Source organism: Triturus cristatus, chromosome 6 (genome assembly GCF_964204655.1).
Source record: "Triturus cristatus chromosome 6, aTriCri1.1, whole genome shotgun sequence".
Classification (NCBI taxonomy): Eukaryota; Metazoa; Chordata; class Amphibia; order Caudata; family Salamandridae; genus Triturus; species Triturus cristatus.
This window is the reverse complement of record NC_140589.1, coordinates 797,963,316-798,035,404: the sequence shown is the minus strand read 5'-3', so window position 1 is coordinate 798,035,404 and position 72,089 is coordinate 797,963,316.

Below are 72,089 nucleotides of genomic sequence, written 5' to 3'. Positions count from 1 at the left end.
TAAATGGATGATTTGTTTTTGAAAAATTGATTGTGTAACTGACTGATTAAGTGTATCATAGTGAATACATGGCTTAGTGAGTAATGTTTAAATATGTAAATATCTGTATCAGTCTCTCACTTTGTGTATAAGTGGCTGCATGGGTTGGTGAGTAGCTACATGGGTGTCTATATAGGTTATTAGCTGGTTTTTTAAATATCAGTCTGAGTGTCTGCATGGTTCGGTGGGGGGTATTACGTAGTGCATAGGTGCATGAATGAGTGACTCACTGTTTGTATGTGTTGAACACAGCATGTGTGCAGGACTTTATGGGTGGATGAGTGTGTGTATGGGTGTGTTAGTGAGTGAATGACTGTCTCAATAGTGTCTTTATGAGTAACTACATATGTTTTAAACTAGTATATGTGGCTATTGGTGTATATATGTGAGAGTGAGAGATTGAAAGAGTTCCTGTATGAATAAGTATGTGTTTCTATAAGTGATTGTTTAAAAGACTAAGGTGCCGATCACGATCCGGTAAAAAATGTCCCCGTGCGACTCGTATCGGGTCTTTTTACCGTACGAATCGTACAAGTGCCGTACGAACTGGCAATCACGATTCGCATGGTAAAAAGTCCATACGAACCGCACTGGGAATCATTCCCCACACGTCCTCGGGTCGGAAAATGTGTCCGACACGTCCTCGGACGATTTACCTTACAAACGTGAAAAGCCAAGTCCGACCGAGGAATCACGATCCATCCCGTGCGTCCGAGCGTACAACCGTATGGAAAAAACACCGTCCGCACCGAACACCTATAGCAACCATGGAGACATGTGCCCGCATACGCGCCCAACACTCCCCCCAGCCCCCGTACGTCCGACACGTACCCCCCGTATATGTATACCCCCACCCGTCTAGGTACACCCCAGTACGTTCCAGTCGTACCCCCACCCCAGTACGTGTCGTACCACCGTCAATGTACACCCCCCCCACCCCTGTACGTGTCGTACCACCGTCTATGTACACCCCAGTACGTTCCAGTCGTACCCCCACCCCAGTACGTGTCATACCACCGTCAATGTACACCCCAGTACGTTCCAGTCCTACCCCCACCCCAGTACGTGTCATACCCCCCGTGTACCTACACCCCAGTACGTTCGAGCCACACCCCCACCCCAGTACGTGTCATAGCCCCGTCTACCCACACCCCAGTACGTTCCAGTCGTACCCCCACCCCAGTACGTGTCGTACCACCGTCAATGTACACCCCCCCACCCCTGTACGTGTCGTACCACCGTCAATGTACACCCCCCCACCCCTGTACGTGTCGTACCACCGTCTATGTACACCCCAGTACGTTCCAGTCGTACCCCCACCCCAGTACGTGTCGTACCACCGTGAACCTACACCCCAGTACGTTCGAGCCCCACCCCCACCCCAGTACGTGTCATACCCCCCGTGTACCTACACCCCAGTACGTTCCAGTCGTACCCCCACCCCAGTACGTGTCGTACCACCGTCAATGTACACCCCCCCACCCCTGTACGTGTCGTACCACCGTCTATGTACACCCCAGTACGTTCCAGTCGTACCCCCACCCCAGTACGTGTCGTACCACCGTCAATGTACACCCCCCCACCCCTGTACGTGTCGTACCACCGTCCATGTACACCCCAGTAGTTCCTGGCGCACCCCCAACACAACCTCCTAAGTACGGAGCGCACCCCATGCCCCAACATCACAACCGCATGTACGAGTCGTACAAAGCCACACACAAGGACATAATCGTACAACCAAATGGCCCATGTACACACCGTACACACGCTCAAAACGCACGTACACAACAAGGACAAAACAAAACAACACAAGAATACACAATTCGAAAGGCACACAGCCACTAAACATGGCCAACAACCACTAAAATAACACAATCACTGACCTGCAACTGTCAAAAACAAACAGAGGCCCAATACACCACCACTCCTTATAACACACCCACCCAAAATTCAAACACTGCCACACCCACCCATGGACCAATAAAAAGGGCCCACACACACAAACCATGAGCCTTTGCAACAGACTCACTGCTGCCAGACACCACAGAACCAGACTACAAGCTACACCACACCTTACACTTGCACACCTTCACACGACCACCCTCACAAACACCCTCTCATCACATTCACACACACACACAACCATCCACCCCCCCCCCCCAACATCCACACACCCCCCACACCCACACCATCCCCACCCACACCCCTCACCATGCCCACTACCAAGAATCCAAAGTTCAGTCACCGAGAGTTGGAGGTCCTTGTTGATCAAATCCTCAGAGTCGAGCCACAGATCTTTGGAACATTGGTCAGAAGCACCAGCCAGGCAGCCAAAACAGCCATGTGGCAGACCATCGTCGATGCTGTGAATGCCGTTGCGGACACCAGGAGGACCAAGCAGGATTGCCAGAACAGGTGGTACGATCTGCGGAGGAGGGTCAGAGCCAAGAGGCAGGAGGAACACGACCAGGCCAACGCCACCGGAGGAGGGCCCTCCCGCAGAGCCGTACAGTACCATCCCTGGGAGGAGAGGGTGATGGCCATACTGCCGGTGGAGGCAGTTGAAGGAGTAGAAGGACTCCGAGACCCGGGTGAGTACACAAACAACGCACCTCACATGGGGGGAACTGCAACCACAACCAAAATTACTAACAGGCACGCAACCACCACAAGCCATCGCATGACTCAACCACACTCCATGAGCAGGCACATGCCACTGCTGCCACCATGCCCCATGCACCCAGCTGGACAATGTCAAGTCACAGGCCACAGAAGACAACAACACATGACACGGTAACCCGGATGGCGGGAGGCTGGGCACCAAAAATCACATAGTGCGACTCCAAAGCAGACAACAATGCCCTCTGCCCATATGGCCTAGGTCACAGCCAGACAAACACTGTGTCCCAACACAGGAATGACTTGCCAGCAAATGGAGGACGCCTTGCATCAACACATGGGGGTGAAGGCACTGTTTTGCACATGACAGCAGCTAATGAACAGCCAACATTGTGAAAGAGTGGCAGCACACACCACCACAGCAGCAGCGCACAGACACACAGCAGACAAAATGGGTGCCTGGAGATCAGAAACAAACTCACATCAACAGGCCAAGGGCCACTCAAAGATCTGCCAACAGTGTGTGCCCAGGAAGCTGGGCCAAGGTGACAGAGGGTGACACACGGAGGGAGGGAGAGGGGGACACAGAGGGAGGGAGAGGGGGACAGAGAGGGAGGGAGAGGGGGACAGAGAGGGAGGGAGAGGGGGACAGAGAGGGAGGGAGAGGGGGACAGAGAAGGAGGGAGAGGGGGACAGAGAAGGAGGGAGACACAGGGAGAGCAAATCAGTCCTTTGGTGTGTGGGAATGTCTGCTCGTCAGCAGGTGGACTGCGTGCATGTAGACAAGGGTGGCCAGTGCCAGAACCCCCCCTCTTCATCATGGCAAAACGCAGGGCCATGTCACAACCTGTACACGAGCACAAGGACAGCCACCTGCATCATATAAGTGTGTGGATCCACTCCATGTGCACATGTACAGTGCTACAAGGAAGGCGCAAATGCATGGCTCGCCACACCTGCACACTCCACTGCTGACTGCAGTCACACTTGACGCAGCAAGTAAGACTGTGCCACACATAGTTAAAGGGGCCAAATTGGTGCCCAAGGGACACACCCATGCACAAGTGCACTGTGAGTGGAATGCAAGACAGATCCTAATTCCAAGAGGAAATGTGCCAACTTTGAAACGGATGAAACATGGATGTTGCATGGACCAAAATTAACATTTACTCTCTCACACACAGGTCAACGTCGTGCTGCACCCCCCAACACTGGGGGGGAACACTCACAGGACCCGGATCTGCAGGAGACCGATCCCACCGGCAGCGACCACTCTCACCACTCTGCGGACGACCCCGACCGACCTGGCCCCTCTGGTGTCCAACCACCTGCAGCACCTGCGTCAGGTACAACCGTGCCAACCACCACCCCCTCTCCTGCCACATCCCAGGAGACACCCAGGATCCCTGCCCCAACACCACAATGCAGCCAGGCTCGCCAGGAGGGACACGGTGTCCCGGGCACCCAGGAGGAGGCAGGCGACAACGCCAATGCCACCCCTCAGGGGTCCCGGAGACCCGATGTGCCCACAAGTGCAGGCCAGACGCAAGTGGGCAGGGGTGGTGGGAGTGGAGGACGGCGGAGGCGCGAGCCTGACCAGTTGGCTGGGGATCCGGTATTTTCCCATGTCCGTAACATCCTGGACTCATACCGGCAGGACACCACGGGCATGGCCCAGGTTGTGTCCGTCCTCGAGGGGATCAAGGTCCAGCAGGCCCAGCAACATGCGGAGCTAATAGCCTGTCTACAGGTACACCAACGGAGGATGGAGGACAGACAGGCTGAGCAAGTGACGGCGTCCCAGGGGATTCACGCTACACTCCGTCGGATGGCCGACACCATGGCCGACCCTCCCTGTGCCAGAAGGCGGAGAACATCACCACCCACAGGGAGGGATCAGGAGGAGGAGGAGGAAACATCCGACGGAGCATCCCAGACGTCGTCAAGGCCTGCTGCTGAGGTTCCCCGCAGGAAGCCGGGTCGTCCACGGAAAGGACCGTGAGGGTGGCTGCTACATCACCATCTCCCAGGACACCTGGCCTGGCACCTGGCCCACTGGAGCAACAGCATCACAGCATCAAGAGACATTCTCTGCCACATGGCCCTGCTGGTCACTGGCTGACCAATGTTGACAAAGACTGTGGCATGGACTCTGAGGATTTCCAATGGCAAGGACACCAACTCCCCTACTGAACTTTGGATTCCCTAATCCCGGAAAGCCCCTCACTTTGTCCCCCCCCCCCCCCCCAATAATAAATCACACTATTAAGAGTAGATGCCTGCTGGTAGCATTATTACCTAACATGTGTCTTGTACAGTCTAAACATGCCTGAGTCATCTGCTCACTTCAACCATCCACACCCTGGGGCCTGAGTCTGGCACAGGACACATGGGTCACAGTTTATTAGGCAAGACAGACATGGAGCACCATACACACCCGTGATGGTCAGAACCAGCTGAGGGGGTGGCCGAACAACCGTGCTGACAGACACATTGAGTACAGCAACAGTCATGCGCAGAGGTCAGGGATCCTGGCCAGTGTCCTGGGGGGCACCCAGGTATGTGTAGACAGGTGGCAGAACCATGTCCTGCAAGCTTGAGTCCGGTGGATGCAGATAATGGGGTCATGGACAACGTTGGATGCATGGGGATGGCACATGTCACAATACCCACACAGTCATGGACATCATGCCCAATACACAGTCTCAGCACACACACACAGCTTGCATCTTGCCACTCGACACATTGACACATAGCCACAATCAGGTAATACCATGCCAGACATGCAGGATGCACCGTGCCAACACACCAGCATTGACTGAGAAGAGGCACCTTGGAGGGATAGGGACACCTTTATTAGTCATGTTTTTGGGATTGCAGAGGCAACTTGAAGTACACATGAACACATCATGTGGAGTAACATGTGGCTCCAACACTGGCACCCCCCTTCTGCAGCACATATGCGTGATAGCCATGGAACTGGCACACAAGCGTCGGCTAACAGCTAAACACCCACAGCTGCTTACGGAGAGCCTGCCATACACCATAGATCCGCTGATGTGGAAGTCCCACGCCATGTCAAGACAATGTTAACCGTATGTGTCCGAGAGCAGTGTCACACACATTGATGCCATCATCACAATCCACCATCCCATCACTGATGACTGACAACCAGGCAGCCCATCTATTCAGGTGTACCCAGCTGCATGTCGTGTCCCATGGGGATGCCACATGTCTGCAGAGGAACCAAACCCCGACCGGGGCAGTGTGCACACATCGTGAACAACTGCCACACCCAATACACCCCAGATGCATCCCTTACCCCATGGAGACTTCCAAACGTGTCCGTGCCTGTAACGCTGAGTCAGCCCACGATGTCATGTCCATGAGGAATAGCAGTGCCACAACAATGCAACCAGCAAACGGCATGCGCAGGTACCTGGGGAAGAGAGACACACAAGAAGTCAGCCACAAAAAGCACAGCCACTTGCATGTGCATTTACTCGACACATGTATGGATGACAACATGCTAGGTCACAATTATGACTGGGGAAATACTACCATCACTGCCACCATCACTCCAGTGACACACCCACACACACCTCTGACCCACGTGCCATACATGCAGGTGGAGACACACATCACAACGCATGCCACACGGGGACCAATGCGTGCACACTCAGACCCTGGTACTCACCACTAAGCAAAGAAGTCGCGTATGAGCCGAGTCCGGATGTCCTCTTGCGGCTCCACATCCTCCACATCACTAGCCCCATTGCCAAGCCCTTCGTCCTCCACGGGTGGATGGTCCTCGTCATGTTGATTCAGGATGAGTGGCACAGCTCTTTCAACTGCCATGTTGTGCAGCATGCAGCAGACCATGAAGATCTTGCAGACCTTCGCCGGGGCATAAGGGAGTGCACCGCCGGTCTTGTGGAGGCACCGGAATCGGCTCTTCAGCATGCCAAACGTCCTCTCTATCACTCGCCTTGTCCGGCCATGGGCGGTGTTATAGCGGAGCTGGGCCGGCGTGATGGGGTTGCGGAGAGGTGTCAGCAGCCAAGGCATGTTGGGATAGCCAGCGTCCCCTACATGGGAAGCACATGGACAACGTTAGAACTGGTGAAGCGGTCGTGCTGGTCGGCTATACAGAATACAGGACAGACAGACTGTACCCACCAACAACACATGCCCGTTCGTTGCGCAGCTGCATCATCATATCAGGCATCCCGCTACGCCTCATGATGTAGGCATCGTGTGCTGACCCTGGGAAACGAGCACAGACATGTGAAATCACCATATTGGACAGACACACCACAAGGGCATTGATGGAGTGGTAGTGCTTCCGATTGCGGTACGCCACCTCCCGTGCGTGTGGTGGTACCAAACCTACATGTGTCCCATCTATGGACCCAATGACATGGGGCATCCCTCCCAGGGCATAGAATCCACGCTTGACCTCAGTCATCTGTTCAGGGGTTGGGAACTTGATGAAGTCATCCAGGTGAATCAACATGGCCTCCAAGAAATCATGCAGCACACCGCTGAACATGCTCTGGGACATGCCACCAACATGAGCTATGGTATTTTGGAAGGTACCCGTGGCAAGAAAATGTAGGGCAGCCATTACCTTCAGCTGGGGTGTCAGTGCCGTAGGATACCTGTGCTGCGGTTGCAGGTGTGGTGCCAGTCTCGCCGTCAGCTCCAGAATCAACGGTTGGGTGAAGCGGTAGAGCCGGATCCTGTCATTCTCCTGCATGGTAGCCAAGTCTGGAATTCTTCGGGCAACAGGAGGCGCTCTGCAGTAATTTGGAAGTGACAAGGAAGAGTGAGTGCACTACGAGAACAACTCATGTCTACTGAGCACATGTAAATCTGGCAATACACACATGCTACATAGGGAGTCAGGCATGTGCTACATGCCAAGGACACGTATGGATGCAAGGTGACACTCCTTCCAAGACCCAGCTACACACGGTGATTGAGAACCTCCCCATGCCACGCCATGGAAATAGCTGTGTCCCAGTGCAAGTGCACAGCCCGACGCAAGACAGGAGTGACATACACCCACACATCAGCAGAAGTGGGATGCCGATTGCAGAGACTGGTAGCGGAACACTGGAGCCACAGGTCACATGACATTACACTAGTCCAGCCCACACACCTTGCCATGAAGGTGCACATGTCATGACTCACCACACATTCCTTGTGAGGATGCTGACATGGCCTTGTCACGCTACTCCGTGTCCCATGCATACATGTGCACCTCACATCCGATAACACATGTGGCATGGTGTGCGGAACAGTGTGCAATGACAATCTACACACAGCCACATGTTGGTTGCTGCAACGGCTGCAGCTTTTGAGGGTGCTACAACATCAACCTGATGTAAATCCCGGACACATATATGACATAGTCACATTGTGCACTGTGGGTAGTGACAAGTCATGTGTCATGACCCCTGTACCGGGCATCATGGGACACTTCCGTGTGTTGGTGTCCGTGCCATGCCAGTGACGCTCACCCCAAGTGCGCAGTCCCACATACACACATGTCAAAGGAGTCAAGGGCATGCCTGGCACACATTGCACCCTCACACAGTACACATGTACACATCTCATCATACATCTGGTGCCTTCTCCACTCAGGAGGCATGTTCCACATCACAGCCTGTGACACCTGTGCCCCACACATGTAGTAATGCACAGACGATGCCTTGATGTCCATTCCTGGACAAGTATGTCCATCCATGGACAAGTATGTCCGCCCTATTCCTACATGTGTGTCGCCTATCACCACAGTGATGTGTAAAAACCGCCGTACTGCTGCTGAGAGGGCCTGTGCATGTTCCCAAATCACTGTGGGAGTGCTGCCGTATGTGTACCCATCGTGATGGCGAACGTACAGGCATTTGTACGGTCCGTAGCACTACGGGTACGCATACGCGTGCAGACCCATAGTGATAGTGAGCGTAGATGCGTGTGTACGGCCCTATCACTATGGGTCTGCACGCGTATGCGTACCCGTAGTGGTACGGACCGTACACTCGCATGTACGCTCACTATCACTATGGGTCTGCACGCGTATGCGTACCCGTAGTGGTACGGACCGTACACTCGCATGTACGCTCACTATCACTATGGGTCTGCACGCGTATGCGTACCCGTAGTGGTACGGACCGTACACTCGCATGTACGCTCACTATCACTACGAGTACGCATACGCGTGCAGACCCATAGTGATAGAGAGCGTACATGCGTGTGTACGGTCCGTAACACTACGGGTACGCATACGCGTGCAGACCCATAGTGATAGAGAGCGTACATGCGTGTGTACGGTCCGTAACACTACGGGTACGCATACGCGTGCAGACCCATAGTGATAGAGAGCGTACATGCGAGTGTACGGTCCGTGACACTACGGGTACGCATACGTGTGCAGACCCATAGTGATAGTGAACGTAGGCATGCATGTACGGGCCGTTGCCATGCATTTGGGGTGCCCTAGGGCCCCGAAACGCACCGTACCTGTGTGTGATGCTCCAAATTACATAGGGGACAAGTATTAAGGCCTACATGCATGCTGGTTGTCATGGAGACCAAGTTCAAATTTCGAAATTGTTCTGGAAGGTGCACAGCAGAAGTCAGTTGGAATTCTTCTACTTTGTTGCAATGTGTTTGTGGGGCTGACATCATGCAGGAGAATGAAACCGATAGAGAACCCACAGACTGCTAGGTTTGAAGGGATTGGTGGAAACATAGGATGCAAATGTGAGTGACCAATCACTCTGTACTCCTGTGCATGAGACTGGGCAGAAGGGCACATATAAGGCAGCCAGGTCCCATGAGGGAGCACTTGCCTGCACATCTTTGCATTCGTCGACCCAGCTGCTGCTACTGATTCCCTGGAACCATGTCAAGGGCTGTGGAGAGGACACAGTCATTCACCCTGGAGGAGAACATGGCTCTGCTGGATGTGATCCTCCCACAGTACTCCATGCTGTATGGGCGACCAGGGTATCAGGTGAGTGCATAGGCCACTGCCACAGACTGTCCCTATGTTGTGACTGTGACTTCTGCCATTGCGTCCAGGTGTAACACACATGCCATGTACTGTCGGGGGGGTCCCAGGGGGGGGTGCCTGATGTCTCCCAGCAGTGCCCTGAGACAGGAGGGGTGGGGGCCTATCACTCACAGCAGTGCCCTGAGACAGGAGGGGTGGGTGTGATGCACAGTGTGAGCCTTGATCATTGATTGTGACATTGCCATCATTCCACCTGTGTACCCACTGTGGCACGTACTGCTTTTTCCCTCACCAGGGGATGATGTCCCTATGACAAAGGTGCAATGCGTTGGCTGCATGACATGCCTTGTTGTAACCAGCTAATTTGTACCCATATGTCTCTCTGTGACATGTGGCTGGTGTATTGATGTGGTGTCACTTGTTCCTCCTCACAGGTAGGCGCCACTGCCAAGGAGCAGATCTGGCTGACCGCCGTCAGTGCCGTGAGGGGTGTGGATGGTCGGAGGCGGAGCCTGCCCCAGGTGAGAAAACGCTGGCAGGATATCCGGTGCTGGACGCGGAGGATTGCACGGCTCCTGCTGGGGGACTCACCTGAGAGCCACAAGAACCGCGGCCGCCGCCGTCTGAGCCACCTCCACAGGCGTGTGCTGCCGGTGGTCTTTCCAGACCTGGAGAGGCGCTTACAGGCGATGCAGCAGCCGGAAGGGGGTAGGTACATGTGTGTTTGTTGTGTGTCACCGGCATTTGTAAGGGCACAGTAGCATGAATTCACTGGCAGGGTTTAAAGGTGCTGTGCAGATCCTGTTTGCCCCAGTATAGCGCTGTGCCCCTGCCACCCTTCCCCTCCTTGCAATGTGTTCCCTGGTCTGTGTGTAGTCACTCCTTCACAAGGTGATGTAGGCTGGCGCTTTGTCCACGAGAACAATGACTGTAGCATCATGTGTGGGGGTGGTGTGTAACAGGTTTTGGGACCTTGCCTGTGCACTGTCAAGTTCACTGCATGTGGGTTCCATGTCAGTTGGCACTGATGCTGACTCCAGACATGGGAGTTGGTCTCTCATGTGTCATGCCTTACAGCGCGCATGTCCTATGTAGTGGCCTGTGACATGATGTGCATGAGTGTGCGATACACATAGTGCAGGGATGGTGACGTGTGTTGCAGTCATTACCATTCAGTAGCATGTAGTTACGTGCCCACTACTGTCCCCTGGGGCACCTTTTCCTCAGTGGTGTATGTGTCATCATAAACGTGGCCAATCTCAGTGTCTACAGCGTAGGTTGTGCTCTGTGCCATTGTCCCCTGTCACCATGTATATAGACGTGCTATTTTGTACAGGTGTCCACTGTGCAGCCTGACCTGATTGTCCTTCTTCATACTCACAGTTGCCAGTGCCTGTGTGTCTTGTTATACTCATCTGAGGATGGGCACTGGTACCTCATTATTTGTACAGGCGCACCTTGGCTGTTTGGCGTACACTATTGCTTTTTGCCTGCCCCTGTGTGTATCAGCCAGACTATGAGATGTTGGTGCCACCTGTGTCTCAACAATTTGCCTCGTGTAGGGTCTTGTTGGGGCGGGCAATGCCTATGTGTCAAATCCTGATTTCTACTTGCTGGGTCTGGGCAGTGTGTGATGTGTCTGGACACACACGCAATGTGCAGTGACCGAGTCATGTTGGGCATGTTTTCAGCATTACCTATGCAGCATGTGTCTCAAGTTCATGGATATGGTCCCTGGTCATCGGTATTTTCGCCAACGCTGTGTGGTGCAGATGCAGTGCTGGATTGTCCCCAGGGCCTGGGTGCTATGTCAGACTCCGTTTCCTGTCTTTAGCTATTGTCTCATGCTCTCCATGGTGTTGCAGTGGCATGGTGGCTCAACCACCTGTGTGTTTCATGCCCTACATCGGTACCTTGTTTAGTAGATGTTAGGGGTCTTCCTTTTCAGGCTATGCAGTGTTACCTATGTCGATTGGACTCATGTGACTGATGTGTACAGCTGTCTGATTAATTTCTGTCTCTCCACCCTGCCCACAGCATCGTCGGGGGACACAGAGGGAGACATGGACACAGGCAAGGTGGAGGGACCGAGCACCAGTGCCAGCCGTGATATCGGGGCTGGCACATCGAGTGGGACAGAGGTGGAGGATAGTGCGGCCGAGGACCTGTCGACTGGCACGTCAGAATACGAAGCTGACAGGTCCGAGGAGGATGTCTCCGAGTGGGCGGTGGCTGCACCAGCAGCTGACAGCGGAACAACACCTCGCACCACCCCCTCAGTTCCCACCAGCCGCCTCCCACTTGCTCGTGTCCCTTCCCGGCGTGCCCGGTCACAGCATGTCTCCTTCCTGCCAGGCACCGCACCCCCTGCCCCTGTCTCCACTGCTGCCGCCAATGCAGAGTCTGTGGACATCCAGCGGCAACTGCAGGTTGGTCAGGCTGCGATCCTTAATGTCCTCCATGCCCACGGCAAAACCCTCACCAACATCGAGGCTTTCTTGGAGGGCATTCATTCATCGCAGGCTGACCAACGCAACTTGCTGAGGTCCATCGACTCCACACTGACTACAGCAGTGGGTCTCCTGCAGCGCGACCTCCCCCCACCTACCCCTGCCCCATCCACACTTCCCACTCCCATGCCTGTCCCACGTACACCCAGACGTCGGCATGCACCCACATCAACGGACACGGGCACCACACCAGCAGGGAAGGTCCACCGCACTCCTCCTGACACGCACACACAGGGTGAGGTAGGCACACCCACTGGGTCGGGGGGCAAACGTGTGACACGCAGCCATAGTGGGAGTCCGCATTCCACCCAGTCCACTCCCTCCAAATCCCCTCCCCTCAGCTCTCCTGGCCACATCTCCCCCAAGGACTCCTTCATGGCCGCTCTGTCCCTGAGCCCCACAGTTACACCACCACGCAAGCGGTCAAGGAGGTCCACGGTCAGGGTGGTTGAGTCTCCCCCCCTGTCTCCACCCTCCCCCGGTGGCGCTGCGACCCATCCCTCTGACCTCCCCCCCTCCTTGGGGCCTGAGGTCCCTTCGGGTGCAGGGGACTCCCTGGAGGACCTTGCAAAGGTGTGTAGTGCCATCCTGGCCTCCGCCTTTGGCACTGACCCACCCCCTGTGGTGGAGTCCTCCATCCCTGCACCCACAACGCCGCCCCTTTGCCCTGAAGTCCCTGCGGTGCCTGTTGCTTCCCCCCCCCCTGATGCCCTCACCAGTGTGGAAGACGATGCCATTTGACTGTGCAGGCAAGGTAGGGGACACGCATCCCACTGTGTCCCCCATCCAGCTGAGAATCATTGACTGCCCTATGGGCTTTGTGAAGATTGAACTGCCTGCGATCCACGGACATTGTGCTCATGCTGAATAAAGCTTAATTTTGTTTTCATTATCACACTACTGCTATGCTGGTATTGGTGTTGGTGGGGCTGCTACATGGATTTTGGTGGTGTGTAAGGGTTTGGGTGTGTGGGATATGTAGTAGTGTACTGCTCATTGATGGGACCCTGGGATCTGTGTGCCATCACAAGGTGTTGGCTAACTTTCTTTGTTCATGTAAGCAGTTACTGCATGGTGCACTTGTCCCAGGGTGTATTCCTTCCTCTGTGTACCCAGCTTTCTTCCCTGCAGGGTGTTCCCAATGTTTAGCGCAGAGCTGTGTCTACATGAGCTGTGTGTGTGACGGAGCCCTTCTACTTTGGCCATGCATGCAGGGCCATGTCTCCACCTGCAACAATCGTGGCATCCTTGATGATCACTGTACTTGTGTGTGGAGTCTGTTGACATGAGTTCATGGGGACATGTTCCCTTGTAGCCAGTATGCATGTGGATAATTCTGGCCTCACACACATGTGTTACACCCCTCCTGTCTCAGGGCACTGGTGGGAGGACTCCACACCCACCCCTCCTGTCTCAGGGCACTGCTGGGAGTGATAGGCACCCACCCCTCCTGTCTCAGGGCACAGCTGGGAGGACTCCACACCCACCCCTCCTGTCTCAGGGCACTGCTGGGAGGGATAGGCACCCACCCCTCCTGTCTCAGGGCACTGCTGGGAGGACTCTGCACACACCCCTCCTGTCTCAGGGCACTGCTGGGAGGACTCCACACCCACCCCTCCTGTCTCAGGGCACTGCTGGGAGTGATAGGCACCCACCCCTCCTGTCTCAGGGCACTGCTGGGAGCACTCTGCACACACCCCTCCTGTCTCAGGGCACTGCTGGGAGGACTCCACACCCACCCCTCCTGTCTCAGGGCACAGCTGGGAGGACTCCACACCCACCCCTCCTGTCTCAGGGCACTGCTGGGAGGACTCCACACCCACCCCTCCTGTCTCAGGGCACAGCTGGGAGGACTCCACACCCACCCCTCCTGTCTCAGGGCACTGCTGGGAGTGATAGGCACCCACCCCTCCTGTCTCAGGGCACTGCTGGGAGGACTCTGCACACACCCCTCCTGTCTCAGGGCACTGCTGGGAGGACTCCACACCCACCCCTCCTGTCTCAGGGCACAGCTGGGAGGACTCCACACCCACCCCTCCTGTCTCAGGGCACTGCTGGGAGGACTCCACACCCACCCCTCCTGTCTCAGGGCACAGCTGGGAGGACTCCACACCCACCCCTCCTGTCTCAGGGCACTGCTGGGAGTGATAGGCACCCACCCCTCCTGTCTCAGGGCACTGCTGGGAGGACTCGGCACACCCCTCCTGTCTCAGGGCACTGCTGGGAGTGATAGGCACCCACCCCTCCTGTCTCAGGGCACAGCTGGGAGGACTCCACACCCACCCCTCCTGTCTCAGTGTGGTAAATATTTCGTTACCGGTACTATTTTTTATGCGGTAAAATCTATCAAGAATAACTCAGTAAATATAAGAGGCAGAATCCGTGGTACAAGAGGTTTTAAAAGGCTTTATTCCTATACAAAGGAAGACAATTCGAATTGTGGGCCTTCTGTTCCATCACCACGAAAGTTCAGGAAGGAAGGAACATATATTATTGACAGATAGGCAGTTTTATAGAAAATACATTACAGTAAAACAGATGCAAGAGGCGTAACAGCTGATAAAAGGTGCATACGTAGCTAATAGAGGGCGTAATTTAATAAACGTCATCATACATGATGTCATAAGTGGGTGGATCCATAAGAGAATCCTGCAATGTCAGCAGAAATAGTTGGCAGAGATGCGCGCGCAGCCGCATGACGTGTGTTTGACGTGCAACGAGAGGGTGAAGGGGACTTGACATTTAGCTCTACATGTGGAGACAGAAGTCTGGGGTTATGTCAACCTAATCCCGAATCATATCTAATATCCTATGTTTAAAGAACTGTGTTATCCAAAAAGAGAGGTCTCTTAGGATAGAATCTTATTCTATACTGACTATACTGACTGTTAGTGCGTGTACAAGCGTCTAAGTGTCTACACTAGATGCGAGGGGGTAGGAATATTCCATGGTAACGGGGCTATGAATTACTTGCATGAGGACAGCGAGGCCTGGCCCCTTTGCATGGTAGCTGGAGGAATGTTTACCTAAACTACTAGACAGGAATGCATCGGATGAGGAGCGAAGGAGATAATCTCGAAGGTGAAATACAGTTTTTGGCAGGCGACAGGCTGGATCAGGCACCGTTAGCCGCGCAAGGAGTAAGACAAAGTTCATGGTCACAGATGCAGGCTCAGACTGGAGCTTTCAGAGGCAGAAGGCAGGAAAAGGCTTGATGACAGAATTCGGGCCTACTCGCCTGAATCTGTGAAATGTGGAAAGTGAACCACATAAAGTCGGTGGCCTTTCATACTTAGGAATGGAATATCTGACCCATTCATGGCGGATCTGAAAGAGGACATGTTGACGGTGGACGCACATATATTTGCGTCTTCAGAACTGGAGCAGGAGGGAACATACATGTACTTATAGCATGCACATGGAGCCGTTGGGGTCTACGATAGGGGACATAACTGATCACAAAAATTCATATTTCCTCATTCCCTCCTTGTCCCCTTCGGACCCTTAGGAGATATCGATCTTCATCAATCCATCGATCTGTTCATATAGCATCATTTGTTCTTCTTTCTTCTTCCGGGATCTCGAACGAAAACTTGGAGGTGGGATACACGAGGTGGCACACAGACCACAAATCGCTGGCCCACATTGTAGACATAAGCAGCAACTGAATAGTATGAGAAAGCCAATACCTAGGAAGGATAGGATTCTCCATCCCCAGGCTGACAACACGCTCCAGAACCAACCGGACCAAGTCCAGGTGCCTGGACTCTGATGTATCTGGCTTACAATTTTATGAAGGCGAGTTATGGCTTTATATACTGACTGCGAATTTTCTGGGATGAAAATGCAGCAACTTGATCTGATGACCCTACAAGCTCCGCCCCTATCGGCCAGGATGACGTCAAGGACAAGACGATTTTGGAGCACAACAATCCGCATAGCAGACTGCTCTTCTGTTAAATTGCCTAAGGCGGAAATAGTTTCATTCACTACTGCTTCAAGGGTTCTGGTTAATCTACGTATCAGCTTACTATTAGTGACTGTACCTATATAGGGAAAGAAACCTTTATTGAAATCTGTGTATTTCTCCCATGCTGTTTCAGTGTAATCGACAATTGGGAGATCTCTCTGCTGTCTATTGTGTACTAAATGGGTATTTCTATGATAATCAGGAGGAGCTAGGAAAACAGGTGGTAGAAGGAATGCTATGTAACAGGTACCATCCCAATCTAAAGGTAGACGTATATATGCGGTCTGGCCACATATAAAGTAGGAATGACGAGAAGCTCTAAATGTAGACTTGCCTTGATCACTGAATTTTATTACAGTGGTGCATTTACTATGGCCCATGTGTATGGAGCCATTCTTTTTTATACATAATTCCCCCTTTACTGTGAATACTGACATGGCGGGCAAGATTGGTGTAGCTTCAGATTCAACGTTCAGGATCATGAGGTTAAGTGTAAAATTACCTAATCCATATACTTCATTTTCCAGATCAGTTCCTGTTCTTTTGGGAAGTCCCTCCTTGTTAGGGTAGCAGACTTTAAGCAAAACTAAGTTCAGGTTGCCCCATACCCAGTTGTCTTGATAAACTGCGGAATTTGAATCTAGGGTATTAATCAAACTAAACCATGCTCCACAGGAGCCATTGTGTGTGAACGGATAGGGAAAGAGGGGCAAAACTCCCTTATAGTTCTGATAGGGGGGGAGTCGGCCACATATCCAACAATTTGTGGCATTGCTGGTTTGATGGGAATGATGTAACATACTAATGAAAGTGTTATTGCGCAGCGCAAATCTATATGACAACTCATGCAGAGGAAATTCGCTAAAAGAATGTTCTGCAGTTATATTATAAGCACGTTCAAGAATAGGGTAATACATGTGCAATAGTATGCTAAAAATAATAATCAGAAGACTTAGAAAAAACAAAATTAATAATGTTACTGTACAGTGACTACGAAGTGATTCACAATACGCATGCTTCTTCAGCTGTATTCGCTGATTTCTTTCTCTATTCCGGTCTAGAGGATACATGTCAGAGACAAATTCAACCGATTCACCTTGGAGAGGACTTAAACAATCAAATTGTCTGACTTATTAGACCTCAATTTTAGTTTATAAATTTCTGAGTTCGATTGCTCAACCAAGGGGAGCTTTGAGTCTGTTTGTGAGGGAATACAGGGTTGAGTATCTACACTGGCTGGTAGTCCATAAAATTTCTTGATATGACTCGAGTGCAACCACCCTTTTCTTCCTTCGATTTTCACGGCTGTCCTTGTGGTGAGTAAAACTAACTTCGGTGACTTCCACCTAGGATCCAGTTGGGTCTTCCGGTCAAAGTTCCTGACCAGCACCAAGTCACCAGGAACCACGTCATGGGGCTTCACCTCAGTATTGTCGGGAAAAGCTGCGGATACCTGTGAACGACAAGATTGTAGTGCAGACATCAAGGAAGCCAGGTAATCTGTCAGCATATTACAGTCAACGTCAGTGATTTTACGAGGTATAGGCGTCCCCCACATATTTGGTGGTCTACCGAAGATCACCTCATACGGGGATAGCCCTGTTCGAGAATGTGCTACCATTATCATGTAAAAGAGCGCAACTGGTAAGGCTACTATCCAATCGACTCCTTTTTCTCTACATATTTTGGACAATCTAATTTTCAAAGTTTGATTATGGCGTTCTACGAGACCTGCTGCCTCGGGATGTCGGACACAGTGAAATTTCCATTGATAGCCTAATAGAAGGGAAACGTGTTTCATTAGTTCGGATGAGAACGGCTGGCCGTTATCTGAGTAGACAACACGTGGTAAACCGTACCGTGGGAAGAATTCTCGAACTAACTGTTTGGCAGTAGTCGGGGCAGTGTAATCTGAAACCGGGTATGCTTCTGTCCAACGGGAAAGAGCACAGACAACTACGAGAACATATTTGAATCCTCGACATCGTTCCATCTGGATATAATCCATCTGGAGGACTTCAAAAGCATGATTAGGAGGTTGAAATCCACCCTGTTCTACGGGGATGCTTTTACCTGGATTAAACTGACAACATATCATACAGGTACGAACCTTTTGTTTAGCTGCGGCTCGCAAGTGTTTGTTGAACCAAATGTGTTGAATGCTGTCTAGCATAGCTTTCTCTCCTAGGTGTGCTGGACTATGTATTGTGTTAATAATAACTTGGACCATAGAGTCCGGAAGAAACCATATAGATTTTTCCTTCGTCATCCATCCTTGATCTGTTTGGATCCCTCCTAATTCAGTCCATTTCTTTATTTCTTCTGGTGTAGCATGTGTCTGTATGTCAATTACATCAAGGGCGGGATCCTTAACTGTCATGCAATGTGTTAGTGTCGGGACTATTGTCTTTGTCGCGTCAATTGTGAGAGTCTGATTCTGAGCAGTCTGTTTAGCTGTTCTGTCAGCTAGGTCATTACCCTGAGAAATGATATCGGTAACTTTTGTATGGGCTTTGCATTTCATAATCGATATTGCAGTAGGTAGATGAATCGCATCTAATAGGGCTTGAATAAGGGGTCCGTGCTGGATGTGGGCACCGTGAGAAGTTAAATAACCTCTCTCTCGCCACAGTACGCCGAAGTCATGGACGACTCCGAAGGCATAACGTGAATCTGTGTATATGTTGACCTTTTTGTTTGTGGCTTGAATACAGGCTTGTGTCAGAGCGGTGAGCTCTGCTGCTTGAGCTGACAAAGTGTTAATACAATTTGTTTCAATGACTTCAGTGTCTGTTGTGACTGCGTAAGCGGCCACTAGCTCTCCTGTACTTGTTCTCATACATGACCCATCTACATACAATGTCAAGTCTGGATCTGATAAAGGGATGTCTGTCAAGTCTTGTCTGGGTTTCGTCGTGATAGTAATAACTTCAACACAATCATGTGCCAATGGATCTGTTCCGCTCACTGGTAACAGTGTGGCAGGATTTAACGTATTGCAACGTCTGATTTCTATGTGTGGCTGAAATAATGTCAGTTCGTAACCGGTGATTCTCGCTATAGTCAAGTGTTGTGTTTGTGTGCGGTTCAAGAGAACCTCTACTGCGTGTGGTACTTGTACTGTCAGTTGGTGTCCTAACACTATGGCATCGCTTTGTCTGATTGCTAAAGCTGTTGCTGCCACTGATTTCAGACACGCTGGAAGTGCCTCAGCTACTGGATCTAATGTACTAGAGAAATAAGCACACGGTTTGTGTGATCCTGCTTGTTCCTGAGTGAGTACCGACAAAGCAGTACCTTCGCGTTCTGTAACAAAGAGTGTAAACTGTTTACCGTAACATGGTGTTGCTAGGACAGGTGCTTGGCATAAAGCTTTCTTTAAGCTTTCAAAGGCGTGTGTATGTTCTGGAGTCCAAGGGAGGACAGTCGATGTGGCTGCCTCCTGTGTTGTCAACTGGATAAGTGGTTTTGCTAGAAATGCATATTGAGGGATCCACTGCCTACAGTATGAAGTGAGGCCTATAAAAGCCCGCACCTCCTTTTGTGTCTTGGGTGGTGGCATGTTAGCAATTAACTGGATGCGGTCGGATGTAAGCTGCCTTCCCTCCTTGGACAGCGAGTGCCCAAGGTAAACAACTCGCTGGACACAGAATTGCAGCTTAGAAGGGGACACCTTGTGCCCCTTGTCAGCCAGATATTTTAAAACCGTCAGTGACGCTTTTTCACATTCAAGTTCGCTTCGGGCGGTGATCAGCAGATCATCGACATATTGAAGCAAGGCAGTGTTAACTGGCATGTGGATACTGTCAAGTTCTCGTTTCAGTGCTTGGCTATAGATGCTGGGGCTTTCTGTAAATCCTTGAGGTGCGCGTGTGAATTTAAAACTTCGTCCATTTAAACTAAAACCGAACAAATATTGACTTTCCGGATCGATTGGGACACTAAAGAAAGCATTCTTGAGATCAATTACAGTGAAAAACGTTGCTTCTGAGTCAATAGCTGTGAGTAATGAAGAGATATCTGGGACCACAGGGTATTGTGGTACAATGCATTTATTTAATTCGCGCAGATCAATAACTAATCGATATACTGGTGGAGCTTTTGGATCCGTTCTTTTAAGAATCGGAATTATCGGAGAATTACATACATTGGAGTCGGTTTCGACAACCACTCCTTGTGCAATGAGCTCGTCAATGATTTGCAGTAAAGCCACTACAGCATCTGGTGGTAACTTGTATTGTCGCATTCGTGGTAGTACTATTCCTGTTTTCAGTGTAACTCGATATGGTGTAATGTTCATGCAACCAACATCAGTGGGGCCTTGTGCCCATAAATGTGTAGGTAACTTCTGCAGTCGGTGATCCATGTCTCTGGATACGTAGTGACCTTTAAAGTCACGTAAAAATAGTCGTACTCCTTCCGGAGAACAACATATAATAGCTCCTAGAGCTTTCAATGTTTTTATTCCTAACAAGTTTTCTGGACATGATTTAGTAAGCAACAAATCTGTTGTACGTGTTAATGGACCTACTGTGAGTGCAAGAGGTTGTGTTACGTCATTAATTATAGGTTTTCCTGAGAATCCAAGGGAAATATTCTGTGAGCCTGAGAGGGGTGCCCCTGGAACTTCACTGCGTCTTATAGTTGTTCTGCTTGCCCCTGTATCAAGTAAAAACTTTCTGTCTTCCCCTAATAGTTCACTATGTACATAAGGTCCCTCTTGGTCTACAGGAACCTCAATAAGGGGTAAGCCAACTTCCCTCTCTAGGCTATCTCATGAGTATCGCTGATAATCGGGATAATCTGTTTGTGCATACTGATACATTTGTTGTGTTGTTGCTTGAGTTGCAGCAGTAGGCTGCGCTTGTGGTGGTACTACGATCTGTTGTGGAGCTGCCTGTTGCGGAGCTAATTGTTGCGGAGCTAACCTAGGTTGTGCCTGCTGAGGCGTCTGTTGTTGATTCTGATCCTGTCTGGGTGGACGTGGTCTCTCATGTGTTCTACCTGTGGCTATATTATGTTTCAGGACTGGACAATCGTGTATATAATGACCTGGTTGTTTACAATAGTTGCATGTCCCTTTTGCAGGACCTGTGGAATCACCCTTTTGATGACTATCAGCTGGAACTGACTGTGCGACAAGCATTTTCATTTTCGTATCTTTCATACGTCTTTGTTCGTGTTCTTGTTCTTCTCTAATTCTATTGTGATGATATTGTAACATCTGTAGCATCTGTGATGGGGTATTACCTTGCCAGGTACTTTCGAATTTCAATACTCTATTCTTGACTTGTAGCAGAGAATTTTCAACTAATTTTGTCACAAACAGATGTGGGTATGACTCACTACTGGCTTTTATGCCACTATTTATACTAAAACATTTTTCAAATCGGGAATAGAAATCACTAGTGTCTTCATCTGGTTTTTGTTTACAGGCTGAGATTGCACCCCAGTCTTCCTTTTTCGTAGTTAATAAACGTGGCAATACCTGTATTAGTAATCCTGCTAGTGCTGTAGTCTTTTCCCCAAGCCCTGCTCCTGCAGCTCGGGCCTTTTCTTCGTTTTCTAATGCTGTCCAATCTATCTTTTGGTCTCCCACCTCCCATTCCTTTTCTTTGAGTTTCTCATAAACACCGGCGGGTAGTAGGACTTTTAATATTTTCATAATGTCGGGGTAGGTATTCTCCTTACCCTTATCTTCTGTGTGTCTAAGTGCTTTTTCTGTACGTCTATATGATTCTTTACGCCATAATTCAATGGCATCTTTCTGTGACTGTCTGGCTTTCTTTTTCCATAATTCTTCTTCTACTCTCATGATGCAATCTGCATCCCAGGTCCCCGCTGTGGGCCATCTCTGACTCTCTGGTAATTCTTTGGTGTAGTCCACCCATAAATCAAGAAATAATACGGCATCTAGACCATGCTTATGATACATGAAGTATCCTGGAGTATCCCTAGGTGGAATGGGAACAGCTTCTTCGAGTACACCTTTTCTAGTTTTGATCTGTCTTAGTTTCGAAAAGAGCGGCATTTTTAGATTTTGTTTCTAGAACACACTTTATACAAGAAAACACAATAATGAACAGTCATTCACACCACAATATATAGAACGTATTAAAACATTTAACGCTTAACAGTTTTACGAACAATGATAACTAATAGAAAACTAGTTACTGACATTATACTGACACTAGATAATATTTATTTATATGCGAAACATACTATATTACTATATATACTGCTAAACAGTACAGATACACTGCTGAAACAGTGCAGACCGGATTTGTGTACCCAAACCCGTCTTGACCGGCACAGACTATGTGCACGTAAAATGCCTCCCCGATAATGGTACTCACCGGGTAGCTCGGAACGGAAGGCCTCGGAACGGAACTTGAAACTGGACCGGACTGGACTCGACTCGACCGGACTCGGAACTTCGGAACCTGGCGGGTCTCTGTATACCTCGGATCTTGCTCTCTCAGCTAGGCTCTGGTCGGGATACTTCGCACTTCTCACCGCCTCGTCTGGGTGTTGATCGCAGCCTCAGTCGTCCCCGCTTGGCCGGAAGGAGACACAGGAAATCCTGCAGATACGCGTTTTTGTTGTCCGTTCAGCTGTGGCAGGAGACCGGGCCTGCAACGCACCGCCGGCGCGTGAGATGAGAAAGTGTCCCTATTCGGGCGCCAATTTATGTGGTAAATATTTCGTTACCGGTACTATTTTTTATGCGGTAAAATCTATCAAGAATAACTCAGTAAATATAAGAGGCAGAATCCGTGGTACAAGAGGTTTTAAAAGGCTTTATTCCTATACAAAGGAAGACAATTCGAATTGTGGGCCTTCTGTTCCATCACCACGAAAGTTCAGGAAGGAAGGAACATATATTATTGACAGATAGGCAGTTTTATAGAAAATACATTACAGTAAAACAGATGCAAGAGGCGTAACAGCTGATAAAAGGTGCATACGTAGCTAATAGAGGGCGTAATTTAATAAACGTCATCATACATGATGTCATAAGTGGGTGGATCCATAAGAGAATCCTGCAATGTCAGCAGAAATAGTTGGCAGAGATGCGCGCGCAGCCGCATGACGTGTGTTTGACGTGCAACGAGAGGGTGAAGGGGACTTGACATTTAGCTCTACATGTGGAGACAGAAGTCTGGGGTTATGTCAACCTAATCCCGAATCATATCTAATATCCTATGTTTAAAGAACTGTGTTATCCAAAAAGAGAGGTCTCTTAGGATAGAATCTTATTCTATACTGACTATACTGACTGTTAGTGCGTGTACAAGCGTCTAAGTGTCTACACTAGATGCGAGGGGGTAGGAATATTCCATGGTAACGGGGCTATGAATTACTTGCATGAGGACAGCGAGGCCTGGCCCCTTTGCATGGTAGCTGGAGGAATGTTTACCTAAACTACTAGACAGGAATGCATCGGATGAGGAGCGAAGGAGATAATCTCGAAGGTGAAATACAGTTTTTGGCAGGCGACAGGCTGGATCAGGCACCGTTAGCCGCGCAAGGAGTAAGACAAAGTTCATGGTCACAGATGCAGGCTCAGACTGGAGCTTTCAGAGGCAGAAGGCAGGAAAAGGCTTGATGACAGAATTCGGGCCTACTCGCCTGAATCTGTGAAATGTGGAAAGTGAACCACATAAAGTCGGTGGCCTTTCATACTTAGGAATGGAATATCTGACCCATTCATGGCGGATCTGAAAGAGGACATGTTGACGGTGGACGCACATATATTTACGTCTTCAGAACTGGAGCAGGAGGGAACATACATGTACTTATAGCATGCACATGGAGCCGTTGGGGTCTACGATAGGGGACATAACTGATCACAAAAATTCATATTTCCTCATCAGGGCACTGCTGGGAGTGATAGGCACCCACCCCTCCTGTCTCAGGGCACTGCTGGGAGGACTCTGCACACACCCCTCCTGTCTCAGGGCACTGCTGGGAGTGATAGGCACCCACCCCTCCTGTCTCAGGGCACAGCTGGGAGGACTCCACACCCACCCCTCCTGTCTCAGGGCACTGCTGGGAGTGATAGGCACCCACCCCTCCTGTCTCAGGGCACTGCTGGGAGGACTCTGCACACACCCCTCCTGTCTCAGGGCACTGCTGGGAGGACTCCACACCCACCCCTCCTGTCTCAGGGCACAGCTGGGAGGACTCCACACCCACCCCTCCTGTCTCAGGGCACTGCTGGGTGGACTCTGCACACACACCTCCGATTTCAGGATATGTACGCTTGGCACATACACGGTGGGGGTACGCTCAATGCATTCGAGGTGAGGGTACGAGTCTACTTACACTGGTGTGGTGGGGGTACGCTCCATGCATACGCGGGTGAGGGTACGGGTCGAACTTACACTGTTGGGGTGGGGGTACGCTCCGTACGTCCGCGGGTGGGGGTACGGGTCGTACTTACACTGTTGGGCTGGGGGGTACGCTCCTTGCATTTGCGGGTGGGGGTGCGGGTCGTACTTACACTGTTGGGCTGGGGGGTACGCTCCTTGCATACGCGGGTGAGGGTTCGAGTCGTACTTACACTGTTGGCATGGGGGGTACGCTCCATGCATACGCGGGTGGGGGTATGGGTCGTACTTACACTGTTGGGGTGGGGGGTACGCTCCATGCATACGCGGGTGAGGGTACGGGTCGTACTTACACTGTTGGGGTGGGGGTGCGCTCCATGCATACGCGGGTGGGGGTACGGGTCGTACTTACACTGTTGGGGTGGGGGGTACGCTCCATGCATACGCGGGTGAGGGTACAGGTCGTACTTACACTGTTGGGGTGGGGGGTACGCTCCATGCATACGCGGGTGAGGGTACGGGTCGTACTTACACTGTTGGGGTGGGGGTACGCTCCATGCATACGCGGGTGAGGGTACGGGTCGAACTTACACTGTTGGGGTGGGGGTACGCTCCGTATGTCCGCGGGTGGGGGTACGGGTCGTACTTACACTGTTGGGCTGGGGGGTACGCTCCTTGCATTTGCGGGTGGGGGTACGGGTCGTACTTACACTGTTGGGGTGGGGGTACGGTCCGTGAGTCCGCGGGTGGGGGTATGGGTCGTACTTACACTGTTGGGGTGGGGGTACGGTCCGTGAGTCCGCGGGTGGGGGTACGGGTCGTACTTACACTGTTGGGCTGGGGGGTACGCTCCTTGCATACGCGGGTGAGGGTTCGAGTCGTACTTGCACTGTTGGCATGGGGGGTACGCTCCATGCATACGCGGGTGGGGGTGCGGGTCGTACTTACACTGTTGGGCTGGGGGGTACGCTCCTTGCATACGCGGGTGAGGGTTCGAGTCGTACTTACACTGTTGGCATGGGGGGTACGCTCCATGCATACGCGGGTGGGGGTATGGGTCGTACTTACACTGTTGGGGTGGGGGGTACGCTCCATGCATACGCGGGTGAGGGTACGGGTCGTACTTACACTGTTGGGGTGGGGGTGCGCTCCATGCATATGCGGGTGGGGGTACGGGTCGTACTTACACTGTTGGGGTGGGGGGTACGCTCCATGCATACGCGGGTGAGGGTACGGGTCGTACTTACACTGTTGGGGTGGGGGTACGCTCCATGCATACGCGGGTGGGGGTACGGGTCGTACTTTCACTGTTGGGGTGGGGGGTGCGCTCCTTGCATACGGGGTGGGGGTAGGGTCCGTACATATCCGTCCCCACGCTATGTGATGTTTGTGCGGCCCGTACCCAGGCCTTTGCCACGTGGGTGCGATCCGTCCCGCCATTGTTGGGGTGACGTGTGTGGGCGTGGTCCGACTCGTACCCACGCTCTTCAGGCGTGGGTACGGGACGTACCTGTCTGGTTGTGTTGCCGGTTCGCGTGGTGACGGTCTTCCGTTGTGGCGGTCGCTGGCTTATCAGGACACGCCCCCACCCCCTCGTGGTGACCAGGGCATGGGAGTCAGGTATGTCCAGGCCATGTGTGGTGTGTGACTTATGTGGTTGTTTTGTGGCCTGCCCTGGTCGTGCCACCCCCACCCCACCCCACTTTCCCCCCTCCCTTAGTTATTCTGACCTTCTGCGGCGTCTGCGTCGTAACCTGTAGAGGAGGTGTACTGCTATGAGGGCAGGGATGACTCGTAGGTTCGGGTCCATGTCTGTCCGTCGCGTACTGGTACTCCTTGCTCGCGTCGTCCTGTCACGTACGGGTCCTCCTTGATCGCGTCGTCCTGTCGCGTATGGGTCATCCTTGGTGGCGTCGTCCTGTGTGTCCGTCACGTACTGGTCCTCCTTGTTCGCGTCGTCGTCTGTCCGTCGCGTACTGGTGGTCCTTGTTCGCGTCGTCCTGATTTCCCGGCAGTTTTTGGCTGCCGCAAAATATTCACCGTGCGGGGTGACGTCGGTGCGAATCGTGATTCCTGGGTCGTGAATGGCTGGCTGCGAGCGTCCCGACGTCAGGTCGGCGCTTTCCCGGATCGCATTGGTAGGTGTTTTTTTGTTCGGTCGGGCTTTTTTACGATTCGTACGGTAATGGTGTACCCGTGCGAATCGTAATTCCTTGTTTGTGAAAATTGACGACCGGGTACGCGTCGGGCGGAGATTGTGCTCCGTCCGACGGTTCGTACCCGGTTTTTGCAGGATCGTGATCGGCACCTTAGTATGTGTAAGTTTCCGTAGAAGTAAGTGTGGTGGTGTGTGTATAACTGTATATGCAAGTAAATGTATGTTTGATTCTTTATTAGCATGAGTGACTATGTGTGTGAGTAACTCTATGGATGAGTGGCATTGTGTAATAGGATGTATAGGTGTATGAGTACATATGATGAGTGAGTACATGTATGAGTGACTGTATAGGACTGTTGGTGAATGAGTGGATGTGTATGTGGATCTTAGAATTACTGAAGAGGTTGTTGTAACTGGTATTGGTATGTCCATTGTTTTGAAAATTTTAGTCTCTATTTTTGAATGTGTGTATCAAAGGTTATATTAGGGTGAGAGGAGGTCTGCCACTCTATCACAAGGATGATGTCATCGGTGATGTCATCAGTGATGTCATTTGAGATGTCATCAGTGATGTCATGAGTGATGTCACTGACCATGTCATGAGTGATGTAATATGTGACGTCATCAGCAGTGCATTGCGGGCGCGCGAGTTATAGTTAGCTGAACTAACTATAACGGGGGAATTTCAATGGTTTTGTACGAGTGAAAAGTCCAGCTAACTATAACACCCCTGAAACCTATGGTTTTTTCAGTGAATTTCTGAGGTTTTTTAAATGCTAATTCCTAACTATAACGTGCCTGAAACCTATTGTTTTTTCTGTGAATTTCAAAGGTTTTTTAAATGCTAATTTTGAACTATGCCTACAGAGATAGGACATGTGAAGAAAGAAGAAAAAATGCACAGAAAGAAACAAAAGAAGTGCAGAAAGAAGCAACAGAAGTCCTCAAATACGAAGATAAGTGCAGGAAGAAGGATAACGTGCAGAAAGAACAAAAAGAAGAGCAGAAAGAAGCCTTGTTGCTCAATCATCCTGTGCCCTCAACTTTTTCAGACGGATACTGGTGGTAACTGAGTCTGACTAACCAGTCCTAGAGCCAGTGCTATGTTAAAAGACACTTAGAATACAGTGAAAACACCTACATACACTAGGGAACATTATGCGTTGGGGTCCCCCTGTGATTAGCATGACCTCCTCTGTAAGCCCCTAGTATATAATAGGGCATGGGGATTAAAACTACCTCTTAAAACAGGCCACAGGGCGTTTTTGCACACGTTAACTCAGGCCCCGTCTCCTCCCTTCACCACTGTGTAAACACGCCCTGTGTCCGTTTTTAGTTGGGAGATTAAGTTCATTTGAATCCTGAGGGTCCCTAGGGTCCAACTAGCCCACTAGGTACCTCCAGTAAGTGCCACAGAGCTGCGTTGCAGAGAGGTGTAAAAAGTGGCACGGCCTGGACCACCTCTCTGCAATGCAGCTCAGTGGCGCTTACTGGAAGCACTTGGTGGGCTAGTTAGCCCCCAGGGGCCCTCAGTATTGAAGGGAATTTATATCCCCAATTTAAAACGTGCCATAGTGCGTGTTTGCACACGTCACCTCAGGCCCCGTCCCCTCCCATCACCACTGTGTAAACGCGCCCTGTGGCTGTTCTAAGTTGAGAGATTAAGTCCCCTTGAATCCTAAGGGTCCCTAGGGTCAAACTAGACCACTAGGTACCTCCAGTAAGCGCCACAGAGCTGCGTTGCAGAGAGGTGTAAAAAGGGGCTTGGCCTCAGAACACCTGTCTGCAGCGCAGCTCCCTGGCGCATACTGGAGATGCCTGTTGGGGGCGCGTTTGCAGAGTGCTGCACGGAGGGGGCATGGCCTCCGGCACGATGCCAGTCTTTTATTTATTTAAATTTTTTAAGAAGGGGGGCTGTGTGGTTTCCCTTCTTATTCTAATTTATTGGCCCCGATGACTCCATCCCCCAGGGCCTGTCTCCTAATTATATTTTTTTGACCCCAATCCCCCGGGGCCGGCCACTGTTTTTTATTATTTTTAAAAAATATATATTTATAGACACACCTAGTACATGCTGGACAAACCGTACGTACCTATCACCATGACGATTTGCGTGATATTCATTAAAAGGCGACTATGCATGCAATGAATCCACGTGGAATGTATTTACACCACTAGTGAAGCTCTGACATGTCTGATGCCCTACCGTGCCTAATCCCGGTAGACACCCTTGTCGTTTATTTATACAAACATGGGTAGCTATTGACGGGCACATTTAATATACATGCACACCAAGCCATTCAAAGGGGATTCGACAAAAATTCGACCAAAACTATGCAAGAAACCCCCCTCACGGTTAATAAAACACATATCCACTGCCGGATGTGTAATACTTTTTATTTTACTCTCTGGAAAGGGGACGAACTTCACTTGAGAGTCACAGCGCGCTCCTGACAGAGCCCAATGCTATGTTACACCCACCATTGCCTGCCGAGTGCCACACACCTCTGTGTTGTATTCCACTAGCTAGTGCAAATGCTATGACACTCTCTAGCCCATGTGCACTGTAACACCACCCCGTGAATATGTCATGCCACACTTGTCTTCGCACGGGTTATATTGCCCCATCTAACGTGCCTTCCTCGATGCCTATGTTATAACGCACAGTGCTATGCCATACATATTACAATCTGGGATCCATATCTTTGTCACAGTGCATATGCAACGTTACACTCCCCAGCACATATTTTATATTACAACTTTAGAGACTAGTTAGGTTACACAACACTGCCCTGTGCATATTAAACTCCAAGGCGTATATCGCATAGCACGCGCTAGTGCCTGTGCTATCTCGCGCTCTCCAATGAATCTGTCATTGCGCACAATGTATTGCATATTATATTTCACGCCCGGTTCATCTTATACCATACTGTTAGACCTGGCACCTTGGCGTGAGTCTCCCTTCCACATTTTTTCGTTGTGCCTCATATGGTTTTGCTGGTGTTAGCTGCTCAGGGCACTGTGCCACTGCCAACCAGTGCCACAGTGCAAGTGCTCCCTATTTAAAATGTTTATGTTGTTTGGATTCCATGATTGGTTCATTTGGTTTACTGTCAGCCCCTAGTAAAGTGCACCAGGAGTGCCAGGGCTTGTAAATACAAATGCTGCTGGTGGGCTTGCAGCACTGGTTGTGCCACCAACAGAAGCGGCCTAGTAAAATGTGTCTAGGGTCTGCCATTGCAGAACCTGCGTGCAGTCTGGTACTGTCATGCTGACTGGGTAAGTGCACCCACTTCCCAGTCCCTAAACCTTCCCTTAACTTCATATTAGTCACCCCTATGGTAGGCCCAAGGGCAGGGTGCATTGTAAGTATAAGGTAGGACAAGCCCTGATGTGTGTGGCATGTCCTAATAGTGAATTACTGCCATTTTCGTTTTTCACTATTGTAAGGCTACCTGTTCTCCATAGGCCAGAATGGGCTGTCAGAATTGTTACATTCTATGATCCTAACAGACCCAGGGAATATGGTAGAAATTCGAGTTTAGTAGGCCTGAACTCAGAATAATAAAATACATCTTTTAGTAAAGTTTATTTTAATATTCTGTGTTTGCAAATACCACTTTTAGAAAGTTGGTATTTGCTTGCCTGACCATTTCAGCCCGCCTCTGCTATGATGTGTATCTGCCTGTCTGGTTGTGTGAGTGACAGGGCTGGGGAAACCCAGAGGGGCAGGGCTAGGTAGCCTGGTGGTGAATAGGAAGATTGGCAGTCAGATGGGTGGGAGGAGTACACCTGGGCTCTGAATAGGGTTGTGCTCTGCTACCACAATGCTGGCGCCGCCTCCTGCGGAGCGGCTGATGTCTCTGCCCTGCACCCTGAATAGAAAGGCAGAGTCATGTCAACAGAGTGCTCAAGAACTGGTTTGGACTGGGCAAAGGCCCCTCTACCCCAGAGGAACAAAGGAATTAGGGGTATAAGTATTGGGACCCTGCTCCCAAGAAATTAGATCAGATACTGCTGAAACAAGAAGAACCTCTGCCAGAAGAGAAGGAACTGGAAAAGCTGTAGGAGGAGTAACTGTCCCTGACCTGGGGGATTGGCCTGCAGTGGTTGCCTTGCTGCTGAAGGAGAGGAGAAAAGACTACAAAGACTTTTATTTCAACTTGTGCTTAAAGATCTCCAAGGGCTTGAACTGAGCTTGCCCCCTGAACGAAGTCCCAGGACCAGTGGACTTCATCCCTAGCTCCCCAAAGTCTTTTGGAAGTGCCTGCTGCTGTTGTTGGGCCTTCTGAGGGACTGCGTGTCGCAAGGAGCTGGAAGCGCGACGCAAGGGAGAGAAGCGTATCGCCGTCAGAGCTGTTGCCGTCGCATCTCACAGAGAGTGTCGCCGCTGCAGCATCGCATCGAGCGGAAGCGTCTCGCATCGTCCGGAAGTGTCTCGCATCCACGGAGAAGCGTGCCGCCGTCGGAGCAGCGGTTGCCGCACCTCGCTGAAGGGGTGTCGCCACTGCAGCATCGCATCGAGCGGAAGCGTCTCGCAACGTCGGAGAAGAGTGCCGCTGCCAAGGCCGCTGTCGTCGCATCTCGTCAAAGGTGACGCCGCTGTAGCTGACGCATCGAGTCGGGCCTTCTCGCAACCTCGGAGAAGCATCACGCATCTGGAAGATCCCGTCTTTATTTCTTTTGCACCAAGAACTTCAACGCATCTGCATCGCTGCAACACTTTCGTTGCCCTGCGTGTCGCATCTAAGGTACATTGGCTTAAAGTGTCGCATCTAAGAACTTAAGAGAAACTAAGCAACCTTTTACCAACTAAGCAACCGTATTGTGTATTTTTAATCGTTTAATGGTCTTGTGATAATCCTATATAAAGAATCCTTATTTTTAATATACCTACCTGTGTGGTGTCCATTTGTAGTGTTGTCACTTGGTTACTATATGTGTTCACAAATGCTTAACCTATAACGCTCTGAGATAAGCCTTGTCTGCTCGCGCCAAGCTACCTAGAGGGTGAGCGGGGGTTATTTTAGGAGTGTAACCCCTTACCCTGACTAGAGCAAAGGTTCCCTGCTTGTCACAAGTACCTACCTGTGCCAACCAGAGAACCCGGATTCTAACACATACACTATATCTAGTTTTCATTTTCAATCGTGCTCTCAGGACTATGTTCTATATAACACTGTGTCCACCTACCCTTTTCACGGGCATTACATTTTGCGATAGGGGGTGGAGGGTCAGGGGGTGTTTCTGCCAAGTGAGCCCGGAGTCACAGTCACAAACGTCCTCTTCTTCCTGAATAAAAGTGAGATTATGCTGCATAATTGTTCATATTTTAAGTAGTTCGCACAGACACGATGTTTTAAAAACAATAAAGTTCCTAATACCCACCTTCTCTGAACAGTTAGCTTGCTGCCCCCTCCCCCTCCTCCCTATCCTCTGTTGTGTGAATCCATGGACTAGCCTCCTGCCTCCTGCCATGCATGGTCTGATGTGCTGCCACTGCCCTCAATTTAGTATGATGCACCAGTCCACTCCTCCTGCCCTCCATTGCCCAATTCTATGCCCCATCATTGACCTCCTGCTTAAACTCTGTGCTTAGCTTGCTGCCCCTATTCTCCTTCCCCCTGCCCTCCGATATCTTTGTGCATGCCCCTGCTCCATCCTTTTTGCCCACCATGTCCCATGGACCTGCCACTCCTATCTACTCTGAGTGTTCTGTTGAGCTGCCACTCCCCTCCCACCTGCCTAGGATTGTCAGATGACTGTAACCTGTCCCTGCCACCTCCACCCTGCCTGTCCACATGCCATGCCCCTATCCTCTTCCTCCTGTCCTACATGGTCCATTGTACTGCCACACCCTTCTGCCCTCCCTGGTCTGTTGTGCTGCAACTGCTCCTCCTGCCTGCCCCGTGTGGTCTGTTGTGAGGCCCCTTCCCCTGAACTTTCTTGTCTGTGCACAGGTCCTGACCCTCCCTTCTATCATCCATCGTCCTTTGTGCATGCCCCTGCACCCTCCTTCTTGCCCATCATAGCCATTGTGCTGCCACTAACCCTCCCACTTGCCATGCATGGTCTTCTGTGCTGCCATGGCCCCTCCCACCTTCCCTGTGTGGTCAGTTAGCTGCCCCTGACCCCCTCCCACCTTCCCTCCATGGTCTGTGTGTATGCCATCACAGTCTCACTGTTGCTCTTCATGGTGTGTCTTACTTCTAGTGCCCATCCTGCCTGACCTCCATGGTTATCTTGCTGCTCCTGCCCTGCCCCCTTGCCCCCAGCCCTCTGTTTACATGTGCAGACCCCTACTCCCTCCCTCCTGGCTTGTCTGTTCCATTGTAATGCCCCTGATCCGTCCCTCCTGCCCTTTATGGTCTGTTATGCTGCAGCCTTCTCTCCTGTCTGTCCATTATGGTCAGCTAGCTACCATTGCCTCTTGCCCCTCTGTTCTCTGTTGTCCATGTGCATGGTCCTGTCCCCTCCCTCTTGCTTTCTATGGATTGTTGTGCTGCACTCCCGTCCTGCATGCCCTGTGTGGTGTATTGTGCTGCTGCAATCCCTGATGCCTGCCCTGCAGGGTCAGTTTGGTGCACCTCTCCATGTCCCTCCTGTCCTCTGTTATCCAAGTCCATGTCCCTATCCCATTTCCTTCCATGATCCAATGTACCATACTTGTGAACATTTTGAACTTGGTAAGAGGGAGATTTTGAAAAAAAACTGGGGTATTGATTTTCCCCTTTGAGTTACATTGAAAAAGAGGATATTGTAGACAGGAGACAGATCAAATAAAGCCCATTTGAGCTTAAAATCATTGGACGTTTCCTGGCTGAATCGGGTCTGTTGGCATGTATGGGTATACTACCATTGCCTCTTCCTTCTGCCCACAATGGTCTATTACATTGCCACAGCCTCTCTTGCAAGTCCTGTATTGTTGGTTTGTTGCCCCTGCCCCCCTTTCCACTGCCCTCCATAGTTTGTTGTGCTTCCACGGCCCTTCCTGCCTGCTCAGTGTGGCTAAATTGTTGCCTTTGCACCCTCCCACCTGCCTTCAATTTTCAGAGTCCGTGCCCCTGGCCTCTGCCTCTCAACAGTATCCTAATGAACAACTAGATTGCTAACATTCTATATTTATTACAAAAGTGTGGAACGCCTGACATCATCATGATGTAATCAAAACTGTAATACCTAGAGCATTTCCTTTAGAAATTACATATATGAGAGGGTCTTATTGGCATCAAAATTATGGTTAGTGCTCTAAAAGACTAAAATAAGGACATATTTTCTGAGTTTTCAAATAGCGACAAAGCACTTTTAAATTATTTGTTATCTTTATGTTTTTTTATCCAGTTGACCACTTGATTAAATGTTGCACTTAGGGGAGAGGATGTGGTGTTACTTCCAGAACTGCAGACTTTGCAACTGGGGAACCAGGTTGAAGTTTCTGCTTCAGCTCGACATTCTGTGATTCTGGTCAAATCACTTAGTCTCCCCATGTCTACAACCAAAATGAATTTGTTCTTGTGTGATGTAACCAATGCTCATGTAAAGCACTCCAATACCTGACAAGTCTGCACTATATAACACTGCAAAAACACAAAATAATAAGTGTTTTGCACACTTCTGTCATTGGGCTATATTTGGGCTACATCTGGGTGATTTTGGGCTACATTTGGGCTCTTTTGTCTCCGGTGGCCATCTTGGGAGATTTATTTGTTATGAAGTTTCCTAATTTTCTCATGTACTGCAGTCTCCTCAGTAGGAAATGCTTTCAGTTTTTTACTTTGATTCCATCATGAAGGTATTCAGATATGTCACACATTTGCCATAAATTCTGAATGTTAGCACTCTAGTTGCTCATTAGATCACTCTAGTAAAACTACTGTTCACCATGGAAGTCTGCTCCTGGTATTAAAACTGCATGTTTCAGTCTGCATGTCAGATTTTTTTAATGAAATAGAAGAGGATTTGAGAAGTCACTCAAAATGTGCCCTCATTTTCTTTCTTCAGCATTAATCATAATTTCTATGGCAAAATGAACCCCCTCATTGTGTTCCATTGTAAATTAAATGTTTTAAGTGTTACCAGTTTATTCCAATCAAGATGGCTTCAGGTGTGCCATACTTTTGTCATAATGAAGATATTAAGCGCTCTAGTTGTTTTTAAGAACACTCTGGGACATTCTGTCATTGGGCTATACTTGGGCTACATCTGGGTGATATTTGGGCTACATTTGGGCTCTTTTGTCTCTGGTGGCCATCTTGGGAGACTTATTTGTTATGAAGTTTCCTAATTTCCTCATTTACTGCAGTCTCCTCAGTAGGAAATACTTTCAGTTTTTTACTTTGATTCCATCAAGAAGGCATTCAGATGTGTCACACATTTGCCATAAATTCAGAATGTTAGCACGCTTTTTGCTCATTAGATCACTGTAGTAAAGCTACTGCTCACCAGGGAAAACTGCTGCTGGTATTGAAAGTGCATGTTTCAGTCTGCATGTCAGAATTTTTTAATGAAATAGAAGATTTGAGAAGTCACTCAAAATGTGCCCTAATTTTTCTTTCTGCAGCACTAATCATACTTTTTATGGAAAAATGAACCCCCTCATTTTGTTCCTTTTTAAATTAAATGTTTTAAGAGTTACCACTTTAATCAAAGCAAGATGGCTTTAGGTGTGCCATATGTTTATCATAAGTAGGACTGTTAGCGCTCTAGTAGTTCTTTGGAACACTCTGGGAAGCTGCAGTAGAACACAAAGGAATCAACTGACAGTCTCTGCCCTTGTTGGATGTACATGTTTTACTGAGAATGTCAGACTTCATTCTCACATGACTGAGAAAGATAATGTGAATTTACAGAAAATAAGCTCTCAGTTTAGCTTATAGATCACCTTCCAAACCTCTGTGGTAAAAGCATGAGAAAATATTTTTCTCTCAATCATGATATCCCAGCAGAAGGCTTTTTCACATGGTGAAATCACCTTAGAACATACCACAATTCCTAAAATGAGTATGGTACCATCAACAAATGATTTATAATGTAACTAAAGTCTTAAAACCTTCTATTAACTGCAATGCTTTTTAATGAGGTGCTATCATGTATATTGGTCCCAAGATGGCTGCCAACACTTCTTGGATGAAGTGCTGACAGCCAATCAGATCTCAGGATGAGATGTGTTAGGCTCCGCCCACATATATATATGCTTTTAAATGCTATTTTCTCAGGAAATACTGAACAGATTTACACCAGACCTGTGAAAGGCACTTCCTTGACCTTATGGCTACCTCTCTGCCAAATTTCAAGTAATTCTGTTCAGCCGTTCGGGCTGTAGCTGTGTCTAAAGGTCCTATGGAAAAATGCATGGGGAAAACGTGTTTTGGGACCCCCCCTTTTTTCTCAGCCCCTGCTTGACGAATCACCCCGAGACTTTCAGGGTAGGAGCTGAACGGAGCGCCCCATTAGGTTTGAAAATTTCGCGAGGATTCGTCAACCGGCGCCAAAGTTATTCAAAATAGAATTTTGAGATTTCCTATGGAAACTAGGTTGTAACTATAACTATCTACTGGCGACCGCCAGTAGATAAAATATATATATTTATATATATATATATATATATATATATATATATATATATATATATATATATTACCTACTGGCGGTCGCCAGTAGGTAGTTATAGTTAGGACCACGTTTCCATAGGAAAACCTCAACATTCTATTTTGAATAACTTTGGCGCCGGTCGACGAATCCTCGCGATTTTCTCAAAATAGGTGGGCCGCTCCTACCCTGAAAGTCTCGGGGGGGTTCGTCAAGCGGGGGCTGAGATAAAAGGGGGGTCCCAAAACGCGTTTTTCCCATGCATTTTTCCATAGGACCTTTAGAACGAGCTACAGCCCGAACGGCTGAACAGAATTACTAGAAATTTGGCAGAGAGGTAGTCCTCAGGTCAAGGAAGTGCCTTTTGTAGGTTTGGTGTAAATCTGTTCAGTAGATCCTGAGAAAATAGCCTTTAAATCAATATATATATCTGTGGAAGCTTACGGTGCGCTTACCGTGCGCTTACGGTAAGCTTACGGTACGCGTACGGTGGCGTGCGCGAGCGCGATTCTGATTGGCTGTTAGATCTTAGTAAACATTCGAATCGGTCGAAACCAGGAAGCGGCGGCCGCCATTTTCTCTCTCGAACTGTCAGGGGGGTGAAAAAAAAAGGTGGATAATGTGAAAAGGGGGCAGGCTCGACAGTTCCTGACCCCCTAGCCTTGGTCAGGGGGTCCCAGAAGGACCCTCAAGGGCAAAAATAAAAAAAAATTATTTTTCGAAAAATCGCCGTATGCGCGTAGCGTACGCGCACGGCGACCTGCGGAATTACGCGTACCGTGCGCGCACGGAAAAAAAAATTTTGCGAAAAGGGAAGCTTAAAAAAAAATAAAAAAAATTGTGAGGTAAGGTTGGCTCTTATAAGAGCCGTTGGGTTCATACAGGGATGGAGGAAAGAAAGAATGGGAGTATTATGAGCGTCTACAAACATGCTGGTCTATCTTATTGTTAATAAGGGGAAGACTGACTTCCCCAAAAGCAATAAGACCACCACATTTTGTACACCTCATTTCAACACTCGCAAATCGAGGGTTGATGTCCAAAGGAAAAGAAGAAGGTGATGCTCCAACAACAGAGGAAGGGCTCAGCTGAGCTGCCGATGATGTACTCGGCTGAGCATCTGAGGCTGGGCTCTGGTGACTTACTGAAGAGTTTTCTCCAGTATGTCGAGCAAAGGTCCTTGGGTGTCTGTCCTGAAGGTGTCTCATCATAGAGTGATTTCCAAAGGAATATTTCCTACTTGGATTTCCTCTTGATAAAACACGATCACAAAGTATGCAAGTGACCTTTGGAGCATTGACCTTTTTCTCCCCCTCTGGAAAAGTGAAATACTCCCATACAAAAGAAGTCTTTTGTTTCCTCCTTCTCTGGATCATGGTGGTGCTGCTGGCCTCACTCTCAGAAGAGCTCTGCTGTTCTGCCATTGTATCCCAATGTCAATCCAGCTCCTGCTCCTAGAGAATCACAAGCAGAAATGAGGGGAATGGGTGTGGTGTGGGAAGAATCTGGAACTGAAAGTAGTATCAACCAATGAAAAGTGTTCTTTCAAGCAGTAAAGAGGGGAATGGGTGTGGTGTGGGAAGTTTCTGGAAGTGAAAGTAATTTCAACCAATAAAAAGTGTTCTTTGTAAGTCACATGGCCTACCGTGCGCGCACGTGACGCTTACGGTGCGCTTACGCAGCGCTTACGTCACTTTCGCGCATGCGCATTACACGCCCCTGCGTAACCGCGACGTTGCTTCCGGGTGTACGCGTACGGCACGCACGTATCACGTATCGCGCATGCGCATTACACGCCCCTGCGTAACCGCGACGTTGCTTCCGGGTATACGCGTACGGCACGCACGTATCACGTAGGCGCGCTGCACTAATTACGTCCAGAGCGCGTAGCGTCAGCTTACCGTACGCGTATTTTACAAGCGCGTAGCGTCAGCTTACCGTACGCGCACGGAAAAAAATGCATTAAAAAAAACCTTTCGATAATGCAGGATATAGTACATAAATTATTAAAAAAAGGCTTACAAAAAATGAAATAAAAAAAAATTGCATTAAATTATAATAAAAATATAAAATCGAAATAAAAAACCACTATCCACATTGACCCCACCCCCTGTGCTTTTGGTGGCGTTAAGTGGGCGCGCACGCCACGAATGGCGTAAAGTAACTTAGCATTTAAAAAAACGAAAAAAATAAACTGAAAAAACCATAGGTTTCACACACGTTATAGTTAGGAATTAGCATTTAAAAAACCTTGCAAATTCACTGAAAAAACCATGGGTTTCACACACGTTATAGTTAGGAATTAGCATTTAAAAAACCTTAGAAATTCAGTGAAAAAACCATAGGTTTCACACACGTTATAGTTAGGAATTAGCATTTAAAAAACCTTAGAAATTCAGTGAAAAAACCATAGGTTTCACACACGTTATAGTTAGGAATTAGCATTTAAAAAACCTTAGAAATTCAGTGAAAAAACCATAGGTTTCACACATGTTATAGTTAGCTGGACATTTTACTCGTAAAAAACCAATGAAATTGCCCCGTTATAGTTAGTTCAGCTAACTATAACTCGCGCGCCCGCAATGCACTGCTGATGACGTCACATATTACATCACTCATGACATGGTCAGTGACATCACTCATGACATCACTGATGACATCTCAAATGACATCACTGATGACATCACTGATGACATCATCCTTGTGATAGAGTGGCAGACCTCCTCTTCCCCTAATATAACCTTTGACACACACATTCAAAAATAGAGACTAAAATTTACAAAACAATGGACATACCAATAACAGTTACAACAACCTCTTCAGTAATTCTAAGATCCACATACACATCCACTCATTCACCAACAGTCAAATACAGTCACTCATACATGTACTCACTCATCATATGTACTCATACACCTATACATCCTGTTACACAATGCCACTCATCCATAGAGCAACTCACACACATAGTCACTCATGCTAATAAAGAATCAAACATACATTTACTTGCATATACAGTTATACACACACCACCACACTTACTTCTACGGAAACTTACACATACTTAGTCTTTTAAACAATCACTTATAGAAACACATACTTAATCATACAGGAACTCTTTCAATCTCTCACATATAATCACATATATACACCAATAGTCACATATACTAGTTTTAAACATATGTAGTTACTCATAAAGACACTATTGAGACAGTCATTCACTCACTAACACACCCATACACACACTCATCCACCCATGCAGTCCTGCACACATGCTCTGTTCAACACATACATGCACCTATGCACTACGTAATACCCCCCACCGAACCATGCAGACACTCAGACTGATACTCAAAAAACCAACTAATAACCTATATAGACACCCATGTAGCTACTCACCAACCCATGCAGCCACTTATACACAAAGTGAGAGACTGATACAGATATTTACATATTTAAACATTACTCACTAAGCCATGTATTCACTAAGATACACTTAATCAGTCAGTTATACAATCAATTTTTCAAAAACAAATCATCCATTTAGACACTTATATACCCATTTATTCTTCCATCGTCCTTGAGATATACATATATAAAACATATTTAATTTTCAGAAAAATACACATTCACTGGATGATGTCATCAGTGATGTCATTTGAGATGTCATCAGTGATGTCATGAGTGATGTCACTGACCATGTCATGAGTGATGTAATATGTGACGTCATCAGCAGTGCATTGCGGGCGCGCGAGTTATAGTTAGCTGAACTAACTATAACGGGGCAATTTCATTGGTTTTTTACGAGTAAAATGTCCAGCTAACTATAACATGTGTGAAACCTATGGTTTTTTCACTGAATTTCTAAGGTTTTTTAAATGCTAATTCCTAACTATAACGTGTGTGAAACCTATGGTTTTTTCACTGAATATATATATATTCACTGAAAAAACAATAGGTGTGTTATAGTTAGCTGGACATTTCACTCGAACAAAACTATTGAAATTTCTCCGATATAGTTAGTTGTACTAACTACATCCCGCGCGCCCGCAATCCACTGCTGATGATGTCACATATTGCATCATTCATGACATGGTCAGTGACATCACTGACGACATCTCAAATGACATCACTGATGACATCATCCAGTGAATGTGGTTTGGTTTGTTATTTAAATATGTATTTTATATATATTACCTACTGGCGGTCGCCAGTAGGTAGTTATAGTTAGGACCACGTTTCCATAGGAAATCCGCAACCTTCTATTTTGAATAACTTTGGCGCCGGTCGACGAATCCTCGCAAATTTTTCAAAATAGGTGGGGTGCTGCGCTCCGCTCCTTCCCTAAAAGTCTCGGGGGGATTCGTCAAGCGGGGGCTGAGATAAAAGGGGGGTCCCAAAAAGCGTTTTTCCCATGCATTTTTCCATAGGACCTTTAGACAGGGCTACAGCCCGAACGGCTGAACAGAATTACTAGAAATTTGGCAGAGAGGTAGTCCTCAGGTCAAGGAAGTGCCTTTTGTAGGTTTGGTGTAAATCTGTTCAGTAGATTCTGAGAAAATAGCCTTTAAATCAATATATATATCTGAGCCAGCTTACGGTGCGCTTATGGTACGCTTACCGTACGCGTACGGTGGCGTGCGCGAGCGCGATTCTGATTGGTTGTTAGATCTTAGTAAACATTCGAATCGGCCGAAACCAGGAAGCGGCGGCCGCCATTTCGTGTGTTTCACTCAGAAAAAAAAGAGTGATAACAAGAAAAGGGGGCAAGGAGGAGAGTTACAGACCCCCTAACATTTGTAAGGGGGTCAAAGAAGGACAGAAAAGTACAAAGAAAACATTTATTGATTTTAAAAAAAATCACGGGGTACGCGTACGGTAAGCGTACGGTAAAAATAAAAAATAAAAAAAGAAATGAAATGCAGATTTAAGTGTTTAGATATTAGGGGGCTCTAAAAAGAGCCGTTGTGTTTATGAAGTGATTTTTAAGTGGTACCTACAAGTAAGTACCGATGCAGAGTCTAAGGTTCAAGAGGAAGACTCTGTTCCCTTCATCATTGAAGTGCACACCATCTCCTCTATAAATGTCTTGCATGTCGTAACGCAAGTTGTTGTGGTAAATGGAACCCATACCATAGTCACGGAGGAAAGCAGAAACAGATTTGTTGACGTGCTTTCTTGCTTTGTCAATCTGCGGACAGAAATGATTGGACCAGTTCCATTTTTGCCTTTGGCATATGTTAGAAAACACAAAGGCAGTTTTAGGGAAAAGTGAAAACAGTTGTGCAAAGGTGTCCTTCATAAGCATTTCCAGACCTACCCCAGTCAAAGTGCCTAGGTCATTGCCACCACAGTGCACTATTATGAGGTCAGGGTGTTGGTTTTGCATGAAGGATATCACCAATGGCATCAATTGGTGCCACTTTAACCCTCTCTGACCAATCCATTTAATGTCTACATTTGGCAAAGCAAGGTCTCTCACCATACCTGTTTTCTCTGCAAACTTTTCACTCCAGAAGACATAGCTGTGCCCTACAATCCACACTGTGAACATCTTCAAAGGAGAACTGGATGCACTCAGGAGGTGTAATTCAGTAGAATGGTAAAAAGAAATGAAAGACAGTTTGGAAATGGAGGCATACATATTTTTTTCATAAAAAAAAGAACTGATTGGCTGTTTCATACCATTCTAGAATAAAAACTAGGCTGTATGTGTAAATTAATAGAAGCATGTTTTGTATTGGTACAGAAAAATGTGTTACCAAAGAACAGTACTATGGATTTGCTGTTAGGTTTGAAAAGTCAAGCACTCTTGCTCTGTGGAATTGAAACATTGTTTGGCGAACTTCTGACCTAACTCCACACAGCAGTGTTCCATGAGCTGTTGCTATGGTAGCAGGCAGAAGTCAAGTTGGGGGAAGGGTACTAGGCAGAAGTCAAGTTGGGGGAAGGGTACTTTTGGAAAAGGGTTGGTTTTCAACCAATAGAAATGTGTGATTACATTTGAAAAAAAGGGGGAAGCACTGAGATTTGAAATTAACATGTATATATGTGGAAAAAGAGAGGGAAAGTTTGCCATTATCTGGTTCTGCTGAGAGGAGAGAGGTGTAAAGAACAGAGATCCTGGCTCTGATAATCTGCTGTTTGAGTGCCACATTTCTTTCACAACTAACTAATTTTAAAGGTGAGTTTAGAGTTTGAGAGGGGATGTATATGGTAAATTAAGAAATGAATAATAGAAATGCAATTCTTTTTGTTGAAGTTGTGTTTATTATTTTCTGTTTTGGGAGAAATTTAAATGTGAGGAACAAGTAAAATAATATGGACTATGTTTTCACAATAAATTAAGGTGTACTGGTATAAAAAAAGAATAGTTTAAGGGTTTGAGGTTGGACTCAGTAATGCAAATACATTCAGCATCACTAAGGCTGGTTGCCCTTGCTGGAGTGTAGGCAGTCACCCAGGTTACAAATGGTGCTGGTCTGAAAAAGCAGTTTGGACATGTGCTTTTTAAAAAATCTGAAAAGTGGATTCATAATGTGTCAGTCTGTAAAAGTGTTTATCACTTGCCAAAAAAAAGAGCAGTAAGTGTGCTTTCAAATTGGCAAAGAAATTTCATTTTGTGACTAATGTGAAAACATGACTCTGTGTGCAAATAGGAATTACAGGCAGAGATTTATTGCGTATTGCTCTGGTGATTTCACAGTTGCATTAGATGGAAAGGGGGAGCCATTTTTTGGTGCAGAAGCAGACTCTTAGCACACACCCAGCTGCTTACCATGTGGAATCATGCACAGTATTCACAAGCGAGTGGGGTTTGAGGTTTCAGTCAGTAATGCAAATACATTCAGCATCACTAAGGCTGGTTGCCCTTGCTGGAGTGTAGGCAGTCACCCAGGTTACAAATGGTGCTGGTCTGAAAAAGCAGTTTGGACATGTGCTTTTTAAAAAATCTGAAAAGTGGATTCATAATGTGTCAGTCTGTAAAAATGTTTATCACTTGCCAAAAAAAAGAGCAGTAAGTGTGCTTTCAAATTGGCAAAGAAATTTCGTTTTGTGACTAATGTGAAAACATGACTCTGTGTGCAAATAGGAATTACAGGCAGAGATTTATTGCGTATTGCTCTGGTGATTTCACAGTTGCATTAGATGGAAAGGGGGAGCCATTTTTTGGTGCAGAAGCAGACTCTTAGCACACACCCAGCTGCTTACCATGTGGAATCATGGACAGTATTCACAAGCGAGTGGGGTTTGAGGTTTCAGTCAGTAATGCAAATACATTCAGCATCACTAAGGCTGTTTGCCCTTGCTGGAGTGTAGGCAGTCACCCAGGTTACAAATGGTGCTGGTCTGAAAAAGCAGTTTGGACATGTGCTTTTAAAAAAATCTGAAAAGTGGATTCATAATGTGTCAGTCTGTAAAAGTGTTTATCACTTGCCAAAAAAAAGAGCAGTAAGTGTGCTTTCAAATTGGCAAAGAAATTTCGTTTTGTGACTAATGTGAAAACATGACTCTGTGTGCAAATAGGAATTACAGGCAGAGATTTATTGCGTATTGCTCTGGTGATTTCACAGTTGCATTAGAAGGAAAGGGGGAGCCATTTTTTGGTGCAGAAGCAGACTCTTAGCACACACCCAGCTGCTTACCCTGTGGAATCATGCACAGTATTCACAAGCGAGTGGGGTTTGAGGTTTCAGTCAGTAATGCAAATACATTCAGCATCACTAAGGCTGGTTGCCCTTGCTGGAGTGTAGGCAGTCACCCAGGTTACAAATGGTGCTGGTCTGAAAAAGCAGTTTGGACATGTGCTTTTTAAAAAATCTGAAAAGTGGATTCATAATGTGTCAGTCTGTAAAAGTGTTTATCACTTGCCAAAAAAAAGAGCAGTAAGTGTGCTTTCAAATTGGCAAAGAAATTTTGTTTTGTGACTAATGTGAAAACATGACTCTGTGTGCAAAGAGGAATTACAGGCAGAGATTTATTGCGTATTGCTCTGGTGATTTCACAGTTGCATTAGATGGAAAGGGGGAGCCATTTTTTGGTGCAGAAGCAGACTCTTAGCACACACCCAGCTGCTTACCCTGTGGAATCATGCACAGTATTCACAAGCGAGTGGGGTTTGTGGTTTCAGTCAGTAATGCAAATACATTCAGCATCACTAAGGCTGGTTGCCCTTGCTGGAGTGTAGGCAGTCACCCAGGTTACAAATGGTGCTGGTCTGAAAAAGCAGTTTGGACATGTGCTTTTTAAAAAATCTGAAAAGTGGATTCATAATGTGTCAGTCTGTAAAAGTGTTTATCACTTGCCAAAAAAAAGAGCAGTAAGTGTGCTTTCAAATTGGCAAAGAAATTTCGTTTAAGGGCCTAATGTGAAAACATGACTCTGTGTGCAAATAGGAATTACAGGCAGAGATTTATTGCGTATTGCCCTGGTGATTTCACAGTTGCATTAGATGGAAAGGGGGAGCCATTTTTTGGTGCAGAAGCAGACTCTTAGCACACACCCAGCTGCTTACCATGTGGAATCATGCACAGTATTCACAAGCGAGTGGGGTTTGAGGTTTCAGTCAGTAATGCAAATACATTCAGCATCACTAAGGCTGGTTGCCCTTGCTGGAGTTTAGGCAGTCACCCAGGTTACAAATGGTGCTGGTCTGAAAAAGCAGTTTGGACATGTGCTTTTTAAAAAATCTGAAAAGTGGATTCATAATGTGTCAGTCTGTAAAAGTGATTATCACTTGCCAAAAAAAAGAGTAGTAAGTGTGCTTTCAAATTGGCAAAGAAATTTAGTTTTGTGACTAATGTGAAAACAAATGTAGTAATATATTTAAATAAAATAAAGGAATTTTTTTTTAGTTTTTTTCAGGTATTGCTGAAGAGCAGTGAACAAAATTTAAGATGCCTACAAAATCCAGAGTAAAAAAAGACCACAAAAAAAACCTATGTTTGAAGACAACTGGAGGACCTAAGTTAGTTGAAGATGCTCATGTTGGGAAAAAGAAAAAATCTTCTGGTAAGCAGACAAAAAATTTTCTAAAGAACATATTCAAAAAAAGGAAAAATGTACAAAATGTCTGTACTGGAAAGAATGATTTCAATCGAAAAGGACAGGAAAAAATTGAGAATTTAGTTAATGCAAATATACCTTCTGCAACTAAAAAGATTAACTTAAACAGAAAAACAGCGTTTAAAGAGATACATAGAAAAATGTTTCAGAGAAGAGTTATGTCCAATTTGATAAAGGATGTGAAGAAATATAAGCAAAAGGCTAAGTTTTATAAGAGAAAAAAAGAAATTGAAGCCATTGCAGCAAAGGCATTAGAATTAAAAAGGAAACTATTCATTTTAATTTTGAATAGGATGCGTACATTAGACAAAATGGTTAATGTACTGAAATCACATAGCAAAAGGAAAAGAGTAGTGAACAGAACAAACTTTTCTAAAGTGTTTTTAGGAAAATGGATGCATAGTTCAAGTAGTGAACCTTTTTTTAATGAAGAGAGTTATTTTCAAAGTAATAGTTTGCTGCATGCAGTTGACACCAGAGGTCGTGCTTATGAAGTGAAAAATGGTTGCATAATGGAGAAGGAGATAATGGTTCCAAGAGATGAGGTACAAGTGATGGCGGATGAGGCTATGGGGAGACGTCCTAAAGCCCCAGTGTACACTTGGAATTGTAGTAGTATTTGCACTGTGCGTCAGGAATCTATTGATAAATTTCGTGAGTTTCTAAGAGAATATAGTAAAAAAAAGTGTAAAACAGAAGATTAAGGTGCTTCAAAGTTTGGATCCATGCAGAGTGAGAGAGAATACTGGTTTGCAGGGTCATTCTCTGGCTTGTCTATCTAGAAAAGTGTGTAATAGTGTTTTCCATCATTTTAGGATGCTGGCTGTTCATCATACTGAAATGAGAAAGTTTGTGAGACGGTTGTATTTTGCTAAAAGTCCAGCAATAAAGTTAGATGAATTGAATAGGGCTCTGTTCCGTGGAACGGTATCAGATGTAGAGAAGGTTGTTGATGAAATTCAGTTTTGTTACTTTGGTCCTGAACAAAACAGTGCAGAGAAGGACACAGTAAATGAGGAAGAAGTGGAAGAGAATGTAGAACCCTCTGTAAGTAAGACATTTAATGATCACATAACAAAATTTGCAATAATCTCTAATGAAAGACCAAATATTACTTGTATTTGTTGCCGCAGAACTCATTATAGAAAACAAACCAGGTATGTTGATCTCTACAGAAAGAGTGAAAATGAAGATAATTATAAGTGGAAGGATTTTGCCACATATATATTTCTTGAAAATTGTTTTGAATTGGGTGAAGTTCAGCGTATTTGTAAATACTGTTACAACAAGTTAGAGGAAAATAGAATGCCGACCAGAGCTGTACATAATAATTTAGAATTGGATGCTATTCCTGCTGAACTTTCTGAATTAAATACATATGAGTCTATACTCATTCAATGTGTTCATCCGTTCCAGACCATAGTACGTATGGAGCCCAAAACTGGTAAATTACCTCCTTCAGATTTACTGAGAGGTTTAAAAGGTAGAGTGGTGTATTTGCCCTTGGATTTGAAAAAAAATATGGAAACTATTGATGCGGATACTTTGGAAACTGAACCATTAATTATTCTGGTTAATGGTGTACCTACAAAGAATAAGAAGATTTGGCAGGAGCTGGCAGATGTACGGAAAGTACAAAGAGCAAATTTGTATTTGAAAAGGAATAACAAATGGTATGAATCAATTTATATAGAAGAAGAAGAAGAAGAAGATTTACAAGAAGGCACAGAAATACCAACTGGACAAATTGAAAAAGTGGACAAGTCAAAGGAAGAAGAAATTTATGAACATTTTAGCATACATCCTCTTCATTCAAAAGAAGTTATGGGAGACAATATTGATCTATTTCAGATGAAGATAGCAAAAGGAACTCCCGTGAGTGTATGGGAGGAGAGCTTGGAAGCTCAATGTTTTCCCCAGCTGTTTCCTAAAGGAAAAGGAGGACGATACGATGAACGTCCGGAACAGATTCCAGCTTCTGAGTATCGGACTACAAGACTATATGCTGAAGATCCCAGATTTCGACAAAGTATTCCTTATTTGTTCCATCTTTTATTTGAAAGCGACTTGTCTGCATTGTCTTATGCAGTAAATCACATTTTAAAAAGTGGAGCACATTTGCAAAATGTGTCTGCTAAGGATTTTATGGAGAAAGTGCAGCACCGAGATGATCATTTGGAAACACAACTGATCAATCTGATGGCTTGTCAGCGTGGGACAAATGAATATTGGTACCGACGCCATGGTGAATTAAAATGCATGTTACGGAATTTAGGAACACCAACATGGTTCGTTACCCTAAGCTGTGCGGAGTACGCTTGGGATGATTTACTGGATTTTCTACGAGAGGCAAATTCAAACATTAAAAACATCGAATACAAGACAGCAGGAGAACTGTGCTCATTGGATCCGGTTAATGTTTGCAGATATTTCAATCATAGATTTGAGGCTATGATGTCCTTCATCTGCAATAAAAAAAATCCACCTCTAGGAGAAGTAGTGGATTTCTTTTGGAGAAAAGAGTACCAGGCAAGAGGTGCTCCTCATATTCATATGCTGTTGTGGATCAAGGATGCCCCAAAGTTTGGAACAGATACTGATGAAGCAGTGTTATCTTACATTGAAGAATATGCAACATGTGCTATACCAAAAAGCACAGAAGAGAAAAAGTTAAAGGAGCAAGTTTTACGTTTCCAAAGTCATCGGTGTGGAAAATACTGTCGACGGAAATACAAGAGCAAAGATAAATACTACACTAAATGTCGATTTGGATTTCCTAGACCTGTTCTTTCAAATGGAAGAGTTAACAGTTTTATGTCATCTGTGAGACATACTATCACAAGAAAATCACCTAAGAATACCTACAACCTTAAAAGAAAAGAAGAATCAAAAAATATAAATGACTACAACCCAGTGATTTTATCCATGTGGAACGCTAACATGGATATACAGTATGTAGCTGACAATTCCATTGCTGTTGCTCGATATGTAACGTCTTACATTACGAAATCAGAAAAAACAGAATTGAAGGAAATGTGGGAAGAGATTTCTCACGAGAAAACTGTCAGTAAGAAGCTGTACAGTTTCAGTTTGAAGATGTTATCGCATCGAGAAATTGGATCCTACAAATGTTCAGATAGGTTATCTTCTGCAAGTCTCTACTCGAAATCAAGAAGAATAATTTGGGCAAGTTTAGGCCTTGCAGCAATGAGAAATCGGGTACTGAAATCTGTTGGAGAAATTGAATATTCGGCCGAGAATGACCCAGAAAGTACAGATATTTTGAAATCAAACATGTTGGACACATATTATCCCAAGAGAAGTCATCATCTGGAGAACATGTGTCTCTATGAAGTGCTGCAGAACTACATTTATTCACGGAAAGCCGCAGAAGACATCAACAATGGAAAATATAAAGTCATTGGTGAGGAAGGATGTTTGGTGAAGCAAACAAAAGGAAGTTTGATAAATCACCGGAAGCTGAGTTGCGACACTACTGACAAAAAGGAATTTTACTACTTGGCTCTTTTACAGCTGTTTAAACCATGGCGTACAGAGGATGAACTACTGGGAGAATTTCAAAGCTATGAAGATTCTTTTAATGCTTGCAAAGACAGCATACAATGCAATACATTCACAACTTATCTGCAAATGTTAAATGAAGAAATTGAACAGGAAACTACAATTGCAGCAGAAATAGCTAGAGACAGTTCTCAGGACAGCCAAAGTTCAGGAACACTCAGTCAAGATCCCCTAGGACAACCAATCGTTGAAAATGAAGCATCAATAGCCATGAATGAAGTGGAAACGGCTATGAATCAAGCTCAAGGAGAATTTATAGACTTACAAAATTTGGAAAGACAACTGAACGAAGAGCAGCAACAAATTTATGAAGAGATCAGAAAAAAATTTGATCACGGATTTCTACATGAAAAAAAAGAGTGCTCATGCACATCATTTCATCCAATCAGGATGTATGTAAGCGGACAAGCTGGAACTGGAAAAAGTTTCCTAATAAAAGTCATCAGAAGCTACCTACAGCAAAAAACGGATTCTACTTTGTCTTGTGTGGTTACTCCTCCAACTGGGTTAGCAGCATATAACATAAAAGGAATCACTTTACATCGTTTGCTAATGTTACCAGTGGAGCATGAGAACAAAATACAATACAACAAGCTAACTGGAGAAGCATGCTTGGAAGTTTCAAGAGTATTGAAGAAGATGCAAGTTCTCATTATTGATGAGGTGAGCATGGTATCAAACTTAATGCTTGCCTTTGTGCATTTAAGAATGCAGCAAATTCTGAAGACAGACTATGACGTGTTATTTGGAGGAAAACACGTCATAGTATTTGGAGATCTTTTGCAACTTACTCCAGTTAAAGGACAACCAGTGTTTAATACTGTGACACATGAAGACACGAAGAAGTCATTGGGAAGCATCGGTAATACAAATATTTGGTCCTTCTTTGAGTACAAGGAACTTACTACTAATATGAGGCAAGCAAACGATGAAGAATATGGAAGTATTCTGAAAGATATCAGAATTGGACTACTCACTGAAGCTGGCAAAAAAGCATTACAGAGTCGGCTGCTACATAATTTATTTCCAAAGGAAGAAATAGTTGCAGAGAAGATATACAAGAACATTGCAGAAAACAAAAGTGTCATCTGCTTAATGCCAACTCTACGTGAATGCTCAATATTCAATGAGGAGCTTTTGAAATTGGAAAAGGAAGATATCAGGAAATTGGAAGCAGTGGACAAAATTGAGGATGGAAGAATTACTGTCACATCAACAGGCACACTGAAAAATAAATTGGATTCACTAGAGAAGAACATTTCCAAAACAGCTGGATTAGAAAAAAATCTATATGTTTGCATGAACTGTAGAGTATTTTTAAGGAGAAATTTGGATGTTGAAAAAGGTTTAGTTAATGGAGCTATGGGAAGAGTTGTGGGTTTTATTAATTATCAGAAAAAAGATGGAATTGAATGTTTAAAAATAAAATTTGATCAGATAGAAGAAGTTAAAGACATTTGTCGTTGTTCAGTTCGTTTCATGCTTGTGAAAGACTTATATGTACGTAGGAAGCAGTTTCCGTTTTCGCTAGCATATGCTGTAACTATTCACAAGTCTCAAGGATTGACTGTAGATTGTGCATTTGTGAACATTGGTTCAACTGTGTTCAAAGAAGGTATGGCATATGTTGCTTTGTCACGAGTGAAAACATTATCAGGTTTATTCATGATAGACTTTGATGACTCAAAATTTAGTGCTGATACAAATTGTGTAAAGGAGTATAATAGATTAAGAAGAAGCTATGCTCCTCATTTAGGTCAGTATCCTGTGTTGGAGAAACGTGTAGTTTCTCGTAAAAGGAGAAATGAGAATATCTGTGATGAAGATGTAGAGAGGAGGAAAAAAAAGAGGAGTGATGTAATTGCAAGCAAAAAGAATAAGGAAAATGAATAACAGGTTGTAGGATGTTATTTTGAAAATAGCTCTGGTGTCAACTGCTACGCTAATGTAGTGCTGAATGTTGCATTTTATCTGGAAAGTTTGCAAGAGCAGATAATAGTAAATCAGGGGAAAAGATTCTGTTCTGTGCTGAGTCTCCTTTTTGAAAAGCTGAGTAATGATAAAACTCAAATAGAAAGTGCTACTGAAATTAGAAAAGTTTTAGATGTATGTTCAGGACGAACACAGTTTTCTCAAAATGTACAGCAAGACGCACAGGAATTCTTGATTTATTTTCTTCAGGTACTGGAAGAAGAAGGGGTTCCCATTGAAAATGTATTTGGTCTCTCTTATAAATGGGAACATAGTTGTGAAAACTGTTATAATATATGTGGCTCTAATGTTGATTCTGAAAGGTTTATTTATTTAACATTGCCAGAGAGTAAAACAGTCACTTTTGCTAAATTAGTTAAAGATGCTAATCATAGCATGCAATGCGGTGAGTGTAAATCTGACATGTTTTCAACATTAATTTTAAAGGAATACAGACAGTATGTAATTTTAATGATGCAACGATGTAGAGCTGATGGTTCAAAATTGGATACTTTAATAAAGAAGTTTACAGGACAGCAATTATCAATTTCAGGAAAAACTTTTGTAACAGTTGCAATAATTTTCCATGATGGACCTACTGTAACTTCTGGTCATTACACAGTTTATCTTAAATGTGAAAAAGGCTGGACACTGTGTAATGATTCCCAATTGATTTTTAAGCAACGTTTGCCTTTTGATTTAGCAAATTCCTATCTAATCTTCCTGAAACCTAAATTTTAGAGAGATTTGGCAACATCTGGACAAAACAATTTTACCATTTTATTGGATTACCATTTGGAATTTACAAATAAAAAGATTTAACAAATTATCATTTGGCCTAATGGAAAGGTAACCAATTGTAATGTGGAATTTTTCCATTTTTTAAGGAAACTTTGGAAAACCAAAAATTTAGAAAAAATCGGTAACATCTGCACAATTTAAATTTTGGAATGTTATTGGATTGCCATTGGAAATTTTTTCAAAAAAGATTTTTAAAATTACTATTTGGCCATGCGGAAAGGTAAACAATTCTATTGTGGACTTATTTAATTATTAATTAATCTTTCGGAAACCAAAATGTTACAGAGAATCGGTGAGATCTGTACAATTTAAACTTTAGATTTTTATTGGATTACCATTGGAAATTTAACCAAAAAAGAATTTTAAAATTACTATTTGGCCTAAAGGAAATGGAACCCGATGTATTGTGGAGTTATTTGAGATATATTATTGTGATTATACTTCTGAAACAAAAATATCAGACGGTATTTTAAAGAAATAAGTATTGATATTAGATGATATTTTTTAAGAATATTATGCATTTCTATAAAGTTATGTTTATGCAAAAAGAGATTGTGGGCTTTTTTAAAACAATCTTTGAGATTGTTAATTTTTTTTTTGCCTGCTGTTAAATGATGAATGCAATTGCTTTCACAATTTATAGTGAAATGCAATATTTTCTGAAAACAGCAAAAAAAAGGCAAAAATATTTTTTGAAAAATATGTAAATATGTGTACTGTATTATAAAATGTTTTATTAAATATTAATACTTTTTTCTTTTTTTTCAGATTGAGATAGAAAATTTTCGAAAACTAGAACCATTTTTAAAGCAATTAAAAAAAAATTTAAATGAATAAATCTTTTTTTGAGGGGTATGGTAAGTCAATAATATCATGGTCCCTTTTTTCCACTTCTCTACAATCACATTTTCAGTTTTTAATTGTAGTCTCTCAAGGACCTTGTAATGTGATAATTGATTTTTAGTGTTTTTTTAAAAAAAAAAAAAAAATTACGCGTACCGTACGCGTACGGTAAAAAAAAAAAAAAAAAAACATATATAAAAAATAGATGAAAGGTAAGGTTGGCTCTTAAAAGAGCCGTTGTGTTCATGCAGGGACAGAGGAAAGAAAGATTGGGAATATTAGATGGTACGACAAGTGTGCTGATCTATTTTACAGTTCACTAGGGAAATACTGGTCTCCCTATAACTAATTAGATCATGATAAGTGGCGCACCGTACTTCAACCCTCGCAAACCGAGGGTTAATTTCCAGAGGACCAGAAAAAGGAGATGCTCCCCCCACAGATGAAGGGCTCACCTGACCTGCAGAAGAAGGACTCGGCACTGCAGATGATGGTCCAGGCTGAGCTGCTGTGGATGTGCTTGGTTGATTTACTGAAGGGTTACCTTCAGTAAGTCGAGCATGTGTCCTTCTGTGTACATCCTTAAGGTGTCTCATCATGGTGTGATTCCCAAAGGAATACTTCCTGTCAGGATTCCCTCTTGAAAGTACACGCTTACACAGCTTACAAGTCACTAAGGGTGCATTTACCTTTTGCTGGCCTTCTGGAAAAGTAAAATACTCCCATACGTAAGAGGTCTTTTGTTTCCTCGCTCTCTGCCTCAAGGTAGTGCTGCTAGCCTCACTCTCAGAAGAGCTCTGCTGTTCTGCCATCGTATCACAAAGACAACCCAGCTCCTTCTCCTAAGGGATCACAAGCAGAAATGAGGGGAATGGGTGTGGTGTAGGAGAGTCTAGAACTGAAAGTAGTTTCAACCAATCAAAAGTTGAGTTTCATGATCACATGACCCACCGTACGCTTACGGTGCGCTTACGGCAAAAGTACGCATGCGCGTAAAAAAGACACGCGCTCGCGCGCATGCGCATAACAGTCACTCCCCAACACTTCCGCGTAACGTGCGCGTGTAGCGTACACGCGTACGCGCCCCACGCGGAGTACGCGCGGCTACGCAAATTGCGTAACAATACGCAAACAGCGTAGATAAATTACGGACATTGCGTAAACCGTACGCTTACCGTAAGCTTACCGTACGCGCACTAAAAAAAAATTTAAAAAAAAGGAAAAAATGTATTGCTAATAAATTTTACCTGTTTATTTTATAAAAAATGTAAAATAAAAACATATTGTAGAATTTTAAAAATTTAACCATAGTCTTTAAAAAAGGATAGAAAATTAAAATAAAAATATGTTAAAAAAAAAAGAAGAAAAAAAAAAAAATTAGCATTTAAAAAAACCTTGCAAATTCACTGAAAACACCATGGGTTTCACACACGTTATAGTTAGGAATTAGCATTTAAAAAACCTTTGAAATTCACTGAAAAAACCATGGGTTTCACACACGTTATAGTTAGGAATTAGCATTTAAAAAACCTTAGAAATTCAATGAAAAAACCAAAGGTTTCACACATGTTATAGTTAGCTGGACATTTCACTCGTAAAAAACCATTGAAATTCCCCCGTTATAGTTAGTTCAGCTAACTATAACTCGCGCGCCCGCAATGCACTACTGATGACGTCACATATTACATCACTCATGACATGGTCAGTGACATCACTCATGACATCACTGATGACATCTCAAATGACATCACTGATGACATCATCCTTGTGATAGAGTGGTAGACCTCCTCTCACCCTAATATATCCTTTGATACACACATTTAAAAATAGAGACTGAAATTTTCAAAAAAATGGACATACAAATAACAGTTACAACAACCTATTCAGTAATTCTAAGATCCACATACACATCGACTCATCCACCAACAATCCTATATAGTCACTCATACATGTACTCACACATCATATGTACTCATACACCTAAACATCCTGTAACACAATGCCACTCATTCATAGAGTTACTCACACATAGTCACTCATGCTAATAAAGAATCAAACATCCATTTACCTGCATATACAGTTATACACACACCACCACACTTACTTTTACAGAAACTTACACATACTTAGTCTTTTAAATAATCACTTATAGAAACACAAACTTATTCATACAGGCACTCTTCCAATCTCTCACTCGCACATATACTTACTTATATACACCAATAGTCATATATACTAGTTTAAAAAATATGTAGTTACTCATAAAGACACTATTGAGACAGTCATTCACTCACTAACACACCCATACACACACTCATCCACCCATACGGTCCTACACACATACTGTCTTCAACACATACAAACAGTGAGTCACTCATTCATGCACCTATGCACTACATAATAACCCCCACCGAACCATGAAGACACTCAGACACTCATACTGATACTCAAAAAACCAACTAATAACCTATATAGACACTCATGTAGCTACTCACCAACCCATGCAGCCACTTATATACAAAGTGAGAGACTGATACAGGTATTTACACATTTAAACATTACTCACTTAGCCATGTATTCATAAAGATACACTTAATCAGTCAGTTACACAATCAATTTTTAAAAAACAAATCATCAATTTAGACACTTATATACTCATTTATTCTTCCATCGACCTTGAGATATACATATATTAAACATATTTAATTTTCAGATAAACACACATTCACTGGATGATGTCATCAGTGATGTCATTTGAGATGTCATCAGTGATGTCATGAGTGATGTCACTGACCATGTCATGAGTGATGTAATATGTGACGTCATCAGTAGTGCATTGCGGGCGCGCGAGTTATAGTTAGCTGAACTAACTATAACGGGGGAATTTCAATGGTTTTTTATGAGTGAAATGTCCAGCTAACTATAACATGTGTGAAACCTTTGGTTTTTTCATTGAATATATATATATATATATATATCCTTTCCAAAGACTCCCGAGCTTTAGAGACGCACTCCAGAAGGAACAGTTCATCCGAACTTTTATTTCACAAGAGACAGCATTTGCAACCTGGTAAATAATGTCCCTGACGCGTTTCGATGCCGCCGGCATCTTAGTCATAGGGTAGGTAACTTGGAAATCCCGAAACGGACTACTACCTATTTTCACCCAGGGTGCCTTCTCCAGTGAATGGCATGCTGGTAGCAGCAGTCCCAATTACTCCCCTTCGGTGGGGTCCGTCATTCCAACATTAATTGTTCTCCCAATTTTTGATTGTAATATTTCCTCTGCCCTCCAGTGGGCCCCAGGTTCGCAAATCTGCCTGTAATTTCTTCGTTCCTCGTGCTGGATGGCGGATTTGCTTGGCTTGGAATAAATTGGAAATTGCACAGACTTTTGTGGTCCGCTTTTCGTCCTTTGGTCCTTGAAAGACTGGTGTTGGTGGCGAACTTCATTTATATATATAGATATATAAGAGAATAAAAAGTTTTAAAAAAAACACATTTAAGATAAGAATTTATAATAAAAAAATTCACTGAAAAAACCATGGGTTTCACACACGTTATAGTTAGAAATTAGCATTTAAAAAACCTTGCAAATTCACTGAAAAAACCATAGGTTTCACACATGTTATAGTTAGGAATTAGCATTTAAAAAACCTTGCAAATTCAGTGAAAAAACCATAGGTTTCACACACGTTATAGTTAGCTGGACATTTCACTCGTAAAAAACCAATGAAATTTTCCCGTTATAGTTAGTTAAGCTAACTATAACTCGCGCGCCCGCAATGCACTGCTGATGACGTCACATATTACATCACTCATGACATGGTCAGTGACATCACTCATGACATCACTGATGACATCTCAAATGACATCACTGATGACATCACTGATGACATCATCCAGTGAATGTGTGTTTTTCTGAAAATTAAATATGTTTTATATATGTATATCTCAAGGTCGATGGAAGAATAAATGGGTATATAAGTGTCTAAATGGATGATTTGTTTTTGAAAAATTGATTGTGTAACTGACTGATTAAGTGTATCATAGTGAATACATGGCTTAGTGAGTAATGTTTAAATATGTAAATATCTGTATCAGTCTCTCACTTTGTGTATAAGTGGCTGCATGGGTTGGTGAGTAGCTACATGAGTGTCTATATAGGTTATTAGTTGGTTTTTTGAGTATCAGTGTCTATATGGTTCGGTGGGGGGTATTACGTAGTGCATAGGAGCATGAATGAGTGACTCACTGTTTGTATGTGTTGAAGACAGCATATGTGCAGGACTGTATGGGTGGAAGAGTGTGTGTATGGGTGTGTTAGTGAGTGAATGGCTGTCTCAATAGTGTCTTTATGAGTAACTACATATGTTTTAAACTAGTATATGTGACTATTGGTGTATATAAGTGAGTATATGTGAGAGTGAGAGATTGAAAGAGTTCCTGTATGAATAAGTATGTGTTTCTATAAGTGATTGTTTAAAAGACTAAGTATGTGTAAGTTTCTGTAGAAGTAAGTGTGGTGGTGTGTGTATAACTGTATATGCAAGTAAATATATGTTTCTTTCTTTTTTTCATGAGTGACTATGTGTGTCAGTAACTCTGTGGATGAGTGGCATTGTGTAACAGGATGTATTGGTGTATGAGTACATATGATGTGTGAGTACACGAATGAGTGACTGTACAGGACTGTTGGTGAATGAGTGGATGTTTATGTGGTTCTTAGAATTATTGAAGAGGTTGTTGTAATTGGTATTGGTATGTCCATTTTTTTGAAAATTTCAGTCTCTATTTTTGAATGTGTGTATCAAAGGTTATATTAGGGTGAGAGGACATCTGCCACTCCATCACATGGATGATGTCATCAGTGATGTCATCAGTGATGTCATTTGAGATGTCATGAGTGATGTCATGAGTGATGTCACTGACCATGTCATGAGTGATGTAATATGTGACGTCATCAGCAGTGCATTGCGGGCGCGCGAGTTATAGTTAGCTTAACTAACTATAATGGGAAAATTTCATTGTTTTTTTACGAGTGAAATGTCCAGCTAACTATAACGTGTGTGAAACCTATGGTTTTTTCACTGAATTTGCAAGGTTTTTTAAATGCTAATTCCTAACTATAACATGTGTGAAACCTATGGTTTTTTCAGTGAATTTGCAAGGTTTTTTAAATGCTAATCTCTAACTATAACATGTGTGAAACCTATGGTTTTTTCAGTGAATTTGCAAGGTTTTTTAAATGCTAATTTCTAACTATAACGTGTGTGAAACCCATGGTTTTTTCAGTGAATTTGTATGGTTTTTTAAATGCTAATTCTTACCTATAACATATGTGATTCCCATATTTTTTTTTATTGATTTTGTATGATTTTTTTATTATAAATTCTTATCTTAAATGAGTTTTTTTTTTAAAAAAAAAGTTTTTTTTTAACTTTTTATTCTCTTAAAACACTATGTTTTTTAAAAAAAAGAAAATATGCAATATAATTCAAGTTTTCTCTTTTTTTTTTACCAAACAGGTAAGATATATTAGTATAACATAGAAAATATATATATTTTTTTTTTAGTGCGCGTACGGTAAGCGTACGGTAAGCGTACGGTTTACGCAATGTCTGTAATTTATCTACTCTGTTTGCGTATAGTTACGCAATTTGCGTAGCCGCGCGTACTGTGCGTAGGGCGCGTAGGCGTGTACGCTACACGCGCACGTTACGCGGAAGTGTTGTAGAGTGACTGTTTTGCGCATGCGCGCGAGCGCGTGTCTTTTTTACGCGCATGCGCACTTTTACCGTAATCGCACCGTAAGCGCACCGTTAGCGTAACGTAAGCGTAACGTACGCGCACGGTGGGTCATGTGATCATGAAACACAACTTTTGATTGGTTGAAACTACTTTCAGTTCTAGAACTCTCCTACACCACACCCATTCCCCTCATTTCTGCTTGTGATCCCTTAGGAGAAGGAGCTGACTTGTCTTTGTGATACGATGGCAGAACAGCACTCTTCTGCTGAGAGTGAGGCTAGCAGCACCACCATCAGGCAGAGAAGGAGGAAACAGAAGGGCACTTTCATATGGGAGTATTTCAGTTTTCCAGAGGGTGAGAAAAAAGTCAATGCTGCCTTGGTGACTTGCAAGCTGTGCCAGCGTGTACTTTCGCGAGGTAATCCCAACAAGAAGTATTCCTTTGGGAATCACACTATGTTGAGGCACCTTGAGGATGTGCATCCTAGGACACATGCACGACATACTAGGGGCAACCCTTCAGTAAGTCGAGCAAGCACATCCACAGCAGCTCAGCCGAGTCCTTCTTCGGAAGCTCAGCAGAGCCCTTCATCTGTGGGGGCACATTCACCTTTTTCTGAACCTCTGGAAATGAACCCTCGGTTTGGTAGGGTTACTATGCGGTGTTCATTTTGCCATGATCTAATTGTTCATAGGGAGACCAGTGTTTCCCTCATTAACAACAGAATAGATCAGCACAAATGTCCAACCAGCTAATGTTCCCATACTTCCTTTCCTCTGTCCCTGCATGAACACAACGGCTCTTTTAAGAGCCAACCTTACCTCTCAACTTTTTTTTATTTTTTCTTTAAAACTTTTTTTTTTTTTTTACCGTACGCGTATTTTTTTTATTTTTTTTTAAAAACACTAAAAATCAATTACCACATCTCAAGATCCTTGAGGAATTAATAACTAAATACTAAAAATCTGTTTGAGGAAAAGTGGAAGAAAGGGACCTTCTAATTTCTCAGTTACCTGTCCCACCCAACAATTTAATTTTTAATTAAAATGTAATTGAAATTACTTAAAAAAATGGTTGTTTTTTTTTGAAAATTTTCTTTTACAATCTGAAAAAAAAGAAAAAAGTATTAATATTTAATAAATCAATATATTACACAGTACACGTATTTACATGTTTTTCCCCCAAAAATGTTTGCCTTTTTTTTGCTGTTTTCAGAATATATTGCATTTCACTATAAATTGTGAAAGCAATTGCATTCATCATTTAACAGCGGGCAAAAAAAAAATAACAATCTCAAAGATTGTATAAAAAAAGCCCAGAATCTCTTTTAACTTAAACATAACATTATAGAAATGCATAATATTCTAAAAAAATATCAACTAATATCAATACTTATTTCTTTAAAATACCGTCTGACATTTTTGTTTCAGAAGTATAATCACAAAAATATATCTCAAATAACTCCACAATACATCTGGTTCCATTTCCTTTAGGCCAAATAGTAATTTTAAAATTCTTTTTTGATTAAATTTCCAATGGTAATCCAATAAAATTCTAAAGTTTAAATTGTACAGATCTCACCGATTCTCTGTAACATTTTGGTTTCCGAAAGATTAATTAATAATTAAATAAGTCCACAATACAATTGTTTACCTTTCCTCATGGCCAAATAGTAATTTTAAAAATCTTTTTTGAATAAATTTCCAATGGCAATCCAATAACATTCCAAAATTTAAATTGTGCAGATGTTACCGATTTTGTCTAAATTTTTGGTTTTCCAAAGTTTCATTAAAAATTTAAAAAGTCCACATTACAATTGGTTACCTTTCCATTAGGCCAAATGATAATTTGAAAAATCATTTTTTTTTAAAATTCCAATGGTAATCCAATAAAATGGTAAAATTGTTTTGTACACATCTTGCCAAGTCTCTCTAAAATTTAGGTTTCAGGAAGATTAGATAGGAATTTGCTAAATCAAAAGGCAAACGTTGCTTGAAAATCAATTGGGAATCATTACACAGTGTCCAGCCTTTTTCACATTTAAGATAAACTGTGTAATGTCCAGAAGTAACAGTAGGTCCTTCATGGAAAATTATTGCAACTGTTACAAAAGTTTTTCCTGAAATTGATAATTGCTGTCCTGTAAACTTCTTTATTAAAGTATCCAATTTTGAACCATCAGCTTTACATCGTTGCATCATTAAAATTACATATTGTCCGTATTCCTTTAAAAGTAACGTTGAAAACATTTCAGATTGACACTCACTGCATTCCATGTTATGATTAGCATCTTTAACTAATTTAGCAAAAGTGACTGTTTTACTTTCTGGCAATGTTAAATAAATAAACCTTTCAGAATCAACATTAGAGCCACATGTATTATAACAGTTTTCACAACTATGTTCCCATTTATAAGAGAGACCAAACAAATTTTCAATGGGAACCCCTTCTTCTTCCAGTACCTGAAGAAAAAACATCAAGAATTCCTGTGCGTCTTGCTGTACATTTTGAGAAAACTGTGTTCGTCCTGAACATACATCTAAAAGTTTTCTAATTTCAGTAGCACTTTCTATTTGAGTTTTATCATTACTCAGCTTTTGAAAAAGGAGACTCAACTCAGAACAGAATCTTTTTCTCTGATTTACTATTATCTGCTCTTGCACACTTTCCAGATAAAATGCAACATTCAGCACTACATTAGCGTAGCAGTTGACACCAGAGCTATTTTCAAAATGACATCCTACAACCTCTTCTTCATTTTCCTTTTTCTTTTTGCTTGCAATTACATCACTCCTCTTTTTTTTCCTCCTCTCTACATCTTCATTACAGATATTCTCATTTCTCCTTTTACGAGAAACTACACGTTTCTCCAACACAGGATACTGACCTAAATGAGGAGCATAGGTTCTTCTTAATCTATTATACTCCTTTACACAATTTGTATCAGCACTAACTTTTGAGTCATCAAAGTCTATCATGAATAAACCAGATAATGTTTTCACTCGTGACAAAGCTACATAAGCCATACCTTCTTTGAACACAGTTGAACCAATGTTCACAAAAGCACAATCTACAGTCAATCCTTGAGACTTGTGAATAGTTACAGCATATGCTAGCGAAAACGGAAACTGCTTCCTACGTACATATAAGTCTTTCACAAGCATGAAACGAACTGAACAACGACAAATGTCTTTAACTTCTTCTATCTGATCAAATTTTATTTTTAAACATTCAATTCCATCTTTTTTCTGATAATTAATAAAACCCACAACTCTTCCCATAGCTCCATTAACTAAACCTTTTTCAACATCCAAATTTCTCCTTAAAAATACTCTACAGTTCATGCAAACATATAGATTTTTTTCTAATCCAGCTGTTTTGGAAATGTTCTTCTCTAGTGAATCCAATTTATTTTTCAGTGTGCCTGTTAATGTGATAGTAATTCTTCCATCCTCAATTTTGTCCACTGCTTTCAATTTCCTGATATCTTCCTTTTCCAATTTTAAAAGCTCCTCATTGAATATTGAGCATTCACGTAGAGTTGGCATTAAGCAGATGACACTTTTCTTTTCTGCAATGTTCTTGTATATCTTCTCTGCAACTATTTCTTCCTTTGGAAATAAATTATGTAGCAGCCGACTCTGTAATGCTTTTTTGCCAACTTCTGTGAGTAGTCCAATTCTGATATCTTTCAGAATATTCCATATTCTTCATCGTTTGCTTGCCTCATATTAGTAGTAAGTTCCTTGTACTCAAAGAAGGACCAAATATTTGCATTACCGATGCTTCCCAATGATTTCTTTGTGTCTTCATGTGTCACAGTATTAAACACTGGTTGTCCTTTAACTGGAGTAAGCTGTAGAAGATCCCCAAAAACTATGACATGTTTTCCACCAAATAACACGTCATAGTCTGTCCTTAGAATTTGCTGCATTCTTAAATGCACAAAGGCAAGCATTAAGTTTGATACCATGCTTACCTCATCAATAATGAGAACTTGCATCTTCTTCAATACTCTTGAAACTTCCAAGCATGCTTCTCCAGTTAGCTTGTTGTATTGTATTTTGTTCTCATGCTCCACTGGTAACATTAGCAAACGATGTAAGGTGATTCCTTTTATGTTATATGCTGCTAACCCAGTTGGAGCAGTAACCACACAAGACAAAGTAGAATCCGTTTTTTGCTGTAGGTAGCTTCTGATGACTTTAATTAGGAAACTTTTTCCAGTTCCAGCTTGTCCGCTTACATACATCCTGATTGGATGAAATGATGTGCATGAGCACTCTTTTTTTTCATGTAGAAATCCGTGATCAATTTTGCTTCTGATCTCTTCATAAATTTGTTGCTGCTCTTCATTCAGTTGTCTTTCCAAATTTTGTAAGTCTATAAATTCTTCTTGAGCTTGATTCATAGCCGTTTCCACTTCATTCATGGCTATTGATGCTTCATTTTCAACGATTGGTTGTCCTAGGGGATCTTGACTGAGTGTTCCTGAACTTTGCCTGTCTTGAGAACTGTCTCTAGCTACTTCAGCTGCAATTGTAGTTTCCTGTTCAATTTCTTCATTTAACATTTGCAGATAAGTTGAGAATGTACTGCATTGTATGCTGTCTTTGCAAGCATTAAAAGAATCTTCATAGCTTTGAAATTCTCCCAGTAGTTCATCATCTGTACGCCATGGTTTAAACAGCTGTAAAAGAGCCAAGTAGTAAAATTCCTTTTTGTCAGTAGTGTCGCAACTCAGCTTCCTGTGATTTATCAAACTTCCTTTTGTTTGCTTCACCAAACATCCTTCCTCACCAATGACTTTATATTTTCCATTGTTGATGTCTTCTGCGGCTTTCCGTGAATAAATGTAGTTCTGCAGCACTTCATAGAGACACATGTTCTCCAGATGATGACTTCTTTTTGGATAATATGTGTCCAACATGTTTGATTTCAAAATATCTGTACTTTCTGGGTCATTCTCGGCCAAATATTCAATTTCTCCAACAGATTTCAGTACCCGATTTCTCATTGCTGCAAGGCCTAAACTTGCCCAAATTATTCTTCTTGATTTCGAGTAGAGACTTGCAGAAGATAACCTATCTGAACATTCGTAGGATCCAATTTCTCGATGCGATAACATCTTTAAACTGAAACTGTACAGCTTCTTACTGACAGTCTTCTCGTGAGAAATCTCTTCCCACATTTCTTTCAATTCAGTTTTTTCAGATTTAGTAATGTAAGACGTTACATATCGAGCAACAGCAATGGAATTGTCAGCTACATACTGTATATCCATATTAGCATTCCACATGGATAAAATGACTGGGTTGTAGTCATTTATATTTTTTGATTCTTCTTTTCTTTTTAGGTTGTAGGTATTCTTAGGTGATTTTCTTGTGATAGTATGGCTCACAGATGACATAAAACTGTTTACTCTTCCATTTGAAAGAACAGGTCTAGGAAATCCAAATCGACATTTAGGGCCTCATGTAGGTAGCCAAATACCGGTCGGTAACGGCCGATTTTCGGTAAATATGCCGTTACCGACCGGTATTCAGACAAGTGAGATGTAGGAGTCCAAAAACCACTTTTCGGTAAATATGAGGCGGTAAATACCGATTCATAGTTACCGAATTCTAAAATACCGATTCATATTTACCGAATACATTATTAACGAATCGGTAAATATGAAGTGGTAAATATGAAGTGGTAAAAATTGAAAATGACATGTAGGAGCAGTCGGTAATTAAGAAATCCAGGAAAATCGGTAAATAAGAGTCGGTAATTAACACGGATGGAAAGCAGGTGGTAACCATCAACAATGCACATAAGCAATCCCAAAATGCAACAGCGTGGACAACATGGCCGCCATGTACGTCATTGCAAGGCGCCTACGTCTACAGGCAGCAGGACTGAGGGTGTGGCGACGGGAGGAACAAATCTACAGACAGCGCATCACACTATTCCAGCTGACTGATGCAGAGATACATGAGAGGTACAGGCTACACCCCGAAACCATCATGGACTTAATCAGGGACCTTCACCCACTCCTGGACCAGCCAATAAGAAGGGCGCACGCCATACCCCCACATGTGCAGGTGCTCTGCAGCCTACATCTGTTGGCATCCGGCAGTTATCAGGTGGTGATAGCTGCGGTGGGTGGGGTATCCCAGAGTTGCCTGTCACGTTTCTTCAGGAAGTTCCTGGATGCCATGATGCAGAGAATGCACCACTACATCAGCTTCCCAAACACACAGGCTGCACTGCAGAAAACAAAAACAGACTTTTATCACATGGCACAGTTCCCCCATGTCATCGGCTGTATTGATGGTACACACATCCCAATCTGTCCTCCAGCTGACACAGAGCACATCTACAGGAACAGGAAGTCCACCCACTCCATCAATGTGCAGGTGATCTGTGATGCAGGGAACATCATCACAGATATTGTTGCAAAGTTTCCTGGGAGCACCCACGACTCTTACATCTTCCAGAATAGTGGGATCTACACACGACTGAGAGCCGGAGAATTCGGAGAGGGATACCTGCTGGGTAAGTAACAGTGACGCCCCTTGAAACCTGCAAATCAGAGTGTATAGAGGCATGTAACTGATGGTTCCCTTTTACTCATCCAGGCGACAGTGCATATGCATGCCGTTCATTCATCCTCACTCCCTACCTACACCCAGCAACCCAGAGTGAGAGACGATACAACGTGGCCCACAAATCTACACGCAATGTGGTGGAGCGCACGTTTGGACTGCTGAAGAGCAGGATCCGCTGCCTCCACAAGAGCGGAGGCGCACGCCAGTACAAACCCATCACCTGCTGCAAGATAATTGCCACTTGTGCAATGCTGCACAACCTTGCCACGAAAAAAGGTACAGATGTGGAACTAACATATTTTGAGGACAACGAGGATGAGTCAGGCCAGCCAGAGGTCAGCGCAGCTAGAGTGCCAACTGCAATCGATGGGAGAGAGAGACGGGCAGAGATCACATGCAACTATTTCTGAGTAAGTGAGGGGACACAGCGAGTCGTGAGAAGTCATGACGTAGTTTAATGTGGCACCACGCCATGAACACATGAACAGGCCAATCTGGCAATATGCCATCTATACAATGAGTATGTCCAGGGTTACGTCACCCAATGGCAAGTGGATAAGCAGGGCCACATCAATGTTTGCGCATACGCGCTGCAGTGGTGGATTGCACGGCCTGTGCATCCTCACTAGAGCCAACCCCAAGCCGCCTGCTGCTCCTGCGTGCTTCGGGGACGGGGGGTGTGATGCTGCTGCTGGTGTCGATGCTCTCCGCAGCATCCCCTGCAGCAGTTGTCGACGCCTGACTTGTCAATAGCACCCCTAGTGCACTTGTCACCTGCACCATCCCCCGTGACAGGTCGCTGCAGCACTGTGTTAGGCCCTCCTGCATCGTCACAGAGCGCCGGCAAAGTAGGGAAGTCGCAGTTGCCAGACGGTTGAGTGCCCTGCTGGTAGTGTCCCTTCTCTGGCGTTCCCGGCGCCGTGCTTCGATGTCAGCATCTAATTTGCTGCACAACTGCTGGATTGACTGGGACATGTCCCGAATGCCCGCAGCCATGCCGCCAATGTTTGTGTCCATGTTGAATAAGCTTGTCCTCATCACCCGCATGTGCCTCTGGACTGACATTACTGCCTTTGATTGCAGGCGCTGTTGCTTCAACATTTGGCCCTCGAGCCCCAAGAAGACACCATGGCCGTCAGTGGGTGCTGGTGGACTCTGGACACGCGACCTGCGGCGCCCTCTTGCTCCCGTCTGTGCTGCCTGTGATGTTTGGGGCACAGTGGGATGGCTCCCTTCCTGGGGCCCGGTGCGGTCTTCTGGGCCCATGCTGTCGTCTGACGAGGTGTCTAAGGCTCGTAGCCTGGCTGCTGGACGCCTCCTCATTCTCACACCTGCAAGCGGAGATGTGGCCGGTGAATCGAACATGAGTGGCGATGCTGGCTCTGGTGGTGGTGATGCTGGCTCTCGGTGAGGTGATGCTGGCTCTGTGTGCGGCGAGGCTGGCTGCGTAGGTGGTGCGGCTGCAAGTGGGCCTGCTCCCTGGTCTGCACTCGTGCTGGCTAGAGGTGATTTTTGTGGCCGGTGTGCCGTCTCCCCTGCAGCATGCCCTGTACTGCATGATGTCACATCTGTGGACAGAAAAACAACATTGGCTCAGTGTCCCCGAAGGGCTGCATTGCAAGCGTCACAATAAATCATTTCACATTCCAATCTGTCCTCTGTCTCCTTGTGCCTCGAGTGCGTGACATGCCTTGTTGCCCTGTGACATTTACGTCATGGTTAGTGTTGCCCTGACTACATCTCCCGGAATGCATTGCCTGTCTGCACTGACACGTGTGGACTGCAGTGTGATTCTCGTGTCACAATGGGGAATGTGGGATAGGGGTAGGGGCGGCTACATTGCTGTGCTTTCGTCTTACCTTGGTGTGTTGCGGCTCTGGCAGAGCTGTCGGCGTCCCCAAGACCCACGACGCTCTCTTGCTCGAGTGTGGCCGCCACCAGCTCCTCCAGTTCGGTGAGGGCAGGTGCCCTGTTGGTTCCACCTCCGGTCTGGCTGGCCTCCTTCTGGATGTCGCCCATCTTCCTCTTGGTCACAATCCTCAGGTCATACCAGCGCTTTTTGAGGACCTCAATTTCCCTGTGGGTCACTCCCACAGCATTGACCTGCGCCTGGATGGCCAGCCATATGTTGCGCTTTTCGGCCTCAGGCACTTGCAGGGATTGCCTCCCAAACAGCTTCTGGTGCTGCTTCACCACCTCCTCCACCAGCACCTGGAGTTCCTTGGGGCTGAATTTGAGCTTCCTCCTCCTTTCCCCTCCGTCTTTCTGTGTGCTCTGGCTGGACATGCTGTTCGTTTCCCGCTCGCACATGCAACTGCTCCCTGCCTCTCCTCTGCACTCCGAGCCTCTCCAGGGTCGGCTAATTATGTACACCTGCCTGGGTGTGGCCACTTCGGCTAATTGTGTACACCTGCCTGGGTGTGGGCAGTTCCTGGTTGGGTGGGCTGTCGTTGCACAGGATTAGCTGTTTCGTCAAGTCATGTGATGTTATTTACCGAATCCGTACGTACCGATTCGGTATTTTCCGATTCGGTAGATACCACCTCGGTATTTTCCGATTCGGTAGATACCACCTCGGTATTTTCCGATTCGGTAATTATCACCTCGGTATTTACCGAATCGGTGAATTCCGATTCGTATTTACCGACTGTTACCGAATCGGTAACTGTTACCGAATTTTTACCTACATGTAACTTACCGATTCTAATTTACCGATTCGGTACGGCTCGGTATTTAAGAACCGGTAAAATTTATTTACCTACATGAGGCCCTATGTGTAGTATTTTTCTTTGCTCTTGTATTTCCGTCGACAGTATTTTCCACACCGATGACTTTGGAAACGTAAAACTTGCTCCTTTAACTTTTTCTCTTCTGTGCTTTTTGGTATAGCACATGTTGCATATTCTTCAACAGATGCTTCATCAGCATCTGTTCCAAACTTTGGGGCATCCTTGATCCACAACAGCATATGAATATGAGGAGCACCTCTTGCCTGGTACTCTTTTCTCCAAAAGAAATCCACTACTTCTCCAAGAGGTGGATTTTTTTTATTGCAGATGAAGGACATCATAGCCTCAAATCTATGATTGAAATATCTGCAAACATTAACCGGATCCAATGAGCACAGTTCTCCTGCTGTCTTGTATTCGATGTTTTTAATGTTTGAATTTGCCTCTCGTAGAAAATCCAGTAAATCATCCCAAGCGTACTCAGCACAGCTTAGGGTAAGGAACCATGTTGGTGTTCCTAAATTCCGTAACATGCATTTTAATTCACCATGGCGTCGGTACCAATATTCATTTGTCCCACGCTGACAAGCCATCAGATTGATCAGTTGTGTTTCCAAATGATCATCTCGGTGCTGCACTTTCTCCATAAAATCCTTAGCAGACACATTTTGTAAATGTACTCCACTTTTTAAAATGTGATTTACTGCATAAGACAATGCAGACAAGTCGCTTTCAAATAAAAGATGGAACAAATAAGGAATACTTTGTCGAAATCTGGGATCTTCAGCATATAGTCTTGTAGTCCGATACTCAGAAGCTGGAATCTGTTCTGGACGTTCATCGTATCGTCCTCCTTTTCCTTTAGGAAACAGCTGGGGAAAACATCGAGCTTCCATACACTCACGGGAGTTCCTTTTGCTTTCTTCATCTGAAACAGATCAATATTGTCTCCCATAACTTCTTTTGAATGAAGAGGATGTATGCTAAAATGTTCATAAATTTCTTCTTCCTTTGACTTGTCCACTTTTTCAATTTGTCCAGTTGATGTTTCTGTGTCTTCTTGTAAATCTTCTTCTTCTTCTTCTATATAAATTGATTCATACCATTTGTTATTCCTTTTCAAATACAAATTTGCTCTTTGTACTTTCCGTACATCTACCAGCTCCTGCCAAATCTTCTTATTCTTTGTAGGTACACCATTAGCCAGAATAACTAATGGTTCAGTTTCCAAAGTATCCGCATCAATAGTTTCCATATTTTTTTTCAAATCCAAGGGCAAATACACCACTCTACCTTTTAAACCTCTCAGTAAATCTGAAGGAGGTAATTTACCAGTTTTGGGCTCCATACGTACTATGGTCTGGAACGGATGAACACATTGAATAAGTATAGACTCATATGTATTTAATTCAGAAAGTTCAGCAGGAATAGCATCCAATTCTAAATTATTATGTACAGCTCTGGTCGGCATTCTATTTTCCTCTAACTTGTTGTAACAGTATTTACAAATACGCTGATCTTCACCCAATTCAAAACAATTTTCTAGAAATATATATGTGGCAAAATCTTTCCACTTATAATTATCTTCATTTTCACTCTTTCTGTAGAGATCAACATTCCTAGTTTGTTTTCTATAATGAGTTCTGCGGCAACAAATACAAGTAATATTTGGTCTTTCATTAGAGATTTTTTCAAATTTTGTTATGTGATCATTAAATGTCTTACTTACAGAGGGTTCTACATTCTCTTCCACTTCTTCCTCATTTACTGTGTCCTTTTCTGCACTGTTTTGTTCAGGACCAAAGTAACAAAACTGAATTTCATCAACAACCTTCTCTACATCTGATACCGATCCACGGAACAGAGCCCTATTCAATTCATCTAACTTTATTGCTGGACTTTTAGCAAAATACAACCGTCTCACAAACTTTCTCATTTCAGTATGATGAACAGCCAGCATCCTAAAATGATGGAAAACACTATTACACACTTTTCTAGATAGACAAGCCAGAGAATGACCCTGCAAACCAGTATTCTCTCTCACTCTGCATGGATCTAGACTTTGAAGCACCTTAATCTTCTGTTTTACACTTTTTTTACTATATTCTCTTAGAAACTCACGAAATTTATCAATAGATTCCTGACGCACAGTGCAAATACTACTACAATTCCAAGTGTACACTGGGGCTTTAGGACGTCTCCCCATAGCCTCATCCGCCATCACTTGTACCTCATCTCTTGGAACCATTATCTCCTTCTCCATTATGCAACCATTTTTCACTTCATAAGCACGACCTCTGGTGTCAACTGCATGCAGCAAACTATTACTTTGAAAATAACTCTCTTCATTAAAAAAAGGTTCGCTACTTGAACTATGCATCCATTTTCCTAAAAACACTTTACAAAAGTTTGTTCTGTTCACTACTCTTTTCCTTTTGCTTTGTGATTTCAGTACATTAACCATTTTATCTAATGTACGCATCCTATTCAAAATTAAAATGAATAGTTTCCTTTTTAATTCTAATGCCTTTGCTGCAATGGCTTCAATTTCTTTTTTTCTCTTGTAATATTTTGCCTTTTGCTTATATTTCTTCACATCCTTTATCAAATTGGACATAACTCTTCTCTGAAACATTTTTCTACGTATCTCTTTAAACGCTGTTTTTCTGTTTAAGTTAATCTTTGTTGTTGCAGAAGGTATATTTGCATTAACTAAATTCTCAATTTTTTCCTGTTTTTTTCTATTGAAAACATTCTTTCCAGTACAGACATTTTGTAAATTTTTCCTTTTTTTGAAGATGTTCTTTAAAAAATCTTTTGTCTGCTTACCAGAAGATTTGTTCTTTTTCCCAATATGAGCATCTCCAACTAACTTAGGTCCTCCAGTTGTCTTCAAATATAGGTTTTTTTTGTGGTCTTTCTTTAGTCTGGATTTTGTAGGCATCTTAAATTTTGTTCACTGCTCTTTAGCAATACCTGAAAAAAACTAAAAAAAAATTCCTTTATTTTATTTAAATATATTACTACATTTTTTATGATCTTTTCAAATCTTAAAATACTATGTACCCCTTTCCTACAAGTGAAAATCACAATAACACCATCACAAATTAAATATCTAAAAACAATTCCTGTGAGCACACAGAGTCATGGTTTGAAATTAGGCAGAAAACGAAATTTCTTTGCCAATTGCAAAGCATACTTTCTACTACTTTTTTGGCAAGTGATAAGTACTTTTACAGTCTGACACATTTTGAATCCACTTTTCAGATTATGAAAACAGCACATGTCCAAACAGCTTTTTCAGACCAGCAACATGTGTAACCTGGGTGACTGACTACACTCCAGCAAGGGCAACCAGCCTTAGTGAAGCTGAATGTATTTGCATTACTGATTAAAACCTCAAACCCCACTCGGTTGTGAATACTGTGCTTGATTCCACAGGATAAGCAGCTGGTTGTGTGCTAAGAGTCTGCTTCTGCATAAAAAAATAACACCCCCTTTCCATCTATTGCAAATGTAAAATCACCAGAGCAATACCAAACACCTTTCTGAGACCAGCAACATGTGTAACCTGGGTGACTGACTACACTCCAGCAAGGGCAACCAGCCTTACTGATGCTGAATGTATTTGCATTACTGACTGAAACCTCAAACCCCACTCGGTTGTGAATACTGTGCATGATTCCACAGGATAACCAGCTGGCTGTGTGCTAAGAGTCTGCTTCTGCATACAAAAAAATGGCTCCCCCTTTCCATCTAATACAAATGTAAAATCACCAGAGCAATACGCAATAAATCTCTGCCTGTAATTCCTATTTACACACAGAGTCATGTTTTCACATTAGTCACAAAACGAAATTTCTTTGCCAATTTGAAAGCACACTTACTACTCTTTTTTTGGCAAGTGATAAACACTTTTACAGACTGACACATTATGAATCCACTTTTCAGATTCTGATAAAAGCACATGTCCAAACTGCTTTTTAAGACCAGCACCATGTGTAACCTGGGTGACTGACTACACTCCAGCAAGGGCAACCAGCCTTAGTGATGCTGAATGTATTTGCATTACTGACTGAAACCTCAAACCCCACTCGGTTGTGAATACTGTGCATGATTCCACAGGATAACCAGCTGGCTGTGTGCTAAGAGTCTGCTTCTGCATACAAAAAAATGGCTCCCCCTTTCCATCTAATACAAATGTAAAATCACCAGAGCAATACGCAATAAATCTCTGCCTGTAATTCCTATTTACACACAGAGTCATGTTTTCACATTAGTCACAAAACGAAATTTCTTTGCCAATTTGAAAGCACACTTACTACTCTTTTTTTTTGGCAAGTGATAAACACTTTTACAGACTGACACATTATGAATCCACTTTTCAGATTCTTAAAAAAGCACATGTCCAAACTGCTTTTTCAGACCAGCACCATGTGTAACCTGGGTGACTGACTACACTCCAGCAAGGGCAACCAGCCTTAGTGATGCTGAATGTATTTGCATTACTG